Source organism: Carcharhinus amblyrhynchos, chromosome 2 (genome assembly GCF_965287045.1).
Source record: "Carcharhinus amblyrhynchos chromosome 2, sCarAmb.v2.hapA, whole genome shotgun sequence".
Taxonomy (NCBI): domain Eukaryota; kingdom Metazoa; phylum Chordata; class Chondrichthyes; order Carcharhiniformes; family Carcharhinidae; genus Carcharhinus; species Carcharhinus amblyrhynchos.
This window is the reverse complement of record NC_137325.1, coordinates 49,039,096-49,111,184: the sequence shown is the minus strand read 5'-3', so window position 1 is coordinate 49,111,184 and position 72,089 is coordinate 49,039,096. Positions and strand designations below refer to the sequence as shown.

Here is a 72,089-nt window from a genome sequence, read left to right as displayed (position 1 = left end):
TCCAAGTGACGAGGAGAAGTAAGGCAACAATTCAATGCACAGATAGATGGAGGTTAACACTTCAACAAGCGTGCCAACTACTTGCCTGAATCACTGAAAGGATAAAGTGTACAAATATGGGATCCAATCATGAAAACCTGGAACTGGGACTCCAAGGTCATACATCATCGAGACTGAAAGCAGAAGGCAAATGAGAAGGAGCAGAGTCCATACTCAACCTACACCAGAACTGGAAAAGCAGCAAAGACCGTTAACAGCACCAACAGTGTCACAAACCAGTTAGACAACAGAAAAAGCACCAGCAAAAAATGAAACAACATTAGTGACGTCAAGCACAACTCCTACAACACCAGGTGCAACTTGCACAATATTGCCTGTGGAGCGTGTGAATTCATCAGTGAGAACAATGAATGTCTGTTCTACAAGGTGAAGACACATCATCCTCCTAGCTAAGCAGTAGTGTGAATAATGTTCTAGAAAAAGAAACTAGCTATAAAGGAATCTTATGGTGTTCAGTTTATTTATAAAAGTTTACTGTTAATCTTTTGTACTTTAAATAAAGTAAATGATTGTAACAGTCATATTGATATTGAGGCATTTTACATTTTATAAAGAAAGAGGGAGATTATACTATTATATTAATGATAAAGCACCAGGAATTAATTGTTATATGAATATATATCCCGAGGTGCCACATTTTACTGCTGCGCTGGAGTCATGTACTGATAACAAAGTATGTCTATCAATCTATCAGTCACATCGAGAGTTGCAAAAGCACACTTGTTGAGGCTGTAGCATTTTTAGTGCGAAGATCAATTATTTTGAACTTATTGGAACCAGAAGACATGACAGTGGACTCTTACTGCCTTATGCGCATGCTGAACTGGGACATGGGACAACTTTGGACTGCCAGCTATTGCTCGGAGACCTAAATCCATACCCTCGCCCACCTCTGAACAAATCTCCTCTGGAGATTAAAAATTCTGCCAACGGCTTGTGTTCACTTTGCACATGGTCAGACAATGGTGCATTGCAAGGATGGATTTGCTGGGTGATGGGGTTGGGGAGGGGAGGTGATTGAGGAAGAAATCATGTGGTGGAATCTTCAGGAATAAGTCTAACTTGAGTTGGTAACTAATTAACATTATATAAATAGGTGTTCATTCGCCAGTGTAGCTATTAGCAATATTTAAGCCTGGATTTCAAAATAAATGACTGATAATATAACGGAATAGTGTGAAAATAGTTCTGTATGATAGTAGATGTCACAGATCCTTACTATCTTCAATAGGAGTATGATCTTATCACTTTGACATTGCTTAATTTTCAATACTGTGCATTTCCAGATGTGATCATCATCATAGGATCCCACAAGAGAAAAGGTGTTTCATTTAGATTCAGAGCCAAAGCCTGTCTGTATTTAAGCTGTGGAAGACTGTGTTTTGTGATTTATTTTTATTCTTCGCCATAATTATTCTGCCTTCATTCATTCAATTTTTCAAAATTGGGGTCTGATCAAAACTGAAAGTGAATCATTAAAGAATTTCATTAAAAAAATTGTGAGACTTTAAGTCTGAGGGATGCATTAATCAGATGTCAGGTTTGGGTAATTAAATGGGGGAATTAATGAATTTATGGGCCACATACTGTTCATAATTACCATTTTAATGGTGGTTGTGGACTTCTTGTCAGGTAGTATTAATAATATCCAATTAACTCTATCAAGTGAATTATTTTTGCAATTAATTAATGGGATGTATATGTGAGAGGATAAAGTATTATATGAAGTTAATAGAACATGCACATAGTGTATATGATGATAATGGTAATCAGTTCTGAAGAATATTCAAAATTGAATGTATAGGTCAGGCATGGAGCTGGACAGGCACGAAGATAGGCAGGCATGGAGATTTGCATTGCTGTGGTTTGGCCAGTCCTCCAACTCCACTCTGCCCCTGGGAAGTTTTTCTGAGATGGAGGAGTGGGTGGCAGGGTTACAACCCTGCGAGTAGTGGGTAGCCAATTGGCCAAAGACGAACTGGAATTTTCCAGTTGCCCCTCCAGGAGGTGGAAGGGGACAGTACAGCTGCCCGGAGATAGCATTCTGATAAGAGGACCAGCACTCCAGGTAAGATAATAGGCCTACCTGGCCTGCCTCGACCTTGGTTCAGTTAAATTCACAGTCTGTCCTGTGGAGGGATACCTCTCTCCACCCTCTCAATTGTAACATGGCTGGAAAGGTCTTTGTTTATAAATTTTAAGAAGTTGGAGAGAGGTCCTGTGGTGATTGTCCCTTTGAGGGCAACGCAGCAGAGTAAATGTCACATGGCCTGAGTGGTGCCAGCTCCTGCAGGGTCTAGCAGAGATGGTCCATCGTCCCACTGGATAGACGCAGTCTTCTACAGCACTGAATCACTGATATTTACAAGTACAATGACCAGCGTTGGAAAACCCTTGGCTTTTCGTGGTGCCACACCTGGAACAGTGACAGGCCCAACCTCACCCTCCACTGCAGGGCATTGGCCCTGATCAGGTGCTGTGTCACTGCTTTGTGTCAATAAGTAGGATCCAACTCGACAGGCTCCATGATCCTCCAGACCATGCATTGTGAAGAAGAGAAAACCACAGTGAGCTACAAGGATTTGTGATAGAGTCCCAACCCTCACCCTTTAGTTCCTCTGGGACTACCACCCAATGGCAGCACACTCAGTAGGATGCTTCAATGCCATCCCTCACACCCTCCACTCTGACACTACAGCCACCTCTCCACATTGGTCCCTGTTAACTCTAGCAGGATGCAGCACATGGACCCACCAGGGTCTCAGTGGCACCAAATACCAGCATTCCTTCAGCCCCCAAGCACACCCCCTCCTAAAGAAACCTGGTATCATGTTAGTGGGCAGTCGAGTGGCTGCATGTGACCGGTGTTTGCAGCCCGACAGGGGTCCTCACCGACTCATCCCGTCACGACCTTGAGTGGGGTGCGTGATGGTAGGAAGAAAGGCCGCCAGTCTTCACAGTCCCTTTAAAGAGAGGGGTGCCCTGACATTAAGGGAAGGTAGTGTTGCAAGTGACCCCTCCTGACCCCTCTCCTCAAAATGGCTATTTTGGGACCCCACTCCCAGCCCCAAGTTGAACCTATCCATGTCCATTGAGTCCTCTCTGGTACCCCCTGAACGGTGTATACTGGGGGAGTGCTGGCTGTCTGAGTGCTCAGCTCTGAAATCCCCTTCGGAGGTAAAGGGACCTTCTGTAGACCTGTTGTAAGTGGCACCGATCGGTTGTCATGCTGGCACCAGCAGAAAATCCAGTGAAGGGGGAAGCACCGGAGAAAGTGCTCGCTGATGATATGTTAATGTATTGAAATGAGCTTTCTGGAGTGCCATGGCATGTTTCACACCATTCTGCAGGTGAGGCGGCGAGGGGGGGGCCAATAAATTGGAACTTGGAAACTTGCCAAGGTGAATCTCATTTTCTGAGTCTCTCCAGACTTTGAGCATGCACTGCCATTGCCACAGACAGAGAATGCAGCCTCAAAATCACCCCCGTTGTCTCTAAGACTGGATCACTTTCATATCAAGTGGATCAGGAGGGATGAATCCTTCATAATCACGTGGCCCACTTGAGGAGTAGATGATGCTATAACAGTCAGTGCTGACATCAAGAAATGTTTTTGAACCCGTAACTACTCAAGTATCTGTTTGACCTGTTATTGACATCACTGTTGTCTCTGTGGAAGCAAATAGTAATGAACTGCCTGGGCCAGAAGAGGTACCTACTATTGAAGATCCTGCAATTGCTCATCCACAGCTCTTCAACGAATTAAAAAACCCTCAAAGGTTTGATTTATAACTGTCCAACTCATGGACGTAATGTTTAGTTAATATTTAGGATGAGTGAATTAGTTATTAAAGATTGTATAAAGGACTTAAAGGGAAGAGAGGTGGTGACTTTCTTTTTAAGGAAATACAACAGAGTAAGGGTCACAAAGAACATAGAACATTACGGCGCAGTACAGGCCCTTGGGATTGCACCAAGCTGTAAAACCAATCTAAAGCCCATCTTACCTACGCTATTCCAATATCATCCATATGTTTATCCAATGACCATTTAAATGCCCTTAATGTTGGCAAGTCCATTGCTGTTGCAGGCAGGGCATTCCACGCCCTTACTACTCTCTGAGTAAAGAACCTACCTCTGACATATGTCCTATATCTATCACCCTCAATTTAAAGCTATGTCCCCTCATGCTAGCCATCTCTATCTGAGGAAAAAGGCTCTCACTGTCCATCCTATCTAATCCTCTGATCATAATATATGCCTCTATTAAGTCACCTCTTAACCACTTTCTCTCTAACAAAAACAGCCTCAAGTCCCTCAGCCTTTCTTCATAAGACCTTCCCATCATACCAGGCAATGTCCTGGTAAATCTCCTCTGCACCCTTTCCAATGCTTCCACATCCTTCCTATAATGTGGCGAACAGAATAGTACGCAATACTCCAAGTGCAGCCGCACCAGAGTTTTGTACAGTTGCAACATGACCTCGTGTCTCCAAAACTCAATCCCTCTACCAATAAAAGCTGATGGTCACATAGACCAATCAGGACTCAGACCGTGGAATCAATCCATGGTGAGAGAGGCCCCAGGGCAGTTACATTTTGAGAGTTGCTGTACAATTCTAATTAATAAATACCTTTTCTTTTCTCTAATGAAGTCTGTGACAGTGCACCTTTACAGGTCACCTCTCCCTCACATACCAGCCCTGACATTCTGCTGCTGCCTTAAGGCTGGAGAACCTCTATAGGTCCTCCAGCTTTAAGAGCTCATCCACCATCTCTAGTTGGATGATAAGCTCACTCTCTGGCCATTAATTCAGGCAAAATCAGGGACCATTGACTGTTCATTTCTGATCACAATTCAGCTTGAGGGAAGGGTTCTGATGCCTGCAGTGAAAATCCTTCTCCTTAATATGTTGATGACACATAACAAGCTACATCTATTTCTTATTCATTCCCCGGTTTCAAAAATGCCCTGGATTACGTACCGTCAAAATACTCGTTTCCAGAAATGCTCATTGGCCCATCTCTTCTGAGCAGGTGCAATCTTGCACTGGGAAATTTCCCCCACTCAATGCTGCTGCGCATTTCTTTCAGGGATTTCTGATCCCACACTTCACTGAAATGTTCAATGCAGCATCACTGGGGCCGGGGGTGGAGTTAGGGAAACACTTCTTTTACCTTGAGGTATGCATAGGAATGTTAGTAAATGGATAAGTGGATGGGAGAGTGGATGGATGGGTGAGTGAGTGAATGGGTAGGATGGCTATGCGGGAAAATGGGCAAGGTGTATAGGTGGGTAGTTGGATAGTACAGATAGGTGGGGAAAGTGGTAAGTGGGACAGGTGGATAGTTAGGCTGGGGGTTGTCAGGTTTTCAGGATGTGGTTGGTGGGGTAACCAGGTTGGTTGGATCAGGGGAGTAATTGGGCTGTATGGGTGGTGTAGTCATGCGGGCAGTGCATTAGCCATGTCCCAGCTGCAGTTGGGCAGTCTGGGAAGGTAGTTGGATGGTCGGGGATTATTTGTCGGGTTGGGTTATAGCCAGGTCTGGGTATAGTTGGTTGGTTGGGGGAATAGTGAGGTTTGGGAGAAGTTAGTTGGGTGATTGGTGATGGGTGGGGTGCAGTTGGATATTCAGATTGTGTTGGGCGTTAGTTGGTTGGTCGAGGAGGACAAATTGGATTGGGGATTATTTGACTAGTCAGGGACTGGTCAGATTAAGGGCTCGTTGGGTTGGGTTGGGAAGGGTAGTTGGATGTTCATGGGGTTAGTCGGATCAGGCAGATGTTGGACTGGATCGGGAGGGGGATATTGGATGAATAGTGGATAGTTAGCTAGTTGGGTAGGTTTGCAGTGTAACCAGGTTGGGTCATAGGGATAATCGGATTGGGAGGGTAACCAGGTTAATGGGAATATCGGGTGGTTAGGGGGTAATCAGGATGGGGATAGTCAAGTCAGTTATGGGGGTGTATTTTGAGGGCCAGGGTGATAGTCAGTGTGAGTGGTGATGGGGGTTAGTTCTGGAGATATAAGCTTGTATTATAGTTGTGAAGATAACCTGTTAATAGATCAAGATTTAATCTAGCTAACATTTCCTGGTTAAATATCCAGTTAAGTGCCACAGAACTGTTCCAAGTCTCTGACTCTAGCTCAAAGTCAGAGACAATCATGCAGGATCCTGGGGAGCAGAGGAATTGCCCATCGGAAATTGAAACTCTGCAGGAATTCCCATATAGGTCTACGCTTCAGGGCTTCCAAAAGGCCCCAGGGTGCATCTTCAATTGTATGCCTGGTGTCTGATGATCTGGAGACCGGAAGATTTGAAGTTGTGCACCCTTCACTACACTCCTTGTATTTTTATTTAGCAAGTGAGTCATCATACCCAAATCTGATCTCAATGTTCACACACATACTCTTAAAGTGGGGCTCGATGGATAGGGATCAAGTATGGAAGCTCGGGATGATTTTCCGCTCCCTAACTTTGGGCAATGGGGCCAATTATTCTATCCCCTACTGCTGTCTTAACTGAGTTCAGCAGGGGACACAGAATAAACCTGGAACCTTCCTGGTGTTTATGACCAAGTTGTTCACTCACTTAATTTGCTAAGTAATCAAGGAAACTAGATTTTTGTTTCTTAAGGCTTAACATAGAATCTTATCATTTCTTGGTTGGTTTTAACTTGCCAAAACTTGCAATAATAGAGCAGCAGCTTCCTTAAAGTGGAATTGATAAACTTATCACCTTGTTAACATATACTTTCACTCATTTTAAAAGGAACCTTCTCATGTCTGACTGGAATGCTTCAGCCACTGGGGTTAGTTATGCAATTTGGGGTCATAGGTAGTTTTGTAAAGTTTTTACTCCATCCTTAAAGTTTCAAAACCAATGCTCAGAGTCGACTGGCCAAACACATTCTTTGCTTGCTCCAAAAACCAAATTCAAATTCCAAATGAATCCAATTTGAGATCCCCACAAGAAAGACAACAAAGATTCAAAACTGACAAAATAAGGCATTACACCCCATCTTGGGCTTGATCTATGTTTGATCTTAGCCAAAAAGGTCGAGAAGCAATTTAGGACCCTAATTATAATTTTCATCAAAAGCAGGTGGAGCATGCACTACACACACAGTCTATCCTTGTGTCCTACCATTAAGTGGCATAACCAGCAGTCCTTAAAGGCACTGGTCATTTCAAATATAAAACAGAAAATTTCTGGATTATATTTTTGCAGAGCCATGAAGAACAGGAGTCTCCTGATGCCACAATAATCCTGTGGCTCACCACAGCCCTGGCCCCACCCATCTTCATGACCACCTCTTACTAGTGAGTTGCCTATAGACTGGCATGCTGCACGAGCCCTGTTGATATTGTGCTCACTTGAAGCTGATGAGTTGCAGTAGGTGTTAACAATTAGGGCCATACAGTTCATCAATGCATGGAAATGAGACCAGGCCCTTTAAACAACTTGAGACTTCTCGTCAGCAATAAATTCCTGGCTAGCATGTATCCAAAAGCTAAAACCCAGCCCTGATGCTCCATCTTTGGTAATTAGTCAAAGTCCATGACGGACTCTAGGATAGGCATCTCTCTCCATTACAGGCAATTGGTTATATGGGTTGAGAGGCACAACTCCACATCAAGCATGGGGGCAAGACATAAACTGCCACAGCCTATACAGAGATTGTATAACTTGCTGGCAGCACTCCGAAGCACGTTGTCAACAGACTGCTTTATCGTTATAGTACAATAAAACCTAGGTGCAAATTGGGCCTCCGTTGTACCCCTTATTCATTACAACTCCACCGAAAGTCCTTTGGTCACTGATAAAACAAGTTCCAATCAACAAGCTTCAATGTTCATTTTTCAATTGCTTGACTGTCAGGATAGCTTCCTAAACTCAGATCAGCTAACATTTCTCAGATAAAGTTATCAAACAATCATTGGTACAAAATGTTAATCAGATGAAAAAGAAAGATCTTCTGTTTAATGCAAGAAGGGAGCCTTGAACCTAATTAAAGCATGAGTTCACTTTATCCCTGCTGGAACATTCATTGTCAATCACACAATGGACAATTCTGAATGCCACACAATGATATAAGACAACCAAAGAGCTGAGGCAACATTGCTGGCTGCAGAAGTGAATTTCAAATAATTTATGAAGTTGCTTGATCCTTGGGACTCTTTGTAGCTTTGCAGCACAATCAAAGGCACTTTTTCTTGTTTTAATGATTGACTTTGTATCTTTTATTGCTGGTATGTTTTGCTGTTGAGGTTTGGATTCTGTTCAGTTTATCACATGGTCGGAAGAGATGAGAATATTCTGTCTTTTTACCAGAAGATTATTGTCGAGACATATTACATAATGTGGCCACCTTACAGCAATTTCTGCACGAGTTTGAAAAAGAGTGGCATCCTGCATTTCCTGGACGTTTAATGCTGTGGGACAGAAACTGGAATGTGCAAGTGCCAGTTATTCAAAATGTTATGCAGCTTCTGCATTATCTCTGCTGGGGTCAGTTGGGAAAACTCTCTTCTCAGGTTGTAAGTTCATGCCCCACCCAGAAACTTGATTAGAAAATCTAGGTTGAACTATTCCCTGCAGTACTGACGGACAGCTACACAGACTGAGATTCGACCTTTTGGATGCAATATTAAACCAAAGCTCCCTCAGCTGTCTCTCCAAAGTGGATGTACAAGACCTGCCTGAAAAGAGCAGGAAGATCTCTCTGGTGTCCTGGTCAATATTTACCCTTGAATAAGCATCTGTAAAACATGTTGGCCCATAACTTCCTAGCTCCCCTGTATCAGAATTGGCAGGGTGCACTCCAAAGATGCATTGGGGAATCTCACTCGGATATTCCCAGGTAAGGGTTCGCTCGGCAATTGTCCAGAAGTCACTAACTTCACCTGGTCAGTTGCATTGCACTGGGAACCATCCTGCAGGATGATTTAAATTGTTAACTCCAGGTGGTTCTGCCAGGGTTAAAGGTGAGTCAAGCAAGGAATACCCCTACACCTCTGCCCCTCACTCGCCCAGTGAAATTGACATGCCCATCTCCCACAACTAAGCACCCCACTCCCCCCACCCACAGGTCCACGTGATATTCCTCAATCTAGTGCAATTCCTCGACCACCTCCAGACCAGACACTCTCCCTCCCACCCCCCTCCACCCCTTCACCATCCATAGAAAATAGGAGCAGGAGTAGGCTATTTGGCCTTTTGATCCTGCTCCACTATGCATTATGATCATTACTGACCGTCCAATTCAATAGCCTGATCCCCCTCCCCCCATATCCTTTGACCCCTTGCCCCAAAAGCTATATTTAACTCCTTCTTGAAAACATACAATGTTTTAGCCTCAACTACTGTCTGTAGTAGTGAATTCCTCAAGCTTACCACTCACTGGGTGAAGAAATTTCTCTTCATCTCAGTCCGCATCCTTACACTATTACCCATTGTTCTGGACACCCCCACTATTGGGAACATCCTTCCTGCATCTATCCTGTCTAGTCCTGTTGGAATTTTGTACATTTCTACGAGGTCCCCGCTCATTCATCTAAACTCCAGTGAATATAATCCTAAGCAACTCAATCTCTCTTCATATGTCGGTACTCATACTTACCCGACCCATGCCCCTGACCCACAACCCCTTGATGTTTGACTCTTTCTCGATGTCCGACTACCCACCCACCCACCCCGCCCTCTCCTGACATCCAACTTCACCTTTCCGATTTCCAGATCCTCCTCTAATGTCCGGATTCCGAACCCCACTCACATCCCATTCACTTACTTTGAAAACGTACCTTCTCTCTTTCAATGGGACTTTTAAACTCACCTGCTTTCTAGCAGCTGGTGCTGTTAAAAGGAGGCATATTCTCCTTTGCTCCACTCATTTTGCACTTGGTCACTGGAACCGTGGGTGCCCTTTTTTACTTAAGTCTCACCCAGTGACAATCACCAGGCAGGAGTGTTCCCTTCCTGTTAGGAATGCCCCTCATTATTTTATAGACGTTATAGAGGTCTATAAAATAATGAGGGGCATAGGTCAGCTAGCCAATATTTTTTCCCAAAGGTAAGGGACTCTAAAACTAGAGGGCGTAGGTTTATGGTGGGAGGGGAGAGGTACAAAAGTGTCCAGAGGGGCAATTTTTTCACACAGGGGATGATGATTGTCTGGAATAAACTGCTAGAGGTAGTAGTACAGGCAGGTACAATTTTGTCTTTTAAAAAGCATTTAGATAGTTACATGGGTACAATGGATAAAGAGGGATATGGGCCAAATGTGGGCAATTGGGATTAGCTCAGGGGTTTTAAAAAAAAAGGCAGCATCAACAAATTGGGCCGAAGGGCATGTTTCCATGCTGTAAACCTCTATGACAGCCAAGGGCATTCAGCCTCTGGTCTTTGGGTAAGCGTTCTGTAAAGCAGCCTTCAAGACACATGACAACGCAGAATTGCCTAGCAGAAACTGATGGCCAAGTTTTGCATGCATGAGGCCGGCTGGCCTCATCTGGGACCTTGGGTTCATGTCACTTTACGTGTTACACCCACGATTTGGCCTGGGCTTGCAAAATTCTATTAACTGTCCTGACTTGAGATTATTCACACTGCTTTAACCTGTGATTATCCCTCTCTCCACTCGCATTGTCTGTACCTGTAAAAACTTGATTACCTGTAAAGACTTGCAGTCCAACCAGTATCTTGCAATTGAATCTCTGTTTATAAAAGCTGTGCTTGTGAACCCACCTCTCCATTCACCTGATGAAGGAGCAGCGCTGTGAAAGCTCATGATACCAAATAAACCTGTTGGATCTGAACCTGGTGTGGAGACTTCTTACTGTGCCCGCCCCAGTCCAATACCGGCACCTCCGCATCATGAGTCAGGAATATTACAGGTACTTTAGAATTTAAGTGCAAGTAAGGCACTTAAGGCAAGTAAAGATTAGCTGTCCGCCTTTGATTGCCACAGAAAAGAAATTACGGTATGCTTATTGATTGTGCAACTTTACTTATAAATTGGCTGTCACATTTTTGACATTATAACAGTGACCACAATTCAAGAACAATTTTTCAACTAGAAAACTTTTAAGGACCTCATGAGAGACTTGATAAATGCAAACCTTTCTTGACATGCGCTGCACACTATGTTGGGTTGGGTGGCCTATAATTTCTCAGGGCACCTACCTGGACTGGACATTAGGCATCTCACGTGAGAAAATCAGAGCCAGAACATTACTCTGAAATTGGATTTTGACTGAGAACATCAGGTACTGTGTATGTTGCTGTGGATTTTCTCAGATGCACAGCAACTGAAGTGGGGAGGAAGGTCAGGGGCATTTTGGTCAAAGGGTGAAAACTGCAGCTAAACAGGTGCTGTGCCAATAAGACAAGTCTGTTTGCAAATCTAAATTTAGTGCACAATTTTGCTTCTAATTGTTGATTGCCATAATTTAAACATGCCTGGAGAAGCGAGACCAAACACTTGCAATGTCCGCACTCAAGTGCTGATTACACACAATTTTTGTGAGCTGTATATGCAGCCCCGTGCACCCACACCAAATGAAAGTGAGATGTGTGCTAGCTAGCACATAGCTGCACGTTACAGAGACCCAGTGAAAGGATGCACAGGCTCCTGGATGTGGCACTGGAGGTCCTGGGGAAGGAGGTCTAGAGGAAGAGAGATGTACTGTATTGCAGTGAAATTTCACCCTCTTGTCCCTGTCAGCCCTTCAGCAATTGATATCATTCTGCCTGTCCTTATGTCCTTCCTCCTTTCCTCATCCAGATTAAGGGGGCTATTAGAAGATGCCAATGAAAAAGCACTTCCTTTATACTCATGACTCCCATAATGTGCCCAATTATAGGTGGATTGATTTGTTATTGGTTGAAGTCCAATATACAGCTCACAAAAATTGTGTGTAATCAGCACTTGAGTGCTGACATTGCAAGTGTTTGGTCTTGCTTCTCCAGGCATGTTTAAATTAGGAACAATGTGACTCGGTAATTTGGAAAGGAGTGAGCATGAAGAATGGTGGCGAGAGTGGGACGTCACTCTGGGAAAGAGCAAGAGGAAACTTGCGTAACCACTGCCTGTGAGCAGCCTATAGGTTCAAAACCTGCATTCATGAAGAAAGATCAAAGTGTGGCATCACATGGAAGCAGGTAAATGGCTGATGAGTATTTCTTATTTATCTTAACTAAACTAAGGAATTTCAATAGGGGTAAGTAGAACATTAATTGAAATAACAAGAATATAAGTATTGATAGAATTAGAGACATTAGTTAAAATTTAACAATTAATGAAAAAGAGAATTTTTGTTGAAGCTTTTTTTCAGACCACCAATTTAAGATTGTTATGAAGTGCGGTGCATTTGTGCTTCTGGAAGCTACAGAAATTGATATAATTAATAAGTTACAGACAGAAAGAACATGTGCTCATATGCCTGTTTCAACTAGACAAAATAAACTATGCCATTCGCTGATTCATTCTCCATGGCAACACCTCTATCAATCAGTGTCCACTAGACAACCAACCAGCATTTCCTTCTCATACAGTATAAATTTCTTGTTCCCCTGACATTGGTATTTTTGTGAATTGTCCTGATGAATGCAAGATGGAAAGCTTGAACAAAAAAGTAGTTTTTCGGTCATATTCTGTACCACCAAATGAAAATGTCGTTCGTAGAACAAATAATTGAAACACTATAAAGGTTGCAGCGCAAGTGATGTGTCGTAGCTCCAGTGTGTGAGCAGTTATGAACACCAGTTTGATCCAATGCAAAGACATCTGCAGTAAGTGCCTGTGGCTCGAGAAAATTCAACCCAGAGTTAGTGAGCTAGAGTCTGAGTTTGAAACATTAAAATGCATCACAGAGGAGAAAGTTACCTGGACACTTTGTTCCAGGAAGTAGTCACATCCCTTAGGAAAGGGTCTTCTGATTTGGCCCATGTTCAGGGACAGGAGGATGTGGCAGCAAATGAGGCAGGTATGGGGATTGAGAAGATAGAAGTGGAGCATCCTCAACCTTTGCAATTGTCCAATAATTTCAGGTTCTTGCAGCCTGTATGGATGAAAGCAGTGGTTGCAGATTGGATGATCAAACTGACCATGGCATAATGGTGCAGGAAGTCATTCAAGTGAGGGGAATTACATATGGAGATACAAGTTAGGAGCAGAAATAGGCCATTCAGTGCCTCTAGATTGATCTGCCAGTCAATAAGATCATGGCTCATCTGATTGTGGTCTACATCCACATTCTCCATCCTCAGCAACCTTTGACTTCCTTCTTTGTCAAGAATTTATCTGCCTCTGTCTTAAAAATATTGAATGGTCCTGACTCTACTGCTCTCTGGAGAAGGGTCCCAAAAACTCACAACCCTCTCTGAGAAAGAAATTCTCCTCATCTCTGTCTTAAATGGGAGACCATTGATTTTTAAACTGTGTCTTCTACTTCTAGCCTCTCGCACAAAGGGAAACATCTATTCACCATCAACCTTGTCAAGTCCCTTCAGGATCTTTTATGTTTCAGTAAGATCACCTTTCATTCTCCTAAACTCCAATGGATACAGGCTCAGCCTGTCCAACGTTTCTTCATAAAAAAATTACCTCCATCTCAGCCGTCGGTTGAGTAAACCTTCTCTGAACTGCATTTATATCCTTTCTTAAATTAGGAGACTCAAACTGTGCACAGTACTCAAGATGAGGTCTCACCAATGCCCTGTATATTCTGTAGCAAAACATCCCTATTTTTAGATTCCATTTCCCTTGCAATAAAATACAACATTCCATTTGCCTTCCTAATCACTTGCTGTACCTGCAAACTACCTGAACATCCAGATCCTTTTGTTCGTCAGGGTTCTACAATCTCTCTCCATTGAGATAATGTGTCACTTTTTGTCCTGCCAAATTGGACAAGTTCACTGCTAAAGTTTTACAGCACCATCTGCCATGGGAATTGGAGCAGACGAGGGGTGGACAATGGGAAGGTGTGTCGACCTCAGGATGAGCGAGGTTGTGAAATCCCGCCCCACGCTTTTCCCATATTATATTCAATCTACTAAATTTTTTGTCCACTCACACAACTTATCTGGATTTTGCATATTCTACCATTCTACATGGGTTTCCTTCAGGTGCTCCGGTTTCCTCCCACACTCCAAAAGATGTGCTGGTTAGATGCATTTGTCATGCTAAATTCTCCCTCAGTGTATCCAAACAGGCACCAGAGTGTTGTAGAGAATTTTCACAGTAATTTCATTGTAGTATTAATGTAAACCTACTGTGACAATAATAAATAAACTTTAAAACTTTAAACCTGTCTAAGTCCCTTTGCTAGCTCCTGGTGTCCTCTTCACAACTTACTTTTTTACCTATCTTTGTATCATTAGCAAATTTAGCAACCATACATTTAGTACCTTCATCCAAGTCATTGATATAACTTTAAAAAAGTTGAAGTCTCAGCACTGATCCATGTGGTACTTCATTCATTACATCTCACCAACCTGAAAATGGCCTATTTACCTTTGCTGTTAGCTAACCAATTATCTATCCATCCTAACATGTTATCCCTTACACAATGAACTCTTATTTTGTGTAGTAATCTTTAACCTGGCACCTTGCCAAATGTGTTCTGGAAATCTAAGTACAGCACACCCAGAAGTTCCCTTTATCCACATTGCTTGTTACATAGAATCATAGAATCCCTACAGTGAAGAAAAGGCCATTCAGCCCATTGAGTCTGCACCAACTCTCTGACAGAGTATTTTATCCAGGCCCTTTCTCCTGCCCTATCCCCATAATCCCATACATTTACCATGGCTAATCCATCTAATCCACGCATCCTGAGATACTGACGGGCAATTTATTTCATCAAAGAACACCAATGAATTATACCAACATGGTTTAGACCAGTATCAACTCTGCCTGATTATATCAAGATTTCCTAAGTGCCCCACTACAACCTCCTTAATAATATATTCCAATTGTTTCCCTATGACAGATGATGTGCTAACTGGCCCATAGCTTTTTGCTTTCTGTCTCCCTCCTTTTTGAATAGAGGAGTCACATTCATTATTTTCCAATCTGATGAACCGAGGAAATTTTGGAAGACTAAAACCAATGCATCTCTTATCTCAGCAGCTGCTTCCTTAAGACCCTAGGATGAAGTCCATCAGAATCAGGGAACTTGTTGGATTTCTATTCTGATATTTTCTCAGTATGTTTTCCCTAGTGATTGTAATCATCTTAAATTCACCCTTTCCTTTCACCTCCTAGGATTTTAATTTTATTCTCTATGGTGAAGATAGACAGAAAGTATCCATTCAATACATCCACCATTTCCTTATTTTCCATTATTAATTTCCCAGACTCACTCTTTGGGGGATCCAACATCATCTTACTTTCTCTTTTCCTCTCTAAATACCTGCAGGAGCTCTCACTATCTGGTTTTATATTTCTAGCTAGTTTTCTCTGCCATCATTGAATATCTGCTGCAGCATTGCTACAGACCTATCCTTTAACCTAATTTTCCAGTTCAAATCAGCCAGCTCCATCTCCATGCCCTCAAAATTGCCCTTATTTAGGTTTACATCACTTGTCTTAGATCCACCCTTCTCCCCAATAAACGGAACGTGAATTTCAATCAGAACATGATCACTTCTACCTAGTGTCTTCACCACGAGGTCACTAATTAATCCTATCTTGTACAATATAAAGGGGAGGCGGTTTAGAACAGAGTTGAGGAGGAACTTCTTCACTCAAAGGGTGGTGAATCTCTGGAATTCTCTGCCCGTTGAAGTGGTGGAGGCTGCCTCGCTAAATATTTTTAAGAAGCGGGTTGATGGGTTTTTGATAAGAGAAGGGATTAAGGGTTATGGGGAGAGGGCGGGAAAGTGGAACTGAGCCACGACAGATCAGCCATGATCTTATTGAATGGCGGGGCAGGCTCGAAGGGCTAGATGGCCTACTCCTGCTCCTATTTCTTATGTTCTTATTATGTTCTTATAATATCAGACCTAGAGTAGCCTGTTCTCTGGTTTGCTCTAAAACATGTTGGTGTAGGAAATTGTCCTAAAATTACTCTATGAACCCATCTCCAAGACCTCCTTTGCTAATCTGCTTTGTCCAATCTATATGTAGATTGAAATCACCTGATTATTGCAATAGCTTTCTCACAAGCTCCCGTGATTTATTCCTTTGTACCCAGTTCCACAGTGTGGCTACTGTTAGGACGCCTGAAAACCATTCCTACAAGTGACTTCTAACCTTTACTATTTGTTATCTTTATCCAAACTGATTCTACATCGTGATCTCCAGAACAAAAGTCATCTCTCTCTATTGTACCAATGACATCCTTAATTAATAGAACTAACCCTTCACTTTTTTCTAAACTTCACGTCTTTCCTCAATGTCAAGTACCCTTGAATATTCAGGGGCCAGTCCTTGTCATCTTGCAATCATGTTTCTGTAATGTCTATGTGTCTTGTTAATAGGAACGTAATGGTAATAGGGAACAGTATAGACAGGGTGATAGATGCAATTGTCTAAAGCCAAGAGTGAAAGTCCAGAAGGTTGTATTGTCTTCTCTGAGCCCAGCTTTGGGACATCTGCTCTTAGCTGGTTCGGAACTCAAAGTGGAAGGGGAAAGATTTAATTGTAATTGTGGTCCATATAGCTACCAATGGCATAGATAGTACTAGGAATGAGGTTATTTTAACGGAGCACGAGCAACTATGGGCTAAATTAGAAAGCAGGACTTCAAAGTAATAAGCTTTGAATTACTCCCCATCACAAGCAAATTGACATAGGACAATAAGATTAGAGAGTTGAATGCATGGCTCAAAGATTCATGTGAGAGAAATGGATTTTGATTCATGTAGCACTGGCACAGTGCTTGGAAAAGTGGGAGCTGTACTGTTGGGGTAGTCTTCACCAGAACTAAGTTGGGACCATTGTTCTGGCACATCCTAAACTAGGGTGGTAAAGAGGGCTTTAAAGGAAATAATGAATGTGAGGGATCAAGTGAGGGAAGCTGTGATAAATGACAGGAAGAAAAGGCAAGAGAACAAGGTAGCAATAAGAGTAATAATGGAAATCAGAGTTGGCAGGAAGAGACAGAGTATTGAGAGTGTGCCAAATGGTAAAAATACACTTAAGCCTCTGCATCTGAATGCATTCATAGCATTCACAATAGATGAATTGTCAGCTCAAATATAGAAATAAATATATATGACCTGAAAGCCATTACAGAGACATGGCTTCAAGATGACCAAGATAGGGGCCTGAATATTCAAGGATACATGATACTTTGAAAGCCTGGAAAGGTGGTGGGGTAGCCCTGCTAATTAAAGGTGACATTAGTTTATAGTGCGAGATTACATTATTTCCGAAGTTCAAGATGTAGAATGAGTTTGGGTATAGATAAGAAATAGCAGTGGTAAGAAGTCGCTTTATAGTTTCCCTTAAAGTAATTAAACTGTAGTACAGGGTATACAGGAAGAAATAATGGGGGTTTGTGAGAAAACTACGGCAACAATCATGGGCAATTTTAATCTACCTATAGATTGGAAGAATCATACTGGTAAAGTGCCTGGAAGATGAGTTCATTGAAGGTTTTCAGGACAGTATTTTTGGAGTAGCATGTTCTACAGCCAAGCAGAGAATAGGCTATTCTCGACCTGGTAATGTGCAATGAATCAGGATTAATTAACGATGTCAAAGAAAAAGCATCCCTAGGTAATATTGATCATAACATGATTGAGTTTCATTTTCAGTTTGAGGGAGAGAAGTGTGGGTCAAAAACTAGTGCTTTAAACTTAAATAACAGCAATTATAAGGTTATTAAGAAAAAGCTGGCTAAAGTGGTGTGGGAAAACAGGTTAAGGGATAGGTCAGAAGAACTGTAATGGCAGACATTTAAGAACTGCCTCTGAACATTCAGTAAAGATACATTCCAGTAAGGAAAGGAATAATCATGTTAGAAGCAGTACAGAGAAGGCTTAGTTTACTGATTGCTGGGATGAAAGGGGTTGTCTTAGGGTGAAGTGGGTTGTCTTGGTATGAAAAGCTGTGCAGATAGGTCCTGTATCTTTTGGCTTTTAGAAGAGTGTGAGGTGATCTTATTGAAACCCCTTATTGAGGGGATTTGACAAGGTGGATGCTGAAAGGATGTTTCCTCTTATGGGACAGACTAGGACTAGGAAACACAGTTAGTCTCCCATTTAAAATGGAGGAGAATTGTTTTCCCTCAGTGGGTCACTAGAATGTGGAATTCCTTCCCCCAGAGAGTTGTGGAGACAGAATCGCTGAATAGTTAGATACTTGTCTGACATGGGAGTCAAAGGGTATAGGTAGTAGACAGGAAAGTAGAACCCACAGTCAGATCAGCAGGGTAGAGGTGCCTACTCCTGCTCTTAAATAGTATATTCATACGTTCACATGTGAGCCATCAATTCTATGCAGCCTCTGTAATGAAATTTGGCAGGCATTTTAAGGGGTTGTCACCTCTTAATGAGCCTTTTGACAGTCATTCCTCGAACAGGTTTTGACATCCTTTATTAAGATGACATCTTTCACTAAACACAGACTATGCTGAATTCCAGAGATGAGGAGTGACTGTCCTTGACATCAAAGCAGCATTTGACCGAGTGTTGCATCGAAGAGGACTAGTAAAACTGGCATCAATGGTAATCGGAGGTGGGGAGAGTTTGGGGAAAGGGATGGGGTGAATCTCCACTTGTTAGAGTCAAAGAAAGATAGTTGTGGTGGTAGGAGGTCAATCATCTCAGTTCCAGGATATCACTGCAGGGGTTCCTAAGGGTAGTGTCTTAGACCCAGTCATCTTGAGCTGCTTCATCAATGACCTTCCATCCATCATAAGGTCAGAAATGTGAATATTTGCTGATAATTACACAATGTTCAGCACGATTTGCAACTCCTCAAATACTGAAGTAGCCCATGTCCAAATGCTTCATCAATGACCTTCCATCCATCATAAGGTCAGAAATGTGAATATTTGCTGATAATTACACAATGTTCAGCACGATTTGCAACTCCTCAAATACTGAAGTAGCCCATGTCCAAATGCAATAAGACCTGGACAATATCCAGGCTTGGGCTGACAGTAACAAGTAACAGTCATGTCACCCACGTGCCAGGCAATGACCATCTCCAATAAGAGAAAATCTAACCATTGCCCCTTGGCATTCAATAGCATTACCATCTCTGAATTGCCCATTATCAACATCCTGGGGGTAACCATTGACTAAAAACTGAACCAGCTTTATAAATCTAGTGGTTACCAGAGTTGGTCAGAGGCTGGGAACCCTGCGATAAATAACTGACCTCCAGACTCCTCAAAGCCTGTCCACTATCTACCATGCACAGTCAGGAATGTGATGGAATAATCTCCATTTGTTTGGATGACTGCAGTTCCAATAACACTTAAGAAGCTTGGCACCAACCAGGATAAAGCAGCCTGTTTGATTGTACCCCTTGCACAAACATTCAATCCCTCTACTGCCAACGCACTGCAGCAGCAAAGTGTACCATCTGCAACATGCACTGCAGAAATTCACCAAGGCTCCATAGGCAGCACCAACTAAATCCACAACTGCTACCATCTGGAAGGACAGGAGCAGCAGATACAAGGGAGCACTAGCATCTTGAGGTTCCCCTCCAAGTTACTCACCATAAGACCATAAGACATAGGAGCAGAATTAGGCCACTCGGCCCATCAAGTCTGATCCACCAGTCAATCATGGCTGATATTTTTCTCTTCTCCATTCTCCTGCCTTTTCCTCATGACTCCTGATCCCCTTATTTCAAGAACCTATCTATCTCTGTCTTAAAGACACTCAATGACCTGGCCTCCACAGCCTTCTATGGCAACGAGTTCCATCGATTCACCACTCCCTGGCTGAAGAAATTCCTCCTCGGATGTGTTTTAAAGGATCGTCCCTTTAGCCTGAGGTTAGGCCCTCTGTTTCTAGTTTGTCCAACCGGTGGAAACATCTGCTCCATATCCACTCTATCCCGGTCTCGCAGTAACCTGTAAGTTCCAATAAGATCCCCTCCTCATCCTTCTAAACGCCAACGGATACAGACCCAGAGTCCTCAATCATTCCTCATATGACAAGCTCTTCATTCCAGGGATCATTCTGGTGAACCTCCTCTGGATTCTTTCCACAGCCAAGCATATCCTTCCTTAGATATGGGGCCCAAAACTGCTCACAATACTCCAAATGAGATCTGACCAGGGCCTTATACAGTCTCAGAAGTACATCCCTGCTCTTGTATTCTAGCCCTCTCAACATGAATGCTAACATTGCATTTGCCTTCCTAACTGCTGAGTGAATCTGCACATTACCCTTAAGAGAATCTTGAACAATGACTCACAATTCCTTTGTGTTTTTGATTTCCTAAGCATATTCCCATTTAGAAAATCGTCTTTGCCTCCAATCCTCCTTCCAAGTGCATAACCTCACACTTTTCCACATTGAATTCCATCTGCCACTCACTATCTTAACTGGAAATATATCACCAATCCTTTAATGTCGCTGGGTCAAAATAATGGAACTCCCTTATTAGCAGTACTGTGGGGGTCCACCACATTGACTGCTGTAGTTCAAGAAGGACGTTTGCCATCACCTTGTCAAGCACAGTTAGGAATGAGCAATAAATGCTGGCCTAGCCAGAAATGCCCACACTCTGTAACTGAACATAATAAAAATAAATTGTCATTTCAGGTCCAGAATTGTGCCAGTTCACAGTACTGTTAACAAATGATTGCACAGCCAAAGTGCTCTCGATGTCTTTAAAGACTGCTGGATGCTGCCAGTAAAAGGAAAGCAAAAATGTTTTATTTAACTTAATGTAAAACCCGACAGAGTAGGAACTTGCCTCCTGGTCCACATCAAGACTTTGGATTCCTGCTGGCCATTGCCTGCCTGGCTCTCCTGATCTCAGGGAGAACATGCAAACTCTACACAGACAGTGACCCAAGGCCGGAATTGAACCCGGGTCCCTGGCACTGTGCTAACCACTGTGCCACTCCATTGTTACAAAACATTCAGATGGATGAATTAGAAAAGGGAATGGGAATGGCAATGTTAGTCAAAGATGACATTTGATCATAAATGAAATGACAGATGGTGCAATAACCCAAATCACTGAATCTATTTTGTTGAATTCAGTGAGACAAATTCTTTTCAAATATCTGGGGGTGAAGGAAGACTGGACTCATGCGACAGTGGAGTTCTGGAGTTGGTACTATCACACTGCTTCTCATATATGTCAATGGACTAGACTTTGGTGAGCAGGGGACAATTTCAAAATTTTCAAATGGCATATCGCATCTAATGTGATAGGCTTCAAGAAAACATTGACTGGTGGAATGGCGAAAGAAATTTAATGCACAGAAATATGAAGTGGTGTATTTTGATGGGAAGAACAAAAAGAGGCAATATTATCCAAAGGATAAGCTTATAAAGAGCATGTGAGAACAGAGACCTGGGTTATGTGTGTACAAGTTGTTGAAGGTAACAGGGCAGGTTGAGAAAGTGGTTAAAAAAGGACATATGGGATCCTGATGTGTTTAAGTACATATAGTACAAAAGAAGAAAGTTGATGGAACTTTTCAAACACTTGTTTAGCCTCAACAGGAGTTTTGTATCCAAGTCAGGACATTGCACTCTTAGAAAGAATGCAAAGGCTTTAGTGAGGGTGCAGCAAAGGTTTATGAGTTTGGTTCCAGGGATGAGAGACTTCAGTTGTGAGGATAGATTGGCAAAGGGAAGGGTGAGATGAGATTTGATAGAGCTGTTCAAAATCTTGAAGATCTAGACGGGGGAAAATAGGAAGAGCTAGTTCCATTGGTGGAAGTACTGAGACCCAAAGGACACCAACTTAAGGGGTCTGGACAAAGAAACAACATTGACATGAGGAGACATTTTTTGCGCAGTATAAAATGTGGCAAGAATCTGGAATGTACTGTCTGAGAGTGTGGTCAACTAATTCAATTATTACTTTCAAAATGGAATTGGATAAGCACCTGACGAGAATAAAGTTGCAAGGTTATAGGGAAAGGAACGTAAGAGTGAAACTAGCAGAATTGCTTTTGCAGAGCTGTCATGGAAAAGAGGGACTGAATGGCCTCTATCTGTGCTGTAATCATTCTATGTTTCTATAATGCCTATTTGGGCTCGGTGTTATGCATGGAAATCAAAAAAAAAGCGTAAAAAGAACCATTATATAATCTGCTGCTGCTTTATGATTTAGCATGTATACAAAAATAAGGAGAACCCTGGTCCAAAAAATAATGACAACGAAAAGCAGGTTAAAAAGAGCATTTATTTACTGTCCAATATGATATTCTCTTCCATTCTTTTGTCTTTCTTTGCCTTTTACATGCCCCCCCACCCCCTGCCCTCCCCCCCCATCTCCCACCAATACTTGGTCACTAAAGAACTATACAGAGATACCAGCTTAAGTGCAATTGATCCCATTCAGACAATTTTAACAAACTTTAAGATTTACCCTTCGGTTAGAATGCCCATCACATGCTCAAAAGGCTATGCATTTGGCAAACCACAAATAAATTAAACAAAAAAAAACACAAATGTCATTACCACTTGACAAAATGTAATAGCTCTTGACACAGAACAAATGACAGCAACATTCTTTCAGCAAACTAGCAACCACTGATTCCTTAAACATGCAGATACAGTAGGAATTGAAACATCTGAATCATTTAAGACATTTATTTATTGCAGGATTTTGAAATGTATCGCTGCAGTGTCTTAAAACTACTCCTCTACAATCTATCATGAGCATGTTGCTTTCCTTAGTTCCACACACATTTGATGTACAATTCTACTATTAACCCTGACATTATTTACCACATAGGCACATTAACCCTGTGAGATGTTGGTTTGAATGACAGGGGTGACTTCCCCTGTTAAAGACTGTTTTCATAAATAATGTACAGTAATGCCAATCAATAATGATGCTGAAACACATTAACCCTTCTATTTTTGTCTCACTGGACTTGTAGTTAGAACAGTTCATTTTCAGTAATCAATAACCAGCTACATGACAATGTAGAATTTTAATTTTAGCCACGATAGAGCACAGCTCCACAGAAATTACAATTTTCAAGTTGCATTGACCAGTGACCTGTGAAAAACAGCACAGCAAAATGTCAACTTATGCTTGCCACCTGGGTATTAAATATTAACTGCTTCATTTAAATTTAAATTGGTGGAATGGCGATGAATGGAACATATGATGCCATTTGTTCATTAGCATGGAGCGAAGCATACTAAATTGTAGTAGGATGGGCAAATGATGCAAACACAATGAAGCACAACCAAATTCAGATGAACTCAATTCCAGCAACAAAACAGATCCCCCCCTGCCCAAAAAAAAATCCCCTTAGGCATTTATCTGTAAACATCTTCCTCATAAATAACGTAAATGTCTCCTTAGTATCGCCATGTCTAACTGAAGCTGAAATAGAAAGAATGGATCATACACAGCACGGAGAAGGTGAAAGTGTTTTTGGGGTTGAAAACGCTGGGAGCTCTATGGCTCAGCCATCGGACACAGGTGGAGTAACCCAGCCATATTTCTCATGTGTCTTCACCAAACTTTTAAATGTTGCTTCGGCTTCTTTACGAGTGAAGGCTTTCTTTGTCTTCCCGACTTTTCTGCAAATGCGGCCCTATATCAAAGGAAGGAAACACAAAATAAAATGGATCAGTACTTCTGTTCACTGAAATGACAGGAAGAAAACAACTTTCATATGTTTAAAGAGCATCCTCATCGTGAAAAGAAAGCATGTAAAGATTTTAAGCCTATCAACAGCTCCTAAAAACAGGCGGATTTTGATGTCTAGCATACATTCAGGGGGACTGGGCACTGGAGTGATTGTCACATCACCAGCAAGAAGCCAGATCTATTCTGATTTGAAATGTTAGTTAAATTTAATGGTCAAACAGTCTGCGCATTTCCAATGCTGTAAAAAGTCTCAACACCAGGTTAAAGTCCAACCAGTATATTTGATAGTAAACCCACAATTTTTATAGTGTTTACCCCAGCCCAACGCTGGCATCTCCACATCATGATTTCCAATGCTGACAGATAGCTCTGATCGATAGAATGCCCATCCATGGAGTAAACATGGAGTCCATGGAGTATCCAACAGAGAAGTCATGGGTAGGTTGACCAATGGTGGCTGATTTGGGGGCGGAGGCAGTGACATTGGATTCTAAAGAATTGGGGAATAAAAATTGAATGAGTTTAAGTGAGTATACTGGCCAGGTGGTCAAGTTAGAAATCTACCCCCTAATCTACTAATCTGGTAAAATGTCCTCAAAAGGCAGCCTTTGTAGGTTGCAAAACCACAGTTAAGGAGGCTGCAGCAAGGTTTAGGTGTAAGACTCTCTGGCCCTCCCCTCAGCATTTCTCTTGGGGGGGGGGGGGGGGGGGGGGGGCGTGTGGTAGACAGGGTGGATGGGGGGGGCGCTGTTTGCTAGTAGTGGGATCCTCTAGTCCCACTGCTGTCAATAGGAATTCCCACTGGAACTATTCCAGTTCACCAGGAAACCCGCAGCAGGAGGTGTGTCGCTGGCAGGACCACAGAATCCCTTCAACATGAACAGCAGGAGAATTCCAGTCTATATTTGCAATTTCTGCCGATAACTGACATTTAAAATATATTGAATAAAGAAATAAAAAGATGAATTGAAAGCAATAAACTGCCTCCATCAGCTGCTACTCATAGCAAGGTGAAGAGAAGTAATGTAGGGATTCCCCCCAATTTTTACTTGGGAGGTGGCTCATTAAGAAGCTTGTGGGTGAAGTTGTCCAAGTGCTCAAGTATGACTGAGGTAAAAGAGGCTTAATCTTGTTGACACTCAAGGCCACCCTACCTGGACAGGAATCATTTGAAGTACCTGGAAATCTAGCTGTCTGGGTGCTTGCTCTCTGTAACACACATTCCAAAGCCCAGGACTACGTGTTGAGGAATGCACTGAAGGCTGAGGCAGCCAGTGCCTGAGACACAAGAGGAAAGCTAAGATCAAGTGTAGTATCAACATGCTGTGCTTGGTTGAAGTCACTAGGTTACATTTTAGCTTCATTTGAAGCAATTTTTAAAAGCGACATTTTGGCTAAAATGAAAATGAGATCTAGTCTTGGGGGAGGAGCTATGCCTATTCCAATCAGTTTGGATCTTGTAGATCAAGCCCAAGACAGGAGGTGAGAGCCCTGTCTTGTCAGCTTGGATCGGGAATGTCCCAACTTGTTGAGACTCTGAATTGGACTTGATTTGATTGAATTGGAATAAAAACAAAAAATATCTTTCAGCCATCGTGCACTGAGGGATGCAACATTGTATAAAATCCCCTTGGGTTGTATGACACACATTGAATGTATATTACATGTATCACAATTATACTGAAATACCTCGGAGTGCAGCTTGATTTATGTAGACAACTTAAACACCTTTGTGTCATTTGTAATGACCATTTTTAAATATCACCTGTAATTTTTTTTATTGTATAAAAATATCTGAGTGCAACACAGAAAATCTGAATATTATTGCACTGTGACAACCATTTTGAAATGTTAGTAATATTCTTTCAGAAATTTTACAAATAAAGTATATTTTTGCAAAAAATAAGTTTGCTCTCTATAACAGTCTGCAGATTTGACAGACCTAAGGAAAAATGCCAAGGTAATGTTGCCCATGAGCAGTTGTCACTTCCACTTATGTAGGCTGCATTGTATTTCCTCAGAGTTGGTTACTTGTGTTCTGCTTACTTCTTCAGAGCTGCTTTGTAAACTTGCAACTGTTCAAATCATAGCATGCATAGCTATACAGCAAAACCGTGCACAGTCAGGATGCACATTACAGTTCAGGTCACAACAAACTAATCTTAATAGTTTACATAATCAGATGTCTCAACATGCCATTGTTGAACATTCCAGTATTGACGCACGGCTTCAAGGTAACAAATAAGGTCACTGCAACCTGCAGCAAAGTGGCAAAATAGGACAACTGTTTCAATTTTGGTGGTAATGGATGGATGAGGTTTTGTGGAACAGCAGCCTAAAAACTAGAAAACAGCAATCTGAATACTTTTGCCATATGCGTGAGTGACTACGCCCACACTCAGAAACATGCTGGTGAAAATGTTCTCCAGTAGTGGCATTTCTAAAATTACCTATTCAGGGTTAAAACTCGACAATATAGCTAGCTACTGAGAAGTACTCAGATGCTATATCCGCTGTCCATGATTATCTATAATCACTGCCTTGTGGACATTATTGCCGCCTATGCTGGGTTGAAGTTCCAACACCTGTTGCACAATGAAACAGTTCTCCAATTTTGCACTTTCCCAATTACTTTAGCAATCATGATTTTTCATTCACTTTAAACAATTTAATCACAATGAATGCCGGGATTTAAAATGTATTTAAAAACAACAAAGAGAATCTACAGATTTGCCAAAAAGATCGTCAATGATTTCTGCAATATTGCCAATTATGTTCACATAATATATATACACCTTACGCCATCAATGTGATTGTGTCAACGTCTCTGAGCGGTTGCAGGGCATTCTTAAGGGGGCGGGTGAGCAGCCAGAGATAGTTGTAGATATTGCTACCAACGACATAGGTAGGAAAAGGGATGAGGCCTTGAAGAGTGAATGTGGAGAGTTGGGCAGAAGGCTACAGTGCAGAACATCGCAGGTAGTAATTTCTGGACTACTGCTGGTGCCACATGCTAGTGAGAGTAAAAATAGGAGGATTAGGCAGATGAATGTGTGGCTTGAGAGCTGGTACAGGAGGCAGGGATTTAGATTTGTCGATCATTAGGATCTTTGCTGGGGAAGGGGTAACCTGTTCAAGCGGGACAGGTTGCACCTGAACTGGAGGGGGGATTAATATCCTGGTAGGGAGATTTGCTTGAGCCACTCAGGAAGGTTTAAACTATTTCGGCAGAGGTGTGGGACCCAAAGCAGTAGGGGGAGAAAAGAGGAGATTAAGGCCAGCACAAAAGTTAAAGAGAGCACATTAGATAGTAAAGGCAGTGTTAGTAATCCTAGTTAAAAGCAAATTACTGTGGATACTGGAATCTGAAACCAAAAGACAAAATACTGGAAAATCTCAGCAGGTCTGACAGCACCTATAAGGAGAGAAAAGAGCTGACATTTTGAGTCCAGATGACCCTTTTAGTTTCAGTAATCCTAGTCCTAGACAGATCAGGTAAAAGGTGGACAGAGAGCAAGGGAGGTCCAGACTAAATTGTATTTATTTTAATGCAAGAGGCCTGACGGGCAAGGCAGATGAACCTGGATAGGTACGTAATCTGGGATGTTATAGCTATTACTGAACTACGGCTAAAGGTGGGAAAGGACTGGCAGCTCAATGTTCCAGGTACAGGTGCTATAGGAAAGATAGAACAGGAGATAAGAGAGGAGGGGGAGTTTCACTTTTGATTAGGGAAAACATCATGGCAGTATTGAGAGGGAGAGGGAGTAAATCCGAGGGTTTGGCCACTGAGTCTATACGGATAGAACTAAGAAATAAGAAGGGGGAAATCACTTTGATAAGGTTGTACTACAAGCCCCTAAATAGAGAGCGGGAAATTGAAGTGCAAATATAAGTAAATGTAAGGAGATTACAGATAGCTCCAAGAAAAATTCCCAACATTGACTGGGACAACCATAGTATTAGAGGCTTGGATGGAGAGAAATTTGTTGATTCCGGAGGAATTTCTCATTCAGTATGTGGATGACCCGACTCAAGAGAGGGCAAAACTTAACCTCCTCTTGGGAAATAAGGAAGGGCAGTGTTAGTGAGGGATCACTTTGGGACCAGTGACCATAATTCCATTAGTTTTAAGATAGCTATGGAGAATGATAGGTCTGGCCCAAAAGTTAAAATTCTAAATTGGGGCAATTTTGATGGCATCAGACACAAATTTTCATAAGTTAATGGGGGGAGTTTGTTGGCAGGCAAAGGGATGTCTGATAAGTGGGAGGCTTTCAAAAGTGTGTTAACCTGGATTCAGGGTAAGCACATCACTTTCAGAGTGAAAGGCAAGGCTGGTAAAAGTAGAGAACCCCGGTTGACTTCGGATATTGCGGCCTTGATCGAGAAAAAGGAGGCTCATGACATGCATAGGCAGCTGGGATCAAGTGGATCCCTTGAAGAGTGTGGCGGGTGTAGGAGGAAAGAGAGAAATCAGGAGGGCAAAAAGCGACACATGGTTGCTTTGGCAGATAAGGCCAAGGAGAATCCAAACAGCTTCTACGAATACATAAAGAGCAAAAGAGTACCTAGGGAGAGAGTGGGGCCTCTTAAAGATCAACAAGTTCATCTGTGTGGATTCACAAGAGTTGGGTGAGATCCTAAATGAATATTGCTCGTCAGTATTTACTGCTGAGAAAGGCATGGATGTTAGGGAACTTGGTGAAATAAGCAGTGATGTCTTGAGGTGTGTACATATAACAGAGAAGGAGGTGCTGTAAGTCTTAAAGCGCATCAAGGTAGACAAATCCCCGGAACCTGGCGAAGCGTATCCCAGGATGTTGGGGAGGCTAGGAAGAAAATTGCGGGTCCCCTAGCCGAGATATTTCAATCATCGACAGCTACAGGTGAGGTGCCTGAAGGTTGGAGAGTGGCAAGTGTTGTGCCTTTGTTTAGAAAGAGATGCAGGGAAAATCCTGGGAACTATGGGCCACACGATAGGTTAAATCTCATGGTGAGATAGCCAAATGAATACAAGATTGGCTTGATGACAGAAGACAGAGGGTGGTTGTAGAGGATTGTTTTTCAAACTGGAGGCCTGTGCCCAGCACTGTGTCTCAAGGGATCGGTGCTGGGTACACTGTTATTTGTCATTTATATTCATAATTTGGAGGAGAATTTAGGAGGCATGGTTAGTAAGTCTTCAGATGACATCAAGATTGATGGCACAGTGGACAGTGAAGAGGGTTATCTAGGATTGCAACAGGATCTTGATCAATTGGGCCAGTGGGCTGACGAATTGCTGATGGGGTTTTATTTAGATAAATGCGAGGTGATGCAGTTTGGTAGCTCAAACCAGGACTTACTCAGTTAATGCTAGGGTGTTGGAGAGAGCTATAGAACAAAGAGATCTAGGGGTACAGGTTCATAGCTCCTTGAAAGTGGAGTCACAGATGGACAGGATGGTGAAGAAGGCATTCAACATTCTTGGTTTGATTGATCAGGACATTGAATACAGGTGTTGGGACACTTTGTTGAAGTTGTACAAGACATTGGTAAGGCCATACTTGGAATACTGTGTGCAATTCTGGTCACCCAATTGTAGGAAGGATATTGTTAAACTACAAAGAGTGCAGAAAAGATTTATTAGGATGCTAGCAAGACTTGATGGTTTAAGTTATAAAGAGAGGCTGGGTAGACTGGGACTTTTTTCTCTGGAGTGTAGGAGGCTGAGGGGTGACCTTATAGAGGTCTATAAAATAATGAGGGGCATAGATCAGCTAGATAATCAAAACCTTTTCCCAAAGGTGGGAGAAAACTAGAGGGCGTAGATTTAGGTTTAAGGCAAGAAGGGAGAGATACAAAATGGTCCTGAGGGGCAAGTGTTTCACACAGAGGGTGGAACAAGCTACCAGAGGTAGTAGTAGAGGCAGGTACAATTTTGTCTTTTAAAATAAATGGGTAAGATGGGCAAAGAGGGATATGTGCCAAATGTAGGCAATTGGGACTAGGTTAGTGGTTAAAAAAGGGTGGCATGGGTAAGTTGGGCTGAAGGGCCTGTTTCCAGGCTGTAAACCTCTATGACTTTATGACTCTAATGCTGGAAATTCAAATGCATTGCATCCAGTGTTAGTACCAAAATGCACCACGTCAATTATAATACAGCCCATTTGCAGAATAAATGCAGTTACCTTCACAGAACACCATCATATAAATTAATTCCTCAGACTTTGCGAGAACAGAATGAGCAACTCAGTGCTGACATTTTGTGTTAGTTATGGGAAATGGGAGAAGAGACTGTTTCCCATTGTGATCCTAACCTCGGGTTGCCGGGGGAGTGGGGGGGGGGGGGGGGGGGGGGGGGGGCGCGGTGGTGGTGGTATCGATTTGCTGCACGATATTCATGGGATCCCTTAACTAACATGGAGATGTGCTTGTTGTTCAACTAGAGGCTGCCAGGGAAGGAACACAGGGGGGTTAGTAATGATCATCATAGTAAGTTTAAATCAAGCTTGCATTTTCTCTGAGACTGATGTTTGATTGAAGGAGGAAAGTTGCAGAGCACTGCACAGGACAGGAGTCAAATCAAGATGTCACAGGATAGCTAGAGGCCCAGAGCCTGGGGCAGGGCTGGCCCACAAGGTACAGATGCAGATCTGGCTGTTCTTACTGAGGTTGTGAGGGAGATGATTAGATGGATATAAATCCTGTGTCAGAAGAGATTCAATGACCCAGTATGCTCAAGCAAGGTGAGTGCAGCCCACATTCCTAAAGATAGGATCTGGTTATTTGCCCTGCAGCAGACACACCAACTGAGGAGTTTCAGAACAACTGCTCCTGAACATGGGAGGAATGTGTGCCTAGAGCACTTACTCACCCTTCAAAATGGCTCAGCACTAAGAGTGCTACTGAGGCCTTGTCAACACTGACACATATACCATCTAATAAATGGGGCCACATGATAATGGACACAGAAAACTCAGTGCTTCTTATTGCTCTCTTTTGTCCTTGTGGGAGAAATAAGCAAAATAGCAGTCTGAAGCTGAAGCAGTGCCATTTTTCCTCCATTTTACCCAAGTTGCAGAGAGAATACAGAACAGTACAGCACAGGAACAAGCCCTTTGGCCCACAATGATGCGCTGAACATGATACCTTGCGTATTTGTGCGCTTATCTAAAAGTCCCTTAAATGCCCCACCACCAGCCCTGGCAGCACGTCCCAGACACCTACCAGTCTCTGTGTAAAACATTTGCCCTTCGCATCTCCTTTGAACTTTCTGCTTACCTTAAGTCCGTGCCCCCTAGTATTAGACATTTCAATTCTGGGAAAAGGATTCTCACTGTCAACCCTATCTTTGCCTCTCACAACTTTATAGACTTCTATCATATCTGCCCTCAGCCTCACCACTCCAGAGAAAGCAACCCTGGTTTGTCCAGCCTGTCCTTATATCTCATACTCTCTAATCCAGGCAGCATCCTGGTAAACCTCTTCTTCATCCTCTCCAATGCCTCCACAACCTCCCAAAGTTTTATAAAGCTGCAACATGACATCTTGACACTTGCATTCAATGCCCTGACCAATAAAGACATGCATGGACATAGCCAGGATAGTGGACAAGTCAACCCTGGTGAATCAGGAGCTCACAGCGAAGCAATGTAGTCATTTCAGAGTGCACTGCACTCCACCCCACCCGATAGGATGTTGTGCACCGAATTGCATTGGATAACCACAGCACTGCAGAGGCTTCTGCCCTCTAGGATCTCTCTCATCATCTTGTGTCTCCATAGCTGAAGATGATCAAAGCATCCTCTCTCTCTGTAGGCCCAGGGGACCAAGAGAGATGTGATGAAGCATCATCAGATATTATGAGCGTGCAAGCCATAGAAAATACTCTCACCTCAGTGGGCCCTTGCGTGTGTCATAAGTGGCACAGGGTAAATGATCATAGCACTTGTCATCAGGAGGTGCCAGAGGCAGGGAGAGCTGGGGTCATTTCCGCTCAGATGAGGAAAGACAGACTTTGTGCTACTCAGCTAGCACAGAGCTACAGGATCTCAGGAGCCACAAGTAAGAAGACTGCACTTCGAACACCAGCAGGAGATGTGCTCCGACATGCCAGAGTTTTTTGAACCAGTGAGGGGTCTTAGGCTGACGGCTGGGAAACCCATTGGCTCAGGGTTTGAATGCATGAGCTCTGCTACTGAGGCTGTGGCCAATCTCATGGAGAGCCATCCACGGACTTAATCAGAGTGTTTGTAGAAACTACTCACCGATGTCAACAGGATGCATGAGGTGCTGTGTAGCATGGACCAGTGGTGTTAATGGTACAGCAATCCTTGGGGATGCCAGCTGCACTTCAGCTGGCGCCTTAGCTCCAGAGTGCACAGCAAGGGTTGAGGATATCATGAAGGAGGATGAGCATTCATCTCATGGGGCATCCTCATCATCTTTGGCCTTTTTTGTCCCTCTGACTGAAGGAGCATCAGTACAGCAGGGCCAAGTGAGGAGGGTGCCTCTGCAATGCTGCAGTTGTAGCAGCCTCTGGAATTGCTTCATGAGCATCTCCACGATGAGGATGAGCCAATAAACTGACAAGTAGGAAGGCTGCATTCATCTCTGAGCTCACAAGAGGAGCATGGCATTGGTGTGGCTCAGTGTGGATGTCACCACATCAGAGAGCACTGAAAGGGTCGCAGGGATAGGTTCATACTTTCCCTACTTTTTTTCTGTTTTTGTACTGTACAAGATGACATTTTAAGCCCCATGTATGGGACTCCTTTTATTGCTGCTTTGATAGGAAAAGTGACACAAGGTGAAAGAGATCATAGGACCCTCCACAATGGGAACAAAGACTGTGCAGGCACACTTGCTTCTTTGGCAGAAAGAGACAAACACTCCACGCTGTATCTTGTGTGGATCTGTTAGTAATGGTGTCTCAGATTCCCTGTCTTGCCAAACCCCTCAATTGGGTCAGAGGGGGTCAGGTGAAACACTGCTGAATCAGGAGATCTTTCATATTCATGGCATCCTCACAATCTATTCAGGTCCTGAGCTATGATCAGCCACCTCTTATTGCAGTAAAGGTATCTCTCTATTCAGTGTCATCTCCCACCACCTCCATTTCCTCCTTCACTCTCACCTCTTGCTCCTCCCCAGTTAAGCTATCTCCCATGAGAGCTTCATCATCCCAATACCCACACCCTCCTCAAGGAGAATGTTATGGTGAACATGGCAGACCACAACAATGATTGAGATCTGTACAGGAGGGTATTTGAGGACATCATCCAAGTGGTCCAGTCACCACATCACATCTTCAGGAGCCTGAGGGTATGCTGAGGAGCCTGAGGGTTATATTCCCTCAATGTCTCTGTCTGGCAAACCTGCAGAAGGGCCTACTCTTCATGGAATCTCCCGTATCCGCCATAATCCAACCTATAGATGTTGGGTTTGGAATGAACAACTGAGGCAATGTGGACTGGCAGATGATGAAGGCATTGTGGCTACTGCCAGTAAAGTGAGCTCACAAAAGAAGGATGTTCTTGTTGTGATTACAGATCAACTAAACCTTGAGTGAATGGAAGCCCTCCCTGTTAATGAATCTAATTGACCATCAAGGCACCAGGGGACAGGCCACATGGATTCAATTGATGGTGCCTTGCATGGGGAAATCTTGCCATTGCACTGAAACCCACTGCCCTCTGCTCCTATCAGGTCATATTTGCTGTGAAATGAATATACTATCCAACTCTAGCACGTAGGGTGCCAATGACGTGACAGATGTAGTGGTTTGAAGCCATCAGTGAGATGCCAGTAAGGTACACAGCAGATCCTTGAAAGGAGCCAGAAGAGATAAAATTCAAGGCCACAGTAACTATAGTGTTATTGGCAAGACATGGTGAGCAGTGGTGTGAGATTCGAGGTGTAAGATCTTCAGTTATGTTTGTGACCATTGGCCTAGAGTGTTACAGGCCCGTGTCCAGGTCATCTCCAGGTCTGACTCCTATGTTGAGGGTATGGCTTCCATTGGCTTCCTGCCTAGCTTTTCTCTTGCTGCTCTTTGAAAGGTGTTGGTCCTTATCATCATTTGGCTCAACATCTGAAATCCTTGCTCCCATTGACACCTGCAGCCATCCTTGTGGACAGATGCCCATGCTATTCTCATTGGCATCCTTGCCCCTGCTCATCTTCCCCCATAATGCCAGGGTGATGTCAATCCTTCAATGTCTGAGCACTGACTGCCCACTCTTCTGTCACACAGAGCACCAAGAGTATTTCTTTCCCAAACAAGTCTATCTGCACTGCTGACCTTCTTATGGGGTCAAGGTAATTCCTTGGGATGGCCATGAATGGCTCTCCATCTATACCCATCTCCTTTCAGCTGGTCAACTGCAGGCAGCAACTGTATATCCCCATGAAAAGTTCAACAACTTTAATTGGTCTTAATTGGGAGGCAGACGGCATCACTATCCCACCCTCCCCTGCAGCAATGAACATTGCCGGCTCTGGGAATGAATTCTCTGAACACCCTGGCTGACACCAATATATTTGGGTCCCATCCATGATTGTTCATGCCCCTGGTGGGACCCAAAGAATCATCCCAGTTTCTCACACTAACTACCCATTCAGCCTTGACAGACTTTGTCATAAAAGGTCTCTGTGCCATCTTTAACATTTATCGAAACATAGGTGAAATTCCTCTTCATTATTTTAATCAAGTCAATCTATTTAAAATAAATAAGTTTATAATTGTGTTAAAATGATGGAGACAGTGTATTAAAAGAAGTTTATTTATTAGTCACAAGTAAGATTTACATTAATTCTGCAATGAAGTTACTGTGAAATTTGCCTAGTCGTCACACTACGGCGCCTATTCGGATCAATGCACCTAACCAGCACATCTTTCAGACTGTGGAAGGAAACTGAAGCACCTGGAAGAAACCACGCAGGGCACGAAGAGAATGTGCAGACTCCGCACAGACAGTGACCCAAGCCGGGAATCAAACCCAGTTCCCTGGCCCTGTGAGGCAGCAGTGCTAACCACTGTGCCGCCCATGGTGGCAGTCCGGTTTCCAGTCCACTAAAAATAGTGCAGAGGAAGTTAAACCAGAGTCAAATAAATCTCAGCGCAAAATTCCAACTAATTTTCACACTGTTCAATGTATTTAAACAACTAGAGACGAAATTAAATAGCAAATGCCCAAAAAAAGACTGAGTGATGCAGTGGGTCTACCATGATGCACAGGCACTAGTCTTAAGGTAAACAAAATGCCTGCATTATTGAATCATAGCACTAAAGCATTCATCTTTCAACTTTCCAGTCCCATGGGGGAATCCTGCCTGCTGAAATCATATATTGAAAAATGCACTCTGTTTTACTTGAGCTATTATTCGAGTGTAGCATGTGTCTGCATTCCTGGAAGCAAAATGGATTAATTAGTTGCACAGATAGATGTAGGGGGGTATGATATTGTTGGCATAATGGAGACATGATTCCAAGGTGAGCAAGGATGTAAACTAAACACTGAGGGCTATTTAGTGTTTAGGAAGAACAGACAGAAAGGAAAACATGGTGGAGTTGCACTGCTGACTAAAGAAGACATTGACATGATGTTGAGGTAAAATATGAGCATAGGTGAGGTGGAATTTGTCTGGGTTGAGATAAGAAATAACAAAGGGCAAGAAACATTGGTGGGGCTAGTATACAGACCACCAAACTGTACCTCTATAGTTGGAAAAAGCATTAGAGAGGAATTTCTGGAAATATAGGATGTTTCTCTAGATCAATACTTTGAGGAACCAACAAGGGAGCAAGCCATCTCAGATTGGGTGTTGTGCAATGAGGAAGGATTAGTTGGCAATCTAGTTATATGAGAACCCTTGAGGATGAGTAACCATAATACGGTAGAATTCTTTGCCAATGATGTAGTTGATTCTGACAGCAGGGTCCTGAATCTCAATAAAGGTAACTATAACGGTATGATGCATGAATTGCTCATGATGGACAGGGAAACATTACTGAAAGGAAAGACAACGGACAGGCAAAGGCAGACATTTAAAGAATGAATATGTGAACTCCAGAAGTTGTTTATTCCTATTTGGTGCAAGAATGGTACAGGAATTGTGGCCAAACCATGGCTTACAAGGGAAATTAGAGATAGTATCAGATTCGAGGAAAAGCATACAAATTAGCAAGAAAAAGCAATAAGCCTTAGGATTGGGAGCAATTTAAAATTCAGCAAAGGAGGACCAACGGATTTGTTAAGAAGGGAAAAATAGAGTATGAAAGTAAGCTAGCAAGAAATCTAAAACTGACTATATATATATTCTATAGATATATAAAGAGAAAAAGATTGACAAAAACCAATGTAGGCCCCTCATGGGAAATGGGAAAATAATGAGAGGCACAGATCAGCTAGATAGTCAATATCTTTTTCCAAAGGTAGGGGAGTTTAAAACTAAAGGGCATAGGTTTAAGGTGAGAGGGGAGAGATACAAAAGTATCCAGGGGAACAATTTTTTCACACAGAGTGTGGTGAGTGTCTGGGACAAGCTGCCAAAGGTAGCAGTAGAGGTGGGTACAATTTTATCTTTTAAAAAGCAGTTAGATAGTTACATGCGTACGATGGGTATAGAGGGATATGGACCAAATGCGACTAATTGGGATTAGCTTAGGGGACTTTTAAAAAATAGGGCGGCATGGACAAGTTGAGCCAAAGGGCCTGTTTCTATGCTGTAAACCTTTATGACTGTATGACTCTAATTCATAACAGGGAATAAAGAAATGGCTGAGGAATTAAAATTGTACTTTGCTTCAGTCTTCACAAAGGAGGACATGAAAAACGTACTAGAAATGCTGAGGGAAACATGGTTTAGTGAGCAGCTGAAGGAAATCAGCAATAGTAGGGTAATGATTTTAGAGCAATTGATGGGATTGATGGTGGATAAATCTCCAGGTCCTGATAATCTTTACCCAGAGTACTTAAGGAAAGTACTGGAGATAGTATCCATTGGTGGTAATTTTCCAAAATTCTTTGGACTCTGGAATAGTTCCTACAGATTGGGGGATAGCTAATGTAGGCCCGCTATTCAAAAAGGGTGAAGAGAGAAACCAGGGAACTAAAGATCATTCAGCCTAATGTTGGTACTAGGGAAGTTGTTAGAGTCTATTATCAAGGATTTCATAACTGGGAATCAGACAAAGTCAGCTCAGATTTACAAAAGGGAAATCATGTTTGATGAATCTATTGGAATGTTCTGAGGATGTAAATAATAGAGTTGACCAAAGAGAACCAGTTGATATGGTTTATTTAGACTTTCAGAAGGCTTTCAACAAGATGTCACACAACAGACTACTATGTTAAGTTAAAGCAAATAGGATTGCAGGTACTGTCTCGAAATGGATAGAAAGCAAACAGTTGGCATAAATGGGTCTGTTTCTTATTGGCAGTCAGTGACAAGTGGGGTTCCGCAGGGGTCTGTGCTGGACCCCAACTGTTCACATTACATATTAATGATTTGAAGAGAACTGAATGTATTATCTCCAAATTTGCAGATGATACAAAGTTGGGTGGGAAGGTGCACTGTGTGGAGGATGCAGAAATGCTTCAGTGTGGTTTGGACAGACTGAGTGTGTGGGGATCTGTATGGCAGATGCAGTATAATGTGGATAAATGTGAGGTTATCCACTTTGATAGTAATAATAGGAAGACAGGTTATTACTTGAATGGGTGTAAATTGAGAGGTGGATACTCAACAAGACCTTGGAGTCATCGGGCATCAGTCACTGAAGGTAAGACACAGGTACAGCAGGCAACAAAGAAAGCAATGGTAAGTTGGCCTTCATGGCAAGAGGATTTGAGTTTAGGGATAGGAACATTTTGTTGCAATTGTATAGGGTGTTGGTGAGGCCATATCTGGAATACCATGTGTAGTTTTAGTGTCCTTATCTGAGGAAGGATGTCCTTGCTATAGAGGGAGTACAGTGAAGGTTCACCAGGCCGATTCCTGGGATGGCAGGTCTGTCGTATGAGGAGAGAGTAAGTCGGTTAGGATTATAGTCACTGGAGTTCAGAAGAGTAAGAGGGATCTCATAGAAACTTATAAAATTCTAACAGGATTAGACAGGGTAGATTCAGAAAGAATGTTCCTAATGGTGGCGGAGTCCAGAACTAGGGGTCATAATTCGAGGATAAGGGGTAAACCTTTTAAACTGAGGTGAAAAGAAATTTCTTCACCCAGAAGGTGGTGAATATGTGGAATTCATACCTCAGAATGTAGTTGAGGCCAAAATGTTGTTTGACTTCAAGAAGAAATTAAATATAGCTCTTGGGGCTAAAGAGATCAAGGGATATGGAGGGAGAAGGGGGAATCAGGCTATTGAATTCAATGATCAGCCATGATCAAAATGAATGGCGGAGCAGGTTTGAAGGGCCGAATGACACACTCCTGCTTCTAGTTTCCATGGAACACATTTCTGCTAAGATGAGCTCGCAATTCTGAGCCCAATAAGAGAAAATGACCCCTTCTAAATAAAGTTCACGCAGTGGAAAGAAGCAGAAATTATTAAATTGCCAATATTTATGTTAAACAATATTGATGGCAGATTTGAATAAATAACCATTGAATTAGGTAGTCAAAATGATGATGCAAGGAACACAGTAGCTATTCCCTCAAAAAAACAGACTGTTGAGAAATAAATACAATTTTTTAAAAAAAATTCATTTTGGAATGTCGTAAGCCTTTTGGCCCATCAGGTCTGTACCAACCATCAAATACCTATCCATTCTAATCCATTTTCTAGCACTTGGTCTGTCACCTTCTCTGCTATGGTGTTTCAAATGCTCATCTAAATGCTTGTTAACTGTTACCTCTTCCATCCTTTCAGGCAGTGTGTTCCAGATTCCTATCAGTCTCTGTGTGAAAAAGGTTTTCCGCAAATACCCTCTAAATCTCCTGCTCCTGACCTTAAATCTATGCCCCTTGGTTATTGACCCCTCTACTCCTTCCCATCTATCCTATCTATGTCCTTCATAACTCTGTACTCTTCAATCAGGTCCCCCCTCTGCCTTCTCTGCTCTAAGGAAAACAACTGAGGCTAACTAGCCTCTCTTCATAACTGAAATGTGCCACTTCAGACAACTCCTGGTGAATCTCTTCCGCATCCTTTCTGGGGCAATCACATCCTTCCTATAGTGTGGCAACCAGCACTGCATGGAATACTCTAGTTGTGGCCTAATGAGTGTTTTATACAGCCCCAATATAACATCCCTGCTCTTATATTCTATGCCTTGTCTAATAAAAGGAAAGTATCATGTATGCCTTCTTAACCACCTTACAGAATCCCTACAGTGCAGAAGGAGGCAAGTCAGCCCATCGAGTCTGCACCAACCACAGTCCCACCCAGGCCTTAACCCCATAACCCCACATATTTACCCTGCTAGTCCCAGACCCTAGGGTCAATTTAGCATGGCCAATCAACCTAACCTGCACATCACTGGACTGTGGGAGGAAAGTGGAGCACCTGGAGGAAACACATATAGACACAGGGAGAATGTGCAAACTCTATACAGACAGTGACTTAAAGCTGGTATTGAACTCAGGTCCCTGGTGCTGTGAGGCAGCAATGCTAACCACTACGCCACCCATATCTGTCTGTCCTGCTGCCTTCAGAGATCTTTGGACATGCACCTAAGGTCCCTCTGGTCCTCTGTACTTCCTAGCATCCTACCATTCATTGTGTATTCCCTTGCTTTGTTAGCCCTCCCAAAATGCATCACGTCACACTTTTCAGGATTAAATTCCATTTGTCACTGTTCTGCCCATCTGATCAGCCAAACAGTCAAGGACAGAATTTGCATCCCACACCTATTTGGTCTTGAGGTAGTGATAGCCACGTTCTTGAGCCATTGCAGTCCATGTGTTTTAGTGTACCCACAAGACAGTTAGAAAAAGAGATCCAGCCAGTGTAAAATCAGAGATGAGATTCCGAAGCAGGATGGGGAGTAACTTGGAGGGGTTATTTGACCTTATTCTTATGAGGCTAGGAATTTTTAAGTTTCAAAGATTTTTATTTAAAGTATTCCATTTTAAAGATCTATGCCAGTGATGTCCTCAAATGTTGTTCTCCTGTAGCTGCTGGTATCTATGTTAACAACATTTGGACAAAGCTATCATGAGAGTGGGGGAGAAACATTGACACTAGAGAAATTCCCAATGACAAAATTCATACCACATACATCATTCATGGTGACCAGCAATCCACGAGCACTTGGCTCAATAGGTCAAAAGGAAGTTACTGGTAAGTATTCCAATTGAGTCTCATCCTCCCTTCAGATAACATCTACGTCTGCATATTTTACAACAAGGATCACCAGGTATTACTCAAAAATAAATTTTATTTGATTTCACCAATCCTGTTTCAAACTCTTTAGTACCAAATAGAATTGTGGTACCTTTTGGCATTGGTTTGTTAATGTTCTTCATTCCACTGCAGGAAGTCAGGCTTCAAATGTGGATTCTCATATTATATCTTCTCTATCTTCTGTTTGTGACCAGGAAGTGTCTCTCCAAATCTTTCCTATCGCATCTGAAATCCCCCTATGCAGGTACTGCGTTTTAAGTGGGCTAGAGACAGACCTATAGTCATCGTTTTCCTCACATCTAGAGATGTGTGATACAGGTATCTATTTCCATAGCTAACTTTTTTTTTCTGGAACAAGGTGGCTACCCTGTCAACAGAGAACATAGCTTGAAGAGTGCCTCTCAATATCAATCATGGCTGACCAGGAGTCTCCCATTCATATCAGCTGATGATTGATCAAGTTATGCACACATCTTCCCTGGTCATCAAGTCCAGGAGTGAGACTTAAAGCTTCTACGAGCAAAATGAACATGTTGCACCTCATTTGAATTAAACAAAGTAGTTCCCTGGTGAATTTTCCATGACAATGCTTCGATGAGTCAGTCAACTTGCCAACCAATAAGCACTCTTTTCTCATACAGTCTCAATTGTTCCCTTTTAAATTTGGATTATTCTATCTGTCCTTCTGAGTGCAAGGCAAAAAGCTTCAAGAGCCTCTTTTCCAGAAATACTCAAGTTCTGTACTCCAAGCAACTCATTCTCTCTCAGTTCTTTTGTATACACAATTTGGCTATTACTGTGGATCCAAAACAGATTTTTCTGGGTAGAATTTAATCCAGTCTGTCACTTCCAGAAAAATGGCAGCTGGGTGCATTTAATATTGGGAGAAGCCATGTTGTCAAGCTGCCAGCATTGGGAAAACTCCCTCCATTAATTTGGGGTGGGGTGAGAAATGTTGTGGGGGGGGCGGTATTGCCTGCATGAGAAACTCTTATTTTGGGATTGGCTCCCAGCAATTTCCAGCTGGGAAGCAGCATCTACTCTGTCAAACCCTTTTAAGCATTTTACATATTTCAATGTGATTACCTCTCATTCTTTTAAACTCTACAGAATATGAATCTATTCTACTCAATCTATCCTGAATGGGCAGCCCCCTCATTCTGGTAAACAATCAAGTAGATCTGGACTTAAATAAGAAGATTGCAACTGTACAAATACTTCAGGTGTGATCTCACCAAAGCCCTGAATAACTGAAGCTAGACTTTCTTGTTCTGATATTCTAACCTCACCACCCCTCTCCTTCCAACAATGGCTAACATATCTTTTGCTTTCACAATTGTTCAATTTACCTGCACGTTAACTTGTGATTCATGTACAAAAATCCCCAAATCTCACTGCGTATCAACATTTTTTAATCTCTCACCTTCTAAGAGATACTCTGATCATAAAAAATTTGACCAGGAGTCAGCTGTTTGACCCATCAAGGCTGCTCTTTGAGTTTACTTTTCGATTTTTCTCATCAAAGTAGATAATTTTCCACATTCCCCATATTCTTCCCTACATACTCTGCTACTTTTCCAATCACTTAACCTATCATTCATTATCTTTTTGCAGTCTCTGTGTACTTCTCACAGCGTACTTTCCCACCTAGTTTTGTATTGTCAGTAAAGTTGGATATAATTACACTCAGTTCCTTCATCTAAGTCAGGCTTGTTGAACTTGCTGACCACAGTCCACAAGCGGACCCTGAGGCTTTTTAATGGATTTAGCCATTGAAGACTGCATGAACCATAATTTTGAAAATTGCTACGAGCCTGATTATCTAATGATGGATGCTGATTGGCTCACCAGTGAACCTTTTGGATTTGAGCCTGATAATTGGATTTAGACAGATCTGACCTCACCTTGGAGACATCAGGTAGCTTCCACTTTAATATACTTGGGCTTAGGTGGCGGTCAGATGGAGCTCAGGTGACTCAGGTGGGATGGTCACAGTTCCGACAGACTGAGGGTGGTTGAAGTTACGGTCAGCCCAGTGTCTTGGCATGTGGGGAAGGGGACAGTGAGGTTACGTATGGTGTAGAGTATAGAGTATGCATGTGTGTGTGGATTGGGGGGTGGAATTAGTGTGCATGCATAATGGGGGCAGGCTATGAGAGTGTATGTGTGTGGGGAGGAGTCAGCATAGAGAGTCGTATGTCTGTGGACAGTGAGAGTGTGTGTTTGGGGGAGAAAGGGTGGGCAGTGTGACTGTGTGTGTGTGAGACAGGGACAAAGGGCTCGTGAGTGTGCGTATGTGTGTGTGTGTGCGTATGAAGGAAGGGTGGTCAGTGAGACTTTGGGTGGAGTTCTCCCTTCCGGCCCACCACAGAAATCATAGTGGGCAGGACAGGATGGTGCAAAGGTCCATTGACTGTGGGCGGGGTTTTCTGGTCTTGGAGCGAGCGTGGCCAGAAAATCCCACCCTGTGTGTGTGTATAAGAGGCATGGAGAGGCAGTGAGTGTTTAAGTGTGTGAGAGAGAGCAACTGTGCCTTACTCCTAGTCTCAGGTTTCTCACTCACTCTCATTACCCCACACCAACCAATTGTTATGATCCTCATAACCCCACACACCTTGGGACACTAAGGGATACTTTAGCTTGGCCAATCCACCAAACCTGTCCATCCTTGAACTGCGGGAGGAAACTGGAGAACCCAGATGAAACTTATAGAACATTACAGAGCAGTACAGGCCCTTCGGCCCTCAATGTTGCGCCGATCTGTGAAACCAATTTAAAGCCCATCTAACCTACACTATTCCAATATCATTCATAAGTTTATCCAATGACCATTTAAATGCCCTTAATGTTGGCAAATCCACTACTATTGCAGGAAGGGCATTCCATGCTCTTACTGCTATCTGAATAAAGAACCTACCTCTGACATCTGTCCTATATCTATCAGCCCTCAATTTAAAGCTATGTCTCCTCATGCTAGCCATCTCCATCCGTGGAAGAAGGTTCACACTGTCCACCCTATCTAATCCTCTGATCATCTTATACGTCTCTATGAAATCACTTCTTAACCTTCTTCTCTAATGAAAACAGCCTCAAGTCCCTCAGCCTTTCCTCATAAGACCTTCCCACCATACCAGGCAACATCCTAGTAGATCTCCTCTGCGTGCTTTCCAATGCGTCCTATAATGCAGTGACCAGAACTATACGCAATAATCCAAGTATGGCTGCACCAGAGTTTTGTACAGCTGCAACATGACCTCATGGCTCCTAAACTCATTCCCTCTACCAATAAAAGCTGACACACCATACGCCTTCTCAGCAATCCTATCAACCTGGGTGCCAACTTTCAGGGATCTATGCACATGGAATCTCTCTGTTCAACCACACTACCAAGTAACTTGTCATTAGCCCAGTACTCTGTATTCCTGTTACTCCTTCCAAAGTGAATCACCTCACACTTTTCTGCATTAAACTCCATTTGCCACCTCTCAGACCAGCTCTGCAGCTTATCTATGTCCCTCTGTAACCTGCAACATTCTTCTGCACTGTCCACAACTCCACCGACTTTAGTGTCATCCGCAAATTTACTAATCCTTCCTGCTACGCCCTCATCCAGTTCATTTATAAAAATGACAAACTGCAGTGGCCCCAAAACAGATCCTTGCGGTACACCACTAGTAACTGAACTCCAGGATGAACATTTCCCATCAACCACCATCCTCTATCTTCTTGCAGCTAGCCAATTTCTGATCCAAACTGCTAAATCACCCTCAATCCCATGTCTCCGTATCTTCTGCAATAGCTTACCGTGGGGAACCTTATAAAACGCTTTACTGAAATCCATGTACACCGCATCAACTGCTTTACCTTCATCCACCTCTTTGGTCACCTTCTCAAAGAACTCAATAATGTTTGTAAGGTACAACCTACCCTTCACATAGCCGTACTGACTTGATAATCAAATTATTCCTTTCTAGATGATTATAAATCCTATCTCTTATAATCCTTTCCAAAACTTTGCCCACAACAGAAGGCTCACTGGTGTATAATTACCAGGGATGTCTCTAGTCCCCTTCTTGAACAAGAGGACAACATTTGCTATCCTCCAATCTTCTGGCACTATTTCTGTAGACAATGACGACCTAAAGGTCAAAGCCAAAGGCTCTGCAATAGCCTCCCTAGCCTCCCAAAGAATCCTAGGATAAATCCTATCCAGCCCAGGGGACGTATCTATTTTCATACTTTCCAGAATTGCTAATACCTCCTCCTTACGAACCTCAATTCCATCTAGTCTAATAACCTATATTTCAGTATTCTCCTCGACAACAGTCTTTTTCCTGTGTGAATACTGATGAAAAATATTCATTTAGTGCCTCTCCTATCTCTTTGGACTTCATGCACAACTTCCCACTACTGTCCTTGACTGGCCCTAACCTTACCCTAGTCATTCTTTTATTCCTAACATACCAATAGAAAGCTTTAGGGTTTTCCTTGATCCTACCTGCCAAAGACTTCTCGTGTCCCCTCCTGGTTCTTCTGTCTTTAGGTCCTTCCTGGCTAACTTGTAACTCTCAAGCGCCCTAACTGAGTCTTCACGTCTCATCTTGACATAAGTCTCCTCCTTCTTCTTCACAAGCAATTCAACTTCTTTAGTAAACCATGGTTTCCTCGCTCGACCACTTCCTCCCTGCCTGACATATACATACTTATCAAGGACACGCAGTAGCTGTTCCTTGAACAAGCTCCATCCCCTGCAGTTTCCTTCCACATGCTACGCATCCTAAGTCTCACCTAATCGCATCATAATTTCCTTTCCCCCAGCTATAACTCTTGCCCTGCGGTATATACCTATCCCTTACTCCATTGCTAACGTAAATGTAACCGAATTGTGGTCACTTTCACTAAAGTGTTCACTTACCTCCAAATCTAACACTGGCCTGGTTCATCAACCAGTACCAAATCCAATGTGGACTCACCTCTTGTTGGCCAATCTACATACTGTGTCAGGAAACCCTCCTGCACACACTGGACAAAAACTGACCCATCTAAAGTACCAGGCAACCATGGGGAGAATGTACAAACTCCACCCAAAGCCAGAACTGAACTGGGGTCACTGGATCTGTGAGGCAGCATTGATCAACAGAGTTCAGCTTGAACAGGTTACTTCCTGTTATCTTGGGTCAATCACACAAGATGCAGAATCGACAAAGAAAATTACTTAACAAGGGACGTGGCATTGCAAACTCACTTTAAAGAGTATGGAGTAGCCATAGCACCTCAACTGCAACAAAAATGGGTCTCCTGAAAGCCCTTGTTTGTCTGGCGACGATGCATGGCTATGAAATCTGGACCACCAAGAAGGGTAATGAGGCTTGAATAGCAGCGTCTGAAGTGAAATGACTCAGATTGATATTATGTGTGTGATGGACAGCAAAGCAGACAAATGAGGTGCTCAAGAAAGTTGGTGTTAGAGAAACTGCAGTTACGTCTTTTACAATCCATAGACTTGTTGGATTCAGTAACTTTGCCATTTCCAAATTTCCTGTTGTTTCCCTAGTCTCTGCCTCTAAGGGTATCATAGTAATTATTGCTAAGCTCCTTTTTTACATAATTGCAAAAGCTCATAAAATTGGTTTTATATTTCTTACTAGTTTATTCTTATCTCTATGTTCTCCTGCTTGATCAATTTCTTGGCCACATTACTGATTTTAAAAATCCACTCAATCCTTAAGCTTATAATGTCCTGCGGCAACATTGCTTTAATCTACCACTGTTCTTAACTTTGTCTTTGTCCATGGTTGTGACATTTTCCAAGCCTTTTTCAATCATTTATGGGACGTGAATGTTCTCGCTAGAACAGTGTTTGTTTTGCCCATCCCTAATTGCTCTTGAGCACATGGCAGAGAATAGTTTCTTGAATCGCTGCAGTCCATGTGGTGTAGGTACACCCACAATGCTGATAGGGAGGGATTTCCAGGATTTTGATCCAGTGGCAGTGCAGTGAAGGAACGATGATATATTTCCAAGTCAAGATGGTGGGCAGGATTTTTTGCCCCTCCCCTGTACCGCCATTGGCCAGCAGTATGGTCCCACTGCTGTCAATGCAATGTTATTTGCACTCTCTGGAGAGTGGAAGGGGTAGGGTTACCATTGGAGGGACTGGCCAAAAATTCCCACCTGGTGTGTGGCTTGGAAGGGAACTTCCAGGTGGTGGTATTCCCACCTGCAACCCTATCCTTCTAGCTGATGGCAGTCTTATGTTTGGAAGAAGCTATTAAAGGTTTTATTCTTTAAGGGAATGCCTATTCATTGAGAATGATGAATTATATGAAACATTTGTTATTGGTTATCGACCATCATTTTTAAAATTTAAGTTCATAATCTGCCTTAGCCAACTTAACCCCAAAGCAAAGTAATTAGCTTTGTTTAAATTTAAGACTTGGGGCTCTCACTTGGGAGGAACTCTCATGTCAGACAGGTGCTGGATCATCTTACTGGCCTGCAGCTCTCTTGTCTCAGTGGTGCCACAGGCTGCTGTGGTCAGGAATGGGACTTCAAGCAATCCCCGGAGTAAAAGATCTGGGAGTCCAGAGCCAGGTATGTGTGGATATCTCAGGTCAGGAAAGGGAGGCAAGGCCCAGGGTGTGTGGGTGGGGATTGGATTGTTGATGGAGATGCTGTGACGGGGGGAAGTGGGGGGGAGGGGGTACCCACAAGGGCCAGATCTTGTGAGTAGGTGGGGCACCAAAAAGGAGGCTGTTGATGGATGCCTCCCCCACAGTCCCTTTCCATCCGAGCCCTGAGTAGGGTTCACTCCAGGCTACACTCAGCCCTGAACCAGTCTGCAAGCCTGAAAATTGAGACTGGATGGGAGATGGCCCTTACGTGGTCACCAATTGGCTTCTTTTAAGGGCTCTTTCCTCTCCCAATTGCAGGGAGGTTGGGGTGGGCAGGAGCTTGGTAGAAAGGTCATCTGAGGAATGTTTATGGTTCCTGCCTGCAAACCCGCTGGTAAGCGAAGATAAAATTCTGTCCCTAATTTCAACCTTAATCACAACACTCTCAAACTTAATTAGGATCACTATCCCCTGGAGGCTCCTTTACTACAAGATTACTAATTATTCCATGAACTCATCCTTCCATGTTTCATTTGCGTAGCTGGTTTGTCCAGTCTATATGATTCTTGCATTACCCTTTTAACAAGTCCAAGTTTATAATAAGTGCAACACTATAATTGCTGTTAGGACGTCTAAAAGCTATTCCCCGCTGTGTTTTCTGTCTTGCTGCAGCTGTATAGGGCATTGGTGAGGCCGCAGCTGGAGTACTGTGTGCAGTTTTGGGCGCCGCACCTGCGCGAAGATATTTTGGCCTTGGAGGGAGTGCAGAGGAGGTTTACTAGGCTGATACCGGAGTTGAGGGGGTTGAGCTATGAGGAGAGGCTGAATAAACTGGGCTTGTACTCGTTAGAGTTTAGAAGAATGAGGGGAGATCTCATTGAGACGTATAAGATGATGAATGGGATGGATAGGATAGAGGTGGAAAGACTCTTCCCGCTCAGAAAAGACAGTAGGACTAGGGGGCACAGCCTCAAGATAAAAAGGGGGCGGTTTAAAACGGAGTTGAGGAGGAACTTCTTCACTCAAAGGGTGGTGAATCTCTGGAATTCTCTGCCCGTTGAAGTGGTGGAGGCTGCCTCGCTAAATATTTTTAAGACGCGGGTTGATGGGTTTTTGATAAGAGAGGGGATTAAGGGTTATGGGGAGAGGGCGGGAAAGTGGAACTGAGCCATGACAGATCAGCCATGATCTTATTGAATGGCGGGGCAGGCTCGAAGGGCTAGATGGCCTACTCCTGCTCCTATATCTTATGTTCTTATGTTCTGTCCTTTATTCTTTCTTATATTTCTTCATAGTGGTTCCACATCCTGATTTTCAGGGCTAAGATTCTTGCTCCCTACAACCTTCATCTTCTTCTTTACAGTCAAAGATACCTCATCCCCATTTCTATTTTGTCCACCTTACCCAAAAGCTACATACCTGGAATATTTTGTTCTCAATTGTGGTCACTCTACGAGCTGTTTAGCTGAATGGAACTCCCTCAGTTGCTCTCATTGTTACTTATCCAATCTATTGTATTTTGACTTTTTTTTACATTAGAGGAACTAATTGCTTGTTTTTAATTATGTTGGTGTCATTCCTGCTGCTGGTCCAGCCACTTGATGGTGCTGCCCGCAAATTTGGTCCAAAACTTGAAGTACCAAACACTTCAGTCGAACATAAACTTGGTTCTTGGTCAAAAGTATTTATGATGGGTATGAGCAGCTCAGTCTTGTGATACACTAAGTCACTTGATCCATCTTGGTGTCTAGCATGAAGTCAAAGTAATAGTTCTTGTGTCTTTGATTTGAGTATATTGCAATGTCATTGTAAAACTGGCCTCCTACAGAATAAACATAGAGGACACAAACATTGGCTATACAAGGTGAAGGATGTTGCTGACAAAAAAAACAAAAAGAAAGCAAATACATTTGGAAAAAGAAAACAATCTATGCCTAAATGATGTGGAGCTGCAGCATCCTGTTTGATGACTGGTGTAGTTAAGGTAATGCGACATGAGACTGGTGCGAAGACAGTTTGTTTGGCACATTAGGGTACCCTCTCAAAAGGGAAGTCATGCAGAATGCCTAATGGAACAGCAGCAATCAGCACTGTGTATGGTACAACCACACCTTGTGATGCAACACATGTTGAAGATAGCGTCTCTTAAGGAAGCTGTCAAAATCTGCCAACAGTACTACTTATCAGGCATAAGTTCCAAACATGCATGCAGCAAAATGTGGCCTGTCAACCTGTTCCACATTTGTTGCTGAAAGATGCTTAGCTCTGGCACATATTTACAGCTCTTTCATTGCTCATCATGTATGGACAAGCACATATTTAAGCTGCAATTTACACAACACTCTTCACTCACTCCAATCTTCATAAAATCACTAACCCAAATTATCTGCATGACACACTTAAATGTCATGCAGGGTGCTTCAATGACAGTTTGCTTTTCAGCGAAAATAATAAGGCAATTCTGTGAGGCGTTGCCATTGGCACAGAGCCTCATTCAGGGTGATTCCAGCTCATAAATTTATAGCTACAAGGCTGCAGCTGTGATTTGCTAGTGAAGCTTTGTGCTGAGAGCACCTCATAGAATTACCTTCTATGCTTTGTTTATAGAAGAAAACATTTTGCAGTAAAAGGATTATTTGTTTTCATAAAAATGTCAATGTGTACTGTAAAAATGAAAATTAATATAGCAGCTAAAAAAACCTCTGACCCTTCAAAGCTTTGGCGGTTTATTTAAACATTGCTTAGATTCATTTTAGTGAACGTGAAAATTTCTCACTGCAGCTGAGGACTTGCTCACGTAGAAGGCCATAAAGCATTTTTTCATATTTGTTCTTGAGATGTGGATGACGCAAGGTGTTGCCGATTCCAAATTGCCCTGAGGAGTTGCTGACATTCGATCTGATTTATTGTCACATGTATTAGTATACAGTGAAAAGTATTGATTCTTGCATGCTATACAGACAAAGCATACCGTTCATACAGAAGGAAAGAAGAGAGTGCAGAATGTAATGTTACAGTCAGACCTAAGGTGTCGAGAAAGATCATGTTAGTCCGAGGTAGGTCCATTCTAAAGTCTGATGGTAGGAGGGAAGAAGCTGTTCTTTAGTCGGTTGGTGCATGACCTCACTGGCAGGACCAGGGAGATGGCATCTGCTGTGGAGGTTTCTTCTTGAGGTCCTACAATTCTTCTGTCAATGGTGCCAGGTATTGAATTCCAAGATTGTTGTCCAGTGAAACTAAGGCACTATTCATCCAAGTCAGGATTCATCCAAGTGTGATTTGGAGGAGAACCTGAAAATGATGGTGGCTTGATAATATAGTTGCTCTTGTCCTTCTAGGCAGTAAATGTTGTAATCATGTTACTGAAGCAATCTTTTTCCCAATGGAAGAAGCTGGAAGAGAATATGTCTGGGGTTGTGGGGTAATTAATTACGCTGGTTGCTCTTCTGAGGTAGCAGGAAGTGTAGACAGAGCCAATGGCTGGGAGGCTGATTTCTGTGATGGACTGGGCTTCATTCATAACCTTTGTAGTTTCTTGTGGTCTTGGGCAGAGCAGGAGCCATACCAAGCTGTGATACAACCAGAAAGAATGCTTTCTAAAGTGTATCTGTAAAAGTTTGCGAGTGTCATAGCGAACATGCCAAATTTCCTTAGTCTTCTGAAAAAGTAGAGGCATTCGTGGGCTTTCTTAACTATAGCATCAGCATGGGGGACAAGTACAGGTTGTTGGTGATCTGGATACCTAAAAACTTGAAGTTCTCAACCATTTTTACTTTGTCCCCATTGATTTAAACAGGAGCACGTTCATCAATACACTTCCTGAAGTTGCCAACTATCTCCTTCGTTTTGTTGACATTGAGGGAGAGATTATTGTCATTGCACCATTTCACCAGATTCTCTATATCATTCCTGTCTCTGTCGCGTCATTGTTTGAGATCCAACCCACTACGGTGGTGTCATCAGCAAACTTGAAAATAAAGTTGGAGGGAATTTGGCCACACAGTTATAGGTGTACAGTAGGAGGTTAAGGCCACAGCCTTTTGGGGCACCGGTGTTGAGGATGATCATGGAGGAGGTGTTGTTGCCTATCCTTACTGATTGCAGTCTGTGGGTTAGAAAATTCAGGATCCAATTGCAGAGGGAGGAACTGAACCCTGGACTCAGGTTTGGAGATGAGTTTCATAGGAATAATTGAGTTGAAGGCTGAGCTGACGTCAATAAATAGGAGTCTGACATAGTTGCCTTTGTCAGCTACCTGTTCCCAGGTTGAGTGCAGGGCCAGGGAGATGGCATCTGCTGTGGAGGTTTCTTCTTGAACTCCTACAATCCTCCTGTCAATGTTGCCAGGTATTAAATTCCAAGATTGTTGTCCAGTGAAACAAAGGCACTATTCATCTAAGTCAGGATGCTGAGTGATTTGGAGGAGAACCTGAAAATGATGGTGGCTTGAGAATATAGTTGCTCTTGTCTTTCTAGGCAGTAAATGTTGTAACCATGTTACTGACGCAAACTTGATGAATTGCCGCACTGCAACCTGTCGATAGTGTGCAAAAACGACCACGAGGATGGATAGAGCTTAGCAGTAGGTTACTGAATAAGCTGACAGCTCCATGGTGTTCAGCTTCTTGACTGTTGTCACACAATGTTGTTGAATAATGAATTCAAGGGAATAAGGACTGTTACATTCCTGACTTCAGCCTTGTTGGTGGTAGACAGGCTTTCAGGAGTCAAGAGATGAGCAAATATGTAGCAGAATGACCGCTTCTGCCCTTCTCTTATAATCATGGTGCAGATATGGCAGCTAAGTATTTTGGCTAACCAAGTAAACTAACTCAAATTAACTCAAGGACAAATTAAAAGGGGCAGCTCTCAAAAGTAGGGGAACCACCCAAAACAGAAGACAAAGCAGAAGGGAAACCTAAACTATCAAATCAAAATGTGATTAAAGGGATCAATAATGCATCCCAGTTCCTGCGGTACCCAGTGGAAACAGAAAGCTTTAACGATGCCCTCAGACACTGCATGTTCCCTCTCCAGGGACACCTGGCTGTGAGTGTAGCCGCAGTAGAGATGCAGACAGTCGGGTCAGATGATTCCCTTGGTCACCCACTATCTGGATCTGTAGATAGCACATTTTGCCAGACCAGGAGCAGGTTCAAGAGAAGGTTCTCCTTCTTCCCAGCCCCCTCTGCACCGGGTATCCATAGAACAGGAACATGTGGCTGAAGTGCGAACAAATCACCAACGAAGTGTTTTTGAGGAAACTAAAATTGAGTGCAGTCAATAACATGAAATGTAGATATGGCTCACGGACTCCACAAGGTTGCAAAAAGGGCAGGTCGCTTGCGAACTGATTTAACCTTTTGTTGTGTGGAACTGCTGTATGCACTAGATCCCCATCCCAGGTCCCCAAGATAATGGGGGAAGATCCTTCTGCAGAGGGACCTCCACTAGGGACCTCCGCCACCCAGCGTCAACACGGCCCACCAAGGTGTATCTGGGCGATGTGTGAGGAAGTGAGGTAGAAAGTGTGCAGCAGCAGCCAGTACAGTAAACACCTCCGTGCAATTGCAAAGGACATGGAGGGCATTTCCATGCGGCAGCTCAAGCTGTGGGGCACCTGCCCTGGGGGTGGGGGGGTCTAGGCTTGGGGTCAATGTGAAATTCTGTCCGAGCAGGAGAATGCAACGGCGGGATCCCATCGCACAGTTGTGCTTCCTTAAGGCCATGTGTGCCCTGGGGTCCGAGCAGGACCATTCTAAGGTCTTGGATGGCATTGGTCGCAAACTCAGTGAGCTCGTGGGGTGCCATCCAGCCCACTCCTCTGCCACACAGTACTTTTCCGATCCTGGTCACCCCAACATCCATGGCCCTCCTCTCCGCCAGCCAATGGCGGTTACATGGTTGGAGGAGCAGATTCCTGAGCAGTGACTGTCAAATGATTGCTGCTCTCCTGACGGGGAGAACTGTGGTGCGAAGTGACTGTGTTCCAGACTTTGAGAAGGTCCAGGTAAAAGATGGGCAATACCTGCAAGGAGTTCCGAAGACCCTCCAGACTTATGTCCAGAGCTGCACCTCATAATTCAGGCTACGCATCAGGTGGGAGAAATACGTTGCCAGGGCACACCATCGTGGACGAAGCTCTACGCAAAGGTATCTCTGCAGGGTCTGGAGACAGAAAGTCACCACCTGGGTGTGAAGGCACACCAGTGCCTGACCGCCTTCCCCAAGCGGAAGATGCAGAATCTCAACAAATCTTCAAATAAAAGAGAAGTTAAGCCACAATCACCTTCAATTCCAAAAACTCTTTCCAGGTGAAATGGTGATTTAGTCGTACAATGCAGTCCATTGTCCCCGAAGAACCAGACAAGAGTTTTCTGAATGTTTGTGACACAAGCAGGGGAGAGGGTCAGAGTGACCAGCCGGTACCAGAGCACGGAGGCAATCAACTGGTTTATGATGAGAACTCACACCCTGTGAGACAGCACTCACAGCAGTCCTGTCCAGTGACCCAGGTGAGCAGAGACTTCGGCCTCCAACTCCTGCCAATTCGTCAGCCAGGATGCAGATATGGCTGCTCTGGTTAAGCATCTGGTCAAGTTATAACTGGTTAAGTAGGAATGATTGCTGAAGTAAAGTTCATTAATTATTTTAAAAGTGACTTTGATAACTGTTTGAAAAGGTGAATACTGATGAGTTTGGAAGCATACCAAGTGGAGAAAAACCATAGTGTAAGCATGGTGCACTGAGCTGCATATTCCTGTGCTATTCATACTTCTTGCAGGAAGCAAAGATTTGCTTGTTTACATAAACTGAAATTCCAATTAGGAAAAATCTTACATATGACTACAATTGCTGCAGTTAGAGAACGAAGGCAGCAGAGTAAATATAGATCCTGGTCTGAAAGTTAGAGGGATTAGCAGGTAAGTATGTAGGGGTACAGGGCTGGGGCCTGGGTGGGATTGTGCTCGGTGCAGACTCGATGGGCCGAATGGCCTCTTTCCGCACTGCGGGGTTTCTATGAATCTGGTCTCCTTCACCTCAGAGACACCAAACACAGGTTGGATGATCATTTTGTTGAACACCTCTGCTCACTGAATTGAAGTTCCTCAACTTTAGTACCATCCTCTGCACCCTTTCCAGGGCCTTGACATCCTCCCTGGGGTATGGTGCTCAGAATTGGGTCCATGATTCTTGCTGAGGCCTAACCAGTGACTTATCACAGCTTCCTTGCTTTTGTCTGTGTAACTTCTCTTCCCAGCTTCAAGACCTGTTTTTGATGCATCTATTTGCTCTTCTGTTTACAAATTGTAACAGTTCAGCTGCTTGACTTGGTTTTGATTGTTTAACTAACATAATTCTGTAACATTAAATATCATCAAGGCATGGAAAAACATAATAAAAATCCTTGAGCAAATTCAACACCAAACTCCTTTTAAATCAAGTATACATAGAAAATTGCACTACTTACACAAAAACATCTGCATAGCTTAAATTTGTAGTGTACTGTATCCTTGATCTTAGCCATAGGACAGTAACTCACACTTTGCAGGATTGTTGTATCTCTAAGGATTCTTACCTTTCTCAGCTTCTTAGTTACTACGCTAGACATGAAATGCCTCAGCTTGGTTGTTTGAACTATGATCTTGAGTTTGATTAACATTTTAAGTTTTTTGTTTTATGACAATAGATCATCCACTAGGCAAATGAAACATTGGGGTCACCTTCGGGATTTAGAGAAAAATGGTAGTTTCCCTGTTCCTGGCCTCTTTCTTGAAGGACACATTGCATCTTTTTTTGGCTTCATTCCCATAAAAGTGACTTTTACACCTGTAACCCTTTAAACTTGCCTTTACTATGATAGCAAGTGTATTTTTGACTTGTTCCATTTGATTGCTTTGCTTTCAAACTTAGTGTGGAGCTGCTCTTTGGAATGGCTTTCTACAACGTACTTCTTACCATTTTTGGCTTTACTAAATTTATTTTTCCGCATTCGAGGTTTTAAAAGAGTTGTGTTTCACACACAACCTGATGTATCTCTTCAAACTGATTATTTGCATTGCAATCTAACAGATCTGCTGTTCATTTACTTACCTGAATAGATTCAATTGGGAAGGTTGCTATCACTTTGTGTATCTGCCCTTCCTAAGGAAATAGGGCTATTGGTTTAATATCTAAATTCTGCCTAGTATTATTTTTATTATATAAAACTGAACCTTTATTTGGGAACTTCCAAGAGGAATTGCCTAGAGCCTCTTTGCGGTACCCTGGTGGGGGAGGGGAGAGGGAGGGCCAGATGGTTCTCTGGTGGTGATGAGGTGGGGGGGTGAAGGGGGCAAGGAGCTGCGATCGGTCTGGGTGGATAAGGGGGGCAGTTATGATGTGAGGGTGGGGCAATGTCTGTGGGGCCATCGCTTCCACTTTTTGCTCCCGGGCCGCTTTATCCACCTTTTGCGGCCCAAGAGTGACGTGATAGGGGTATGTTTTCCTCATTTTCCTTTACTGCGCGTGCACAGTTCAAAGCTCAGACCAGGCCTGCAGCATTTTGGGTGCAATAAGCCCCAGCCACAGCGCAACTCAGACTCACAATGTTTTTTTCAGGCTAAGTGTGTATGGGGGCGCCTGACAGCAATGTTCCAAGTTGGATCTGAATTCTGTCCAGATTCAGCACTTAGAATCAAAATGGCAAAATCAGGCCCAGAAGTCGATAAAATGTTCCAATTCAAGATGAGAGCAGGAAATGGCCCTAATATATAGGGAAAGGAGGTGAATGAGGCGGCACCAGTGGTTGCATGTGGTTCTTTGTAACTGTAAATAACCAGTTAAATTGTCAGTTCAAATGAAATATTTTTCACTTTTTGACTTTTTGGTTACAGTTTCAAATAAAAATCAGTAGGATTTGATTCTTTAGGCTCACACAGCACCAATCTGAAACTTTCCAAAGTTTTTTGCATTTCTGATAGGATTCTCAATGTTTGAGCAGCGCCAAATAAGATCCTGAGTAGGCTCAGTATGAGAACACAGAAACAGGAGGAGCCTATTTAACCCCTTAAATCTATTCTGTCATTCAAAGAGATTATGGCTTATGTGACCTTCCTCCATATGCCTTTGTTCCCATATCCCTTAATATTTTTGGTTAACAAAAATCTCAGTTTGAAAATTGCTGTTTGTGGAAGAGAATTCCAAATTTCTACCACCTTATTTATATAAAAGTGTTTTCTAATTCCACTCCTAAAAGACTGGGTCTAATGTTTAAACTACGCTCCTCAGTCCCAGACTGAAGTAATAGTTTCTCCCAATATACCTTATTTTCCCACCGTCCCTGCCCCCCAAAAAATTATCAAATCACCTCTGAACCATCTAAATTTCAGAGAATACAAAGTTAAAGTTTATTTATTAGTCGCAAGAAGGCTTACATTAACACTGTAATGAAGTTACTATGAAAATCCCCTCGTCACCACACACCAGTGCTTGTTTGGGTACACTGAGGGAGAATTTAGCGTGGCCAACCCATCTAACGTGCACATCTTTGGACTGTGGGAGGAAACCGGAGCACCCAGAGGAAACCCATGCAGACACAGAGAGACTGTGCAAACTTCACACAGACAATGACTCAAGCTGGGAATCGAACTCGGGTCCCTGATGCTGTGAAGCAGCAGTGAGGCAGCAGTGCTAATCACTTTGCCACCATGCCGCCTACAGTACAACACAATTCTATTTTGTGCAATTTCTCCATTTAATTTTAACCCTGGGAGCCCAGGTAACATTCTCGTAAATCTACACTGTACTTCCTCTAAGGCCAATATTCCTTCCTGAGGTGCATTGCCCAGATGTTCTTACAGTACTCCAAATGTGGGCTGATAGAGCTTTGTATACCTGAAGCATGACTTTTATCCTTTAGTATTCTACTCCTCTAGGTCTATAGGTCAGCATTCCTTTAGCCTTTTTGATTATTCCTTGTATCTATTCATGTCATTTTAATGCTGTGTTCCTGAACTTCTAAATCTCTTTAAAACTCCACTGGTTCTAGATTTTCATCAGTTTAAACTATTTAGGTCCAAAGTGAATGGCTCCATGTTTACCCACACTGATATCTATTTGGCACAATTTTGTCCATTCATTTAATCTATCAAAATTTCTCAGGGAGGAATTTTCTCGCCCTGTAGTGATGGGGCAGGGCTGGAAAATGTGGCAAGCCATTCAAAAGTCCACTGACCTTGGCAGGCTGGAAAATATTGCTGGTGGGAGGGGTTGGAAAATTCTGCCCTTGGTAAGCTTATGCTTCCATCAACACTGCTTACAATGTTATCTATCTCTGTGTAATCAGCCAATTTAAATATGGAGCTGCCTATCCTTTCATCTGAGTCATTAATAAATCCAGTAAATAGTTGAGGCTCCAATACAGATCCTTGTGTGACAGAAAGTAGTTACATCCTGCAAATTAGTGTACCTTTTCATTATCCCTACTCACTTTCTCTTGCTGCTCAGCTAACTTCCTGAACAGGTCAATACAATAACTATAATTCTATGAACTTCAACTTTAGTTAACAGTCACCAATGTGAGACTTCATCAAATATCTTCTGGAAAACCATATTCATAACATTCTTGGTCTGCTACTTTGGTGACCTCAAAAAATTCGATCAAATTTGTCAGGCATGAGCTATCCTTCACAATTCTTGCTGACTCTCTCACTTTTCAGTGCCGAGTCACCCTGTATCTAATTATAGATTCCAGCAACTTCCCTACAACATAGGATAACTTCAGTCATCTTAAATAATGGATGATATGTGCAGTTTTCCAATGTAAAGGAATGGTATGTTTGGAGAGAACTTTATAAGATTATAGTTAGAGCCTCTGCACCATTTGCATCTATAATATTCAATACCCTGGAATGGAAACCATCTAGCCCTGGGGAACTGTCACTCCATTATTTTTCTCAGTACTGTTATTTTACTCACACTAACTCTGGAATGTCCCTAACCCCAATTTAATATTAGCTTCCTTGGGATGTCTGGCAGACTGACTTTTTCATTGGGTGGCATGGTGGCACAGTGATTAGCACTGCTGCGTCACAGCACCAGTGACTCGATTCCCACCTTGGGTCACTGTCTGCGGAGTCTGCACAATGCAATCTGGGTGGAGGAATCCAATTGCAATTGGGGTGAGTTGTTATGGTGGCTTGGCAGGTCAGGTCCTGGTTGGTGCAGGATAGGGTGGTGGTCCAATGGCGGATAGGCAGATGGGTCGTGGGAGGACAGAGTTTGGTGAAGTGACTTTATGAAGTAGATTTTTGGGCCTGGCGAAAATACTCCTCTCTTTCTGGTCCACGAACATGTTGTAGAGGCAGTCAACTCATGGGTTCAACTGTTTTCACTTCTTTTTGCTTCTGGGTTTTCAAAGCCTGGAAATCCCAGCTGGTTATAGTGTCTATGTGGGTTTCCTTTGGGTACTCCAGTTTCCTCCCACAGTCTGAATGACATGCTGGTTAGGTGCATTGGCCATGCTAAATTCTTCCTTAGTGAACCCAAACAGGCGGCAAAGTGTGCAACTAGGGGATTTTCATAGTAACTTCATTGCAGTGTTAATGTAAGCCTACTTGAGAAATTAAAATATAAACTTTAACTTTGTCCACTGTAACTACTGATACAAAGTAATTATTCAGCACGCTCTCTACTTCCATATATTTTGTCCATTTTTTTTTCTGAATTCTTCTTCATGTAGACACACTTTTGGTCTGACATCTTGGCCTGGGGTTTAGTTGGGTGGTGAATCCTGTACAGGGAAAAGAGGAGCAGATAGTGCTGTTGTAAAGTTGTGAAACCCAGAATATGCTGTGGAATTTAATTGCAAAGTTCTTTTAAACGTTTTTCATCCATGGGTTCCCACTCATAGGCAACCTGTTTGATAAACCTTTAGGTGGAAATCTGCTTCCCAAGACCAAAGCTTACCAGAACAGGTAAGCGCATTGCACGAAGGGGAGAAATTTTGGTTGTGGTGGATTCCAATGTGAGATGGGAGGAGTCGATAGTGGTCTGAGAGATAGAAGTGATTGGATGGTGGTCTTGGGGGTATCCTGATTGTTAGGAGGTAGGCGATGAGGTAGATCCATTGGTAGAGGCTCAATTGTGAAACAGGGATTTTGGGGGAAATCAGAGAAATTTGACCTCAGGGTTGTGTAAGAGGAAGGTGGCTGGGGGCAGAGGAGAGAGAGCAGAGGATCAATGCAATCTGGGTGAAGGAATCCAATTGCAATTGGGGTGAATTGTTATGGTGGTTTGGCAGGTCAGGTCCTGGTTGGTGCAGGATGGGGTGGTAGTCCAATGGCAGATAGGCAGATGGGTCGTGGGAGGACAGAGTTTGGTGAAGTGACTTTATGAAGTAGATTTTTGGGCCTGGCGAAAATACTTCTCTCTTCCTGGTCCATAAACATGTTGTAGAGGCAGTCAACTCATGGGTTCAACCATTCTCACTTCTTTCTGCTGCTGGGTTTTCAAAGCCTGGAAATCCCAGCTGGTTATAGTTGCAAAATAGAGTAACCAGGTCCAGATTTTATGTTTCCTGGAGAGTCATATCAAGGAAGATGCGCTGGGGACCCCCTGGAAATTTTCACTTACAGTGGGCAATTTCCCAGCATCTAGAACTCTCTGAAACTTTGATTTAAACTTGAAGACATCGGGTGGCTCTGACTCTCAGCAGAATAGTTACCTAGGGAACGTTAAAAGAATAAAACCAGTTGTAACTCCTGGGTACCAAAACTACTGACTCCCTCAAACCACAAAAGAACCCCCCCCCCCCCCACAAACGACTGCCACCCCTGACTATACTGCTGGTAGCCCCAACCCTGATTACCTCCCCAGCCTCAAACCACCTTCAACACCACCATCAAAGTTCCCTTCCACCCACCCTGAGAACCAGACTACTCACTAACCCACCCTGACTACTCAATTAATACCATTTTCCCTGCCAACCATCCTTCCCCTTCATGCCATAAAGCTTGAAGAAGAGTTAATATTTGTATTAAGTCTGGAGAATCCCTTATATAATCTACCCAATTTCAGAACTTGTTATCTCCCACGCACACACAGCAAACAAGTTGACTCAGAAATTCAACCCTGTGAGATACAGGATGGAAAGGTTTCAACATAGCCTCATTTTTTGTGTGGTTTGGGTCCTCAATAAGTGTTTAAATGATGAAATTTGTGTGTATTTCAGTGTCTGTAGTGTAAGAATGGTTTATTACTTTGTAATTTTAATATAAGTTTATATCAATGTTATCCTTCTTTTAACATCCTGCTAAATTTGTCTATTTTTGTTGCTACATGATTAATAATATATTTGTATGTCTTAACCTAGTTAAAATCTATATATGAATTTTTCAATGTAAGCTACAAGGCAACGCAACCTGAGGGTTGCAAACATATTTCTTGAATAACATATTATTATTCTTATTATTATCAAAACTAGCAAACAGTTGAGAGGCTTTTTACTCTGGGTTGAAATTAAACTCAGCAATAAATTCTAGTCTTCCCTGTGGCTTTCACATCCCAAGACCAAAAAGAAAAAGATAAATGATGGTCGAACTCACTGCAGCATACAGTACCTGCACGTTTATAGTTGTTTATACACATTTGAACTTTGTCCTTTTGACTTAAGTGCAGCGTATACATAACGGGGGAGAGGCAAGATAAGTTATTTTGTTGTAACCCTGTACTTCAGTATTATAAAACTAGTCACGTTAGTTGTTTTTGTTCCTAACTAAAGTCACCCTAACTATTTCAAGGTATTTAGGAAAGACAAAAAAGAAAAGAAAGGAAGTGACAGTGTTGAATCAAGATGGCATTACAATGCTGGGATCTCTCTAGCCAGAGGTAAGGAATGAAAAAGATGAATAATTTGTTTGGTGTAGTATACATATCATCAACTGATGGAAGAAATATAGGGAAACAAATTTGCAAAGGAATTACAGACAGCTGCAAAATGAAATAGTAATTATAATATAATTATCCAAACAGAATGGGAAAGGAATAGTCCAAAGGGACAAAAAGGGCATGAGTTCCTGGATTGTGTCCAAGATAACTTGCTGCAGCGGTATGTTTCTGGTCCAGTGAGAGGGCAGGCATACTGTTCCGGAGAATGTGTTGGATCAAGTGGACCAATAATAGTGGGACAGCATTTAGCAGACAGCGACCACTGTATCATAAGGTTTAGGTTGGCCATGGAAAAAGACAAGGAACAATCCAGGGCAGGGATATTTAATTGGGGAAAGCCAACTTCAAAAGGATGAGAATGTATCTAAGTCAGGTGTGTTGGAAATATATGTTGGCAGAAAAAACGGCAGCTGAACAATGGGCCACCTTCAAAGAGATAGCATTGCAGGAAATTCAAGGTATATTCTCTTAAAGTGGAAAGGTAGGATAAATAAATCTAGAGCAGCATGGATAACGAGAAATAGAGCTGAAGATTACACATGAATGCAAGAGAAACAGTGAAAATATTAAAGCAGTATTTTGCACCTTTCTTTGCAAAGGAACAGGCTGCTATCCAGGTGAGGTGATTGGTACATACGAGGAAATAATAATTGAGGAGGAGGTGGTGTTAGAAAGGCTATTTTTACTTAAAATTGATAAGACAGCAGAATCAGGTGAGATAAATCCAAAGATATTGAGGGAGATGAGAGTGGAAATTGCAGAGGCACTAGTGATAATCGTCCAATCTACCATAGACACAATGATGGTGCCTGAGGACAGGAGAATTTGGATGTTACAGCATTAGTCAAAAAGGGGGTGCAAGAATAATGCTAACAACTATAAAGCTGTCTGTTTGACCTCAGTGGTACGGAAACTTCTGGAACGCGTAGTTCAGGAAAAAAAGTCAATAGTCACTTAGACAAGCGCCGGATAACTAAGGGAAAGCCAGCAAGATTAATTAACAGAAAATCATGTTTGACTAACTTGCTGGAGTTTTTTGAGGAGGTAGCAGAGAAGTTTGATAAGGACAATGCTCTTAATGTGGTGTATACAGATTTTCAAAAGGCATTTAATACAATGCCACACATTTTGTAAGCAAAATTCCAGATCATGGAATAAAAAGGAAAGTAGGCATTTGGATCAGAAATTGGATGAATGACAACAAACACGCAGTAGTGATAAATAGTTGCTTTTCAGATTGGAGGAAGGTTTGGAGAAGAGTTTCTCAGGTGTCAGTGTTGGGTCCCTTGCTCTTCCTGAGATACATTAGTGACCTAGGCTGTGGTGTGCAGGACATGATTTCAAGATGTTACAAAGATTGGAAACGTTATTAACTGTGATGAGTATAGTCTTGAACTTCATAATGACATAGATATGTTGGTACATTGGCCAGACTAATGGCAGACTAAGTTCTGTGCAGAGGAGTGTCATTTTGGCAGGAAGAGCATGGAGACATTATCAAATAAAGAGAGAAACTGGACAGGTGGTGCAGGAACAAGGGATCTCAGTGTTAATGTATACATGGTATTGAAGGTGCCAGGGCATATTGAGTGAAAAGTTAACAAAACAAAATATTTCCGGTTTTATTAATAGGGACATTGAATACAACAGTAAGGAGGCTTTGTTGAACTTGTATAAGACATTAATTAGGCCTCATCTGGAGTACTGCATCCATTTCTGGGTGCCATACTTGAGGAAGGATGTGATGACATTGGAGAGAGTACAAAGGAGATTCACAAGAATGACTCCAAGCATATAACAAGTATGAGAATAGACTAGAGAGGTTGGGTTTGATTTGCGTGAAGAACGCTGAGAGGAGACTTGATAGAGGTATTCAAGTCCCTGAGGTGTATGGACAGGATAAATAAATCATGAGAAACTCTTCCCTTTTAAGACTACATCAAAAACTAGAGGGAATAGATTTAAAATAATGGGAAAAAGGAGTAAATGCGATGTGAGGAAAATATTTTCACACAGAGGGTGGTTGGAGTCTGGAACACACTTCATGAGGGGGTGGTGGAAGCAGGTTTGATCCAAATATTCAATAACAAATTGGATTGCTACCTGAAAATAAAGAATATTATGGGGATAAGGCAGGGGTATGGGGCTGGGTAGAATGCTCTTCCAGAACACTAGTGCAGACTCAATGGGCCAAATGGCCTGATTCAGCACTGTAAAGATTCTGTTCCATGCAAGTCAAATATGTTTTGCATGAGGAGATTGAATGGACTTTGTAAAAACAAGTTGCTCCTATGTTACAAATATTTAATATCTGGTATGCTTACCACATAAAGACTATTACTGCCTTCTGAAAGGAAGCAGGCACCACAGAAGGGCAAAGGAAATGAATATGCTTTATCATTGTCATGTGACTTGACCAAACATTTCAGTGTGCTGTTAATTTTCATCAGTAGGAAGCCTAGCTCATTACTGACAACACTAACTATTACGCCACTATTTTAAATAGATGACGCTACGTAGTATCTGTTCCACTCCTCTCCTGCGAATAGAAGAAAATGACAGTCCACATTGTCCTTGCTCTGTCCTTGTGGAGGAGGTGGAAAAGTGAATCATTACAAAAGCAGTGCAGTCAAGAATCAACAATAGTAATTTTAAATTGCCAGAGCTCAGACCTCAGTTCAGCGATGGAGGTAATATTACTTTGAGATCCAGATTAGTGGTATACATTACACTTATGTGTGAATTGTGTGCCTTGATGAGTTCCAAACTAATTTGATAATGGTGTTAGGAAGTGAAAAGGACTTAAAGATAACTTACAAACAAACACAATCTCATGATAATGTCGAGTGAAATTTAAATATTCAAATGCTAATTCCAATTATTATTTTGTTGAAACTGAATAAACAAGCTTTTAGCACTAAGATAGCATTCCTGTTAATGGTGGAACTGAAAATAATGATAATAATTAACCTAAAATCTAACCTTGTATGTAATATTTCCTAATTTGATATATTTTATTGTTAATCCATTTTGAGTAATAGTCTAAATTATTTCATGGTTGAGATGCCAAAATGTTCTCTCTGCTTCAATGCAAAACAGAGACGCATCAGAGCAAATTATTTCTTTCAGTTAAACAGCAATCAGAAGCAGTGAGACTTTCTCTCAATCAGATGCAGGCAAACTTGAGCGATAGATGAATAATTGTTTGGACAGAAAGCAGATCTGCTATTCCTGTAACTTTGATTCAGTACTCTGGTTGTGAGCTAGGTGCTGCACTACCTGTGCCACAGATTGCCCAGACATTTTACTGTTTTTATTTAATTAACTACAATTTTATTAATCATTCTCTCAATTAATTTCTTCCAAGTTTAATCAATTTAACATGATAGATTTTAAGTGTCCTATTCTAAACTTCTCTGTTAGAAATTGGTGTACATTAGATATTGCATTTTATTCTACCTTTGGTAATAGGTTCTTTCATCAAAGTACCATATTTAGTCTTATTGGTATTTAAATGAGTAATTTCATCATTAGCAGCATTTTTATAAACAGTCCCAAAACATCATAAAATTTAATATTTTTCTATTGTCTAATTAGTGTCTTGATTTGAAAATGTTCCTATTAAACGGGGAAAGTTGAGATATTTACAAGAACTGATGAGGAGGCGTTTCTGATCCTGACAATATAAGAGAGTCACATTAACACTGGTTGGAACACCCAAACCAGATGTGCTTCAGTGTTTTTTATATTTCAGCTGTGTTAACTCAGCTCCTCACAATTAGGCCAAAGCTAACTCCCTTGATATATTAGTACTTACTGGGTCAGCATTAAATTCCAAAAATATTTCCCATCCATGAAAGAAAGGAAGGTTGTTAAACTTTGTTGTGATTTATGAAAAGAATTGATGGAAAGACCTCCAAGGATCTCTAAGAACAAATGAAACATAGTTGTTTTATCTTGTATTTTTATTTCAGATAAGTTAGGCATCTGTTTTGCACATTGCACAATAGCCACTTGAATAGCAAATCATACTACTTTTAGTAGTTATGGGTGAAGTTAGAATGCTGAGAAGAATACTGGGAAAACTTTCTGCTCTTCTTCAAATAGTACGACCAAAAAGGGAGATGGAACCTCAGCTCAACATTTCAACTGATGGGCATCAGAGTAACAATGCAGCAGTCCCATGTGGGATAGGTATCAGGAGTATCAACTCCTGCTGGTTTACCTATTGGACCTTGTACCAAAAGGAAAGTAAAACAATGGACTGAATTCAATAGAGGAAGCAATAACTGATAGAAAGCCGGGCAACTCTGTCATGACCATTTCCAGAAAGCGTGACATTATTAATTGCTGGCATCTGGGCTTGATCCCTTTTAAGTTTGAAGATCCCAGTTCCAACAGCTGAGGGCTTGCAGCCCTTCAGTCCCAACAGCACCACCAAGAGTGGTGGACACTACTGGGATTGCAACTGGCCAAGAACAGCAAACCAGCATCCAAGTAAGTGGTCATCACTCAGAAGGCCTGAAAAGCAAACATGACACGGGCTCCTCTGGAGCTCTTCATTCAAAGACCTGATTTGGAGATCCAGCATCGGGTGGGAGAGGAGGGAGTAAGGGGGATCACCTCCTGCCCTTGCTGCCAATTCACATCCCTGCAAACCCCTCCCCGTTGACCCCATCCCATCCTCACTCACCTGTGGCCTCGGGTATGTCGTTGATCTGTGGCCTCTGTTGGGTTTATTGCCCAGTAAGAAGTCTCATGTTACCAGGTTAAAGTCCAACAGGTTTATTTGATGACATTTGGTTTACTGCCAGCAACTATAACTGCTTTCCGCTGGCACTGTTTGCAATGGACAGCTGCTGGCTTCTGGTTAGCCTTCAGCTCTTGGGAGGTGGGATTTTCTTGATCCTGGGGAAGGCCAGCCATTGGCCACAAGTGCCTGATTGGCATTTAATACATAGGGCCTTTCCGAAAGGAGGCAACAAGGGCTGTTGTCGGCTCTCCAGCTGGCAAGTGGGACCTCCATTGTTTGAATTATGGACTGCCTGAAGTCTGATGTAATGGAACAGATATCTGAAGTAAATATTCATGTTAATGAAGCCATAAAAAGGAAAATAAAGGTTTATTTCCAGATGGGTAGAACTGAAAAGCACTGAGGTTACATTAAACTTGTATGGAACCTTGGGTGGACTACATTTAAGAGTGTTAATAACTGTTGTCTAAAAAAATGAGACTGGTTGCTAGCAATCATTCTGCTATCAACAGTTACATCTTTGCTACAGGCATCTTTTATTTCCTTACCTATTCCATTACCACTCCACACTTTTGCCATACACCATCATCCTTTTTATTATTTAATCTCAACTGCCTTCCATTCTGTCAGAGATCTCCTGTGTTGCTTTATTTCTGCCCTGCACTTGCTTAAAAATCTGCTATATATATATATACACACACACATACATATATATATATATATACCTGACCTTTCCTAGTTTGGATGAAAGGTTCTTGATCTGAAATGTTAATTTTGTTTCTTCCTCCACATACGCTGTTTGGCCCGCTGAATACTTCCAGCACTTTGTTTTTATTTTGGATGTCCAACATCCACAGTATTTTGCCTTAGTGCCGATAAATAGAGGGAAATTGGACCAGGCTGCAGCTGGATAAATCCCACCATTTCTCCCTCTGATACTCAACCATTAACTGAGGATACCTAGTACAATACCAACAGAAGAACATGACAATTCCCAGCTCATTTGGGGGAAAATATTAAATAATTCAAGACAGTACTGCCCCTTCTTTTTGAAAAACTAAATAAATGGGAACAGAAATACCCTATTCAAATAATTTATTCCTTTAGTGGTTGTTATCAGTGGTTATGCAGCAAAACAATTTCATTTCACAGTCTCTGCCACAATCCAATAAAAATCTAAAGTTTTGCAATATGTAGAGAATCAAACATGACAGGAGCATCTAACTGACAATTTCTCCATGCTCTGTGAACCTGCAGAAAAAAAATCATACTAATTGCTTCCACCCCCATGCACATTAGCTGTGGTACAGATGAAGCAGAGTGCAGTTTATCATCCTCGCTGTTTTGGGTAAAGCTGAAATGAGGCCAAAATTTGCAAAACAAGCATCTCACTGCTGTACTGAAAGAGATCCTTGCTTTTCTAGTCAAACAGCAGCTAATGAGTTTTCTAAAATTGCATCTGTACATCAAAAGTGCCGGTAACTTGACTTGCTATTGCATCCATTTGTACAGCCAATAACTGAGGGAGGAAGCTACTGTCTCAAATCCTTTGATGTAATGTAAAAACTTACATTAATACAAGTTTAGCTTGGTAAATTCTGGCAACAATGTATTTTGCTAATTTGATGAGGTTGAATAATTGGCATCAATCGTTCACATCAAATTCTAATAAAAATTGGCATTTACTGTGTTCCATTAGGCTAATAAAATTGTATTCTATCTGATTAATTTGTACCTATTGACAGAAACAAGTGATATTTCACACCTGAGTCTTCATTTGAGTCTTCTACAACATTTGCAGTTCCAAATATCCCAGAGCCAAACTGCATAATATTGCTGACTTTGGTATGTAAAACAAAATGTCACTGGCTAAAATCTACTGGTTCCATTTTGAGTCACTAGTAATAGTTAATATTCCTACTTTTGCTTCATTTTGAACAAGTGTGTTGTTCTATGCTATATATGAATTAAGTCAATTTAAATAAATATATTTAAATAATCATGAAATCACAAAGGAATAGGATATGAAATATTTCTCACATAAAATTCCAATCATACATATGAAATATATTTATGCTGTTTGGGTTAATAATATAAAAGTACATTATATGTTATTCCATTGCAACACAGGTGTTATTTAATTATTGAGTTAGCTGAAATTTGTTAGCTGAAATTCACTGATACTACAAGAGCACCTTTGCAGCCTGAACATAAAAAAAAACACAAGTTAGTTCACCAATAGGTGAATGCCGAGCCCCTGGAGAAGAAATTGTTACAAGTGATAAACAAAACCTTGGCTGAAGAAGGGTTTTGAGGTTTATTTTAAGAAGGAGCAGACAAACAGTGGAATTTAGGGAGGAGGATCCAATAAGGAGTACTGAATTGCGCAACTATCAAATTGTAATGGATTCAGCCTTTTATTAATAGTGCAAAAACAAAAGTAGCTCATAACAGCTAAGATTAAGTTAATCATTTAGGTAACTACATTTATAATTGTTGGCCTATTTGTATATATCAAAGCATTCATCTGCATTTAATTCTCAATCATAGTTCAAGTATGAAATGACTTTTTTTTTAACTGAGTAGGCCATGCTTTGTGCCATAGCATATTTTGATTATGACAAAATTAGAAGATAATAAAATTCAGTCAAAGCATAGGCATCATGAAGCAATACTTGGTTGTCTACTACAAAAATAATCAATACTGATCGAATAAAATTGGGTGTGCGGGTATCTGGCAGAATCGTAGCTGGCATGAGATCAATATTGATGTCTGGACGTTGATGAACAGCAGGACACTGAGTATTTATAAATAATTTTTAATAGTGAAATACATTTGGGTCATCATGGGGCAAAATGGAAGTTTGGAAGATGGTGAGTTTTAGTTTTAATGTGTATATATATTATGAATGATTACTGGCGGGGGGGGGGGGAGACAGATGTTGGCATTATGTCAGGCCTTACCTGTCCTTTGACCAGACTGGCTGCGAACTGCCTCATGACTGCCTCCACAGTGTAGGCGCTGGACCAACCCCGCGGGGTCAGCAGCTCCATGCAGATCGCTCCTCCATCCAGCACGTAGCCGTTCTCCAGCCGGGGGCTCAGCACCCTCATGAAGGGCGGCGAGAAGGGGAAGTTATCCGGGAAGTTGAGGTTGAGCAGGATGCACTCGGTGCTCGTCTCCTTCATGTCCTGCCACAGCGCCGAGTCCTTGTCCACCTGCAGCAGCTTGACATTCCACTCGAAGAGGTTGTCCTCCACCAGCTCCACGCTGATGAAGTGGTCGGTCAGTTTGCGGATATCCTGCAGCTCCTTCATGAGCCTGCGGCTGCGGACCTGGGCGCAGTGCTGCTTGTTGGGGGGCTGCCCAGGGATGGAGCTGCTGCTGCCGCCGCCGCTGCTGCTGCCGCTGGCCGGGGGCACCTTGCTTCCAGCCTGCTGCTTGTCCTTGTTGCTGTCCTTGGTGGAGGGGGGTTGCTCAGACCTCTTGTGGTTGTGTTGCTGCTGGTGGTTGCTGTGGTAGTGGTGATGGTGATCAGACTGGAGCAGGATGCTCTCGTTACTCGAGGAGTTGCACTGCTTGTTGGCGTTTTTCTGGCTGCCGCTTTTGGTCGCCTTGCGGGAGCCTTGGTGTTTTGCACCATCGGTGTCTCGATCGTGGAGACGAATTAGACCAATCTTCCGGAGCAGGGTGGCCATCTCTTGGCAAATCGACAAGTTTTTTTTTCTCTTTCCACCCTCCAAAAATATTAAAAATCCTTAAGAGTAATGTTGGAGGAAAGTGGTCGAGGCGCGAAGAGAAAAAAATGCAGTTTGGCACAACTCATTAGAACAAAATCATGTCTTTTTCTTTAAAAAAGAAATCCCATTAATAGAATAAGCGACCGACGGGAAAATCTCTCAGCCCGTGTAATTAAAATAAAGTATTAATTCGCAGTCAGCAAACTGAGCGCTCCTTTATAAGAATGCACGATGGCAAAAAAAGTCCTTTCTGTTTGTGGCTCTGCCGGGTGTTCTAAAATCTTGCGAAGGAGGTAAAAAAAAACAAATAAACACTCTCCAAGAATGAAATACGAATAAAATAGATCAACCTGTGAAGCTCCGGCCCAGCGCGGTGTCTCCTGACTGTAGCAGAGCTGGACGAGATGTGCTTGGGTGCGGATCAGTTCTGGGGTGGGCTCTGAGCGCTTGTCATTGCTGTGCTCTCTCTGGCTGCCCCGGTTCAGCAATGGGAAAGCTGCCTGTGCACTGGCGCTCCGGACCTGACGTCCAGAGCGAAGCTTTAATAAATTAAACACCGACTTGCACGTCAGTCTCCCTGCTGCCTGCGACGCCAACCCCCGCACTGAGATATATCACCAGTGCGAATCACAAAAGGAAAACAGCCTCCCCTCCCTCCCTCTCCAACCCTGCTTAAATTAAAATTCAAAGAGCATCTGACTCCTCGGCTCGATTTTCCATGCACCGGTTTAAAGGGTCTCTAATCCCTGCCCCCTTTTGTGCCTTGGCTGGCAATTTGCATTATTTTCAAATCACTAGTAACACAAAGGAAATACAGGACTCGGGGCTGGAGGGGGATCAATTAGGACACATTCAGTAAAGTCACCCTGTACACCAGTTTCTGAACAGGAGATGCTACGGTTCAAACGGTGCATTCGTACTTTTAAAGGTGCACCCGCCTTCCATTTTAATTTTTCCAAGAAGAAATGTTTGGCAAATCTTGCCTTCATTTGTTTACAGGTGCACAATACGGTGTAAATACTGGCAATGTTCATGGCAGCATTGTGAATTATGTTAATTTGCAATGAAAACACATTCTGTCTTTGTTTGTCTTTCTTACCCAAATAAAAAGGTTTAATGACCAACTTTCTCCTAAAAACGGCCCCTTTAAAATATCCACAAATCCTGAAAAACGCACCCAACCTGTAATTTATCACATCCTCGCTACAATGTAATAAACAGTAATCAAACAACAACTTCCATTAATGTAGCACTAATACGTAGTAAAACATCTCAAGGCACTCTACAGGACCTATTACCAGACAACTGAACAACATAAGGAGTTATTAGGACAGATGGCCAAAAGCTTGGACAAAGAGAGATGTTTTCAGGAGCATTTTAGAGGAAAGAAGGATAGGTGGAGAGGTTAATGGAGGGAGTTCCAAGGGGGTTTTGGCAGCTGACGGCCTGGTGAGGCAATTAAACTGCTGGGGATGCTTAGATGGTCAGAAGTGGAAGAGATGAGAAATCTCAGAAGGTTGTAGGGCTAGAAGAGGTATAGTGATGGTTACAGGGAGGGGCAAGGGCACAGAAGAATTTGAAAACAAGAATGAGAATTTTAAGTTTGAGGCATTGCTTAGCCAGGAGCCAAAATCTATCTACAAGCACAAGGGTATTTTGCAAAGGAGACTTGGTGGTCAGAGTTAGGGCATCAGAAGCAGAACATTTGTTGGTGAGTAGAATGTGGGTGGCTGGCTGGACTGCAATATAATAGTCAAGTCTAGATGTAACAAAAACATGGATGAGGATTTCAGCAGCAGATAACCTGAGGTAGGGACAGAGTCAGGCAACATTTTGGAGGTGGAAATATGTGGTCTTTGTGATGGCACATGCAGATATTTGATCAGAATATTATATCAGGGTCAAATATGACATCATGTTTGCAAACAGGCCAACTCAACCTTAGAAAGTTGCAAACAGAATGGATGGAGTCAGTAGCTAGGAAATGGAGTTTTGTGGTAGGGACTGATGATAATGGCTTAACAATATTTGGCTTGAGGTAACTTCTGCTCAGCCAGCACTGGACATCAAACAAAAGCAGGCTGACAATTTAGAGACAATGGAGGTGTTGAAAGAGATGGCTGGGTTTATCAGTGTACATCTGGAACTATCCATTGTTAGCACTCGTGCCAGACTCACCAGGGGCCCAGATGGAATTCCAGCCTTGGGTTACTGTCTGTACGGAGTTTGCATATTCTCCCTGTATCTGCGTGGGTTTCCTTCTGTGCTCCAGTTTCCTCCTACACTTCTAAGTTGTGTAGGTAAGGTTGATTGGCCATGCTAAATTGTTCCCAGATGTCACAGAGATTGGCAGGGTAAATGCATGGGATTTCAGCGATAGGGCCTGAGTGGGATTGTTGTCGGTGAAGGCTCGATGGGCCAAATGGCCTCTTTCTATGATTGTTTGTTTGGATGATATCACTAAGGGCAGCATATAGATGCAAAATAGGAAGGGATCAAAGATTTTAAAAGCATTTAGACAGTTACTTGGGTAGGATGAAGTGGAGGGGAGGGCTCTTGTTGGCTGTAAGGAGACATTGATAGGATGCAGAGCTGGGCTGAAAAGTGGCAGATGGAGTTTAACCCTGATAAGTGTGAGGTGATTCATTTTGGTAGGACAAATTTGAATGTGGATTGTAGGGTCAATGGCACGGTTCTGAGGAATGTGGAGGAATAGAGAGATTTTGGGGTTCATATCCACAGATCTCTAAAGGTTGCCACTCAAGTGGATAGAGCTGAGAAGAAGGCTTATAGTGTATTAGCATTTATTAACAAGGGGTTTGAGTTTGAATCATGAAGTTATGCTGTAACTATACAGGATCTTGATGAGACCAC

General features: G+C 42.4%; 1 protein-coding gene across 1 annotated transcript; it reads right to left on the bottom strand.

The window, feature by feature from the left end:
- Positions 1–22,503: 22,503 nt before the first annotated feature.
- On the bottom strand, positions 22,504–69,806 carry ube2ql1 (ubiquitin conjugating enzyme E2 QL1). Its single transcript, XM_080205240.1, has 2 exons — positions 68,439–69,806; positions 22,504–23,780 (listed from the first exon to the last, which is right to left on the bottom strand). Exons 1-2 carry the CDS (start codon positions 69,171–69,173, stop codon positions 23,649–23,651), a joined length of 867 nt encoding a protein of 288 aa, XP_080061366.1. The 5' UTR covers positions 69,174–69,806; the 3' UTR covers positions 22,504–23,648.
- Between the last annotated feature and the right edge of the window lie 2,283 nt (positions 69,807–72,089).

Coding starts and splice junctions, on each gene's coding strand:
- ube2ql1 (XM_080205240.1), bottom strand. CDS start 69,173: ATGGCCACCCTGCTCCGGAAGATTGGTCTAATTCGTCTCCACGATCGA. Junction 23,781..68,438: donor CCAGTCTGGTCAAAGGACAG/GTAAGGCCTGAC, acceptor CCTTTGATATAG/GGCCGCATTTGCAGAAAAGT.